Genomic DNA, 56,996 nt, shown 5'->3' with positions numbered 1-56,996 from the left:
ACAACATAGTTGCATCGAAAAGTAAAGTACAAAAGGTTTCAGAATTTCTTAGTGAGTCTAAGATGAGGAATATAATGAAAATGAACATTTTAAAATGGATGCTGATGACATGAGAATTAAATAATAAAAATGTATGCTAGAGGAACTGCAGGAATCACATCTATTGAAAACAATGTGATGAAGAAGAAATGTAATAGTATGGCTACGGTTGTGTGTGTGTGGCGAGCTTGATCAGCTGGGTCTATTTTTGGCTCAGCTTTCAATCAGTCTCGAGCCTAGATTACTTGTTAAGCTTGGTCAGTTTAGCTTCAAGCGTCGTTAAGCCGAGCATTTTTTGAGCTAAGCTTGGGCCAAGCTCAAGTTGTGTAGATTGTTTGCCATCCCTAGAAGTGAGTGAAGAAAAGGACTCCTCTTCAATCTCATTTAAAATAACAAATATACATCAAGAGGCCAACTAACCTGCCATGTCATTATTTATGAATGAATTAGCAAGACTTATAGATAGGAGTGACAAAATTTATGACGAGTCTAAACTTTGTTTGAGTCGGGTGGTAAAAGGACTTTCTCGACGGGGTTGGACTTTTTGGATGGGCTGAATATGACCGTTATATGTAGTTTCTACTAACAGTTATATAAACAAATATAGAGCCAAAGGACAGTAACCAATAAATTCACCTGTATGCGTCTGGGTTTATATTTATAACTGTTATTCAGCATAAAAAAAAAATTTGCGACGAGGATATGATGAACAAAGTAACATACATATTTCATGCTTTGATTTACGCAATTGTATCATAAAGATTAAATATGAAATGTATAAACTTAATCATATATGTTCAATCTAATTTTTATTGGAGGGATGAAGTAGGTAACAAGGTATGACATACTGTATCCTCGAATTGAACAGTACGGAGCATACCATACCATATTGGTTTGATACTAATATAGGGTACGAAGGGCGTAACGACCATCGGTATGCTAAACCGGCCGTTATACCGGAAGTACTGAAACAGTAGCAGGATGGCACCAGTACAGGGTTTGGTACCAAGACGATGTATCTTGGTAGATAATTTCAGGTATGAGTCTTGACTAAGTTATATCCAATACAAATTAACTTAAATAGGAGGTGATGAGTTCAAATTAAATGGTGTACAAAATTTGGCCTAGGTACTTTTTATCTAGGTGGGAACGCTTAAAAATCCTAGGTTTGTCTCAAACCAGCCTCAGTGCTTAATTCTTAGGTGGAACTCCATGTTGCGCTTTGGGTGAGCGAGTGCATCAAATCTTATGGCTCTTGGGGGACTAAGGAGGGAAAGTATCTAGGGGGGCTCCTTTGCCAATGGGAGCTGGAGTCTGCCTCCACTAGGGGAGGATAAGGAGCAAGGAGCCGGTCGAGTGGACAACCCACCAGATCTCAAAGGAGGAGGTGGAGAACCTCCGGAGACACTTCACAGAGGTCCTCGAGCTACCAAAGGAGCGGATTGAGGCAGCTAGGCAGGCTTGGGAGAAGGTAGCTATTATAGTTAGGAGTTTAGGCCAGCGAGCTCTAGCCAAATGGGTGGCTCGTGAGGTGATGGTGCATGGGAAACTTCAATACAAGGTGGAGGTGTTTCCCTTAGCTGAGGTCCACTATGTAATTAGATTTAGGTCAGAGGAGGATTGGGACAATGCCTTCTTCGGCAGTCCTTGGGTGGTAGCGCGTCAGTTGGTGGCAATGGAGCCTTGGGCTCCTAACGTCGTCTCAAAAACGAACGTCAAGAAGTTGACGGTGGTGTGGTTGAAGCCTCCAAAGCTCCCTCTATAGTACTAGGACAAGGCAACCATCCTGTAGATTGCTACAGCGGCTTGCTGACCGCTAACCATGAACAACTTTACCAACTAGTTGAAGAAACTAGGGTATGCTAGGGTAAAGGTAGCCATTGATGCTACTGAACCTCTGAAGTCGGGGATCCAAATTAAGGGGAAGACGAGGATTCTCTAGAAGTCATTTGTGTATGAAAAATGTTCCCGTCTTTTGCTATCAATGTGGGCAAAAAGGGCACACTGATGACAACTGCAAGTTTTCATTGCCGGACTGAAAGAGTTCCCCGAAATTGATGGTGGTAGAGGCTAGTGAAAGCCCTGGAGATAGTAGCGAGCATGACACTAGCATGAAGGAGCCAGGCCGGCAGTTCGTGTTTGGCCCCTAGCCGGCGACGACAAGGATTCGGCCGCCAAGGGTAGCGAAGGAGACGTCAAGGGTGAGGAAGACATCTGAGTCAACACCTACATCTTTTGGTTGGGTTCCTCATTATCTCGGTCGAACTCCGAGTTCACCCAGTTTGCCACTAGACTCAGACAAATGGCAAAAGCAGGCGACGGTAGCGCACCGGTGATCGCCTCCAAAGGACTATGTGATTGGGGGAAGCAAGAAACAGGGGTCAGGGCTGACTCAAGCTAGGATCGGAACTAGTTCCGTCTTTGACCCACTGAGAGACCTAGCCAACCCGATCGATGAGTCTAGGGGGTTGGGCCAGGGGAAGAGCTATTCAACCCAGAGGTTGTCATGGTGGACATGGGCTGGGTTGTTCTAACCTCAAACAACCCAGGAGCCTAGCAAAAGGAGGTGTTGATGTGGGCCAACGCACAGTGGTTTGAGCCTGGTGGCTAATCCAGAGAAGGTTGTCTGATCTATCCTAGTGGGTTCCTTGGGTACGGCCAAGGAACCTGAGCCTGAGGGGGTTATCGGGTTGTGCCTTGGTGAGGGCCCGGCAGTGGACCTTGGGACATCTTCTTCTTCGGCTTTGACGGTAAGAAATGGTCCGGTGGCAGGCTGGGTGTCTAAGGTGGCACCTGCTCCTTGCTCGGAGAGGTTTGGGGGGAGCTCTGTCAAAGTCAAGGGGTGTGCCCAAGGGATGATATCCCCTAATGAGGAAAGGATCGAGGTCTTGGTGGTGGAGAAGGTGGCATCGGGGCTGGCCAAACAAAGAAGCCGGACGGTAAGGTGGCAGCATGTGAGGATAAAGGCGAGCCAGGGGCAATAGGTTCTATCTTCTTCCAGTTTGCCTAAGGAGCATGTGGCGGTAGTGTTGAGGGTGAAGGCGGCTCTGAACCTAGGTGTGTGGGTTGCAGATCCTTGGAGTGGGCCGGCCCAATGTGAGGAGCGGGTGCCTATGGTGGAGAGTCTTTGTGCTGTGGAGCAAGGTCCCTTGGTACCCTGTGTGGCAGAATGAAGATCCTGGTTTGGAATTGCAGGAGGGCTAAAGATCTATTTTTCATATGATATGCGACTTTCTGGAAGAAACCTTCTTCGGATCCATCATTGGCTTCCTACGAATGGGGGTTCCTAAGCTATTGAGTCCTAAGGTCTAGCAGGGGGGATTATTGTTGTTTGGAAACTGGGTACGGCTACTATGGATGTCTTCCACAATTGTCCTCGATAAGTTCTAACGGTTATTTTTGAACCTAGTGGATCTTCTTGGGTTTTGTTAGGTGCGTATGCTAGCACTAAATACAAGCATGGGAGGCTTTCGTGGCGTGAGGATCCAACTGATGGTGTGCGTGCAGAGGGCTACGCATGAATTTCAGAAAATTTTATGCGGAAAGAACAGGTTAAATATTTTAATGCAAAACATGCTTGATATTTTAGATATTTTGACTTTGGTACCAGTCAAAGACAGTCTTCAACTGCACATCACATGTGGCACGGGCTCAGTCCCAATACATAGGGTGATACCCGCACGTGCCTATCAAAGCACTCATCACATGAGCCCCCGGGTGGAGGGCCATGCTTCGTCACACAATCACGCGTGAGAGTTTTCGAAAATCGGATAGTCTCCACTAATCCTTTGCTTTAACACCAATTATCACAAAGCCTTCAGATCCCGAGGATTGTGTGATTCAAATAAATATGCATAAATCACAACTTCTTGTGATTTGAAGATTGAGATCATATCTCAACCGTAAAAGAGATCAGATCTCTTACCTTTAGAAGGGGGTTCCTTCAAGGATGCTTTGCAGCCGCACAAGCGTCCGGCCTCGATGACTCGTCCATGCGAGGCTCCGGAATGATCAGCTTTTCGGAAAGTCCTAGCTTGCAAGGAAGCAGAAGGAGGGCTGAAAGGGAGAAGAAGGAAGAAGATGGACCTTCATAGCTCAAGAACTCCTTCTTGGGCTTTCACCTTCAGAGCTTCTCTCTCTAGAATTCAGATTGGATTTCTTATCCTTCATAAGCAAGAGGGGTGGCCTATTTATAGGCAAAGGAGAGAGAAAAGGTGTCCCATGAGGTATCCTGCCAGGACACATGTCACACATGCAAGCACAAATATGCTTAAGAGCAGGCGGTCGGGATGTGGGTCCCACATACAGTATGTGGGTCCCATAAATGTAGGACGTGGGTCCCATATACAGTATGAGGGTCCCACCTAAGCAGGACGTGGGTCCCACATACAGTATGTGGGTCCCACAAAGGGAAGGGAGTCCTAGTCATACTAGGATCATAATTGATTTCAATCCAATTTGACTAAACCCAAATTTGATTTGGTTAGGGCAAATTAGATATTTTCACCAAACCAATTTTGGTGTCAATTACGGTTTTACCAATTTCAAATCATATTTGAATTTGGTCAAGCCCAATCTCTATTACTCAATCAAATTGAGTCTAATCAGTGATCCAATCACCAATTAACTTCTCCAAGCAACAATTGCTTAGGGAAATCAGTCAATCACATTGACTATTTTACCTCTAAACGATTCTCAATCGTCAATCAGCCATTTGATCAATCCAGAAACTTCTAAGCATGTGACCTCACAGGTTCGAACCTAAGCCGGTAGTACAAGAACACTTCATGCACTAATCGAAGTAACCATCTAGCAATGGGATCCGACGACCAGATAAGCCGAATAGATGCAAAGCAACATTCTAAAATCTTTTGGAGAATGGTTACCGTATAATTCATCCTCTTGACCATAAATGCCCAAGACGGGTTAAGAGTCTGTCAACTCTAAAATTATCCATCCAGAAATGTGTTTCAATTCAATAAGTCAAGTGATAGTGATTTGACTTTTCTTGGCCAGAGTACTACTTAATTGAAAACATAAGGCATTCACCCTTATTTCTAAGGGAGTCAATCCCATCTTGATCTGCAACTGACTACCACAAGTACTTGACTGAACCCAGAAACCTTCCGTCGCTGGATTAGAAATTCAGATAATCCGGCACCAAAGTACAGTGAGTTGCTTGCAAGCCACCGGTTGCAATCTCAGGTCTAAATGATATATATACCCATATCCACTTGGAACAACTCTTGATAAGAGAGAGTCCGTCAATTGGTCATGTTCAGTGAACATACACTACCATTCACCTGTATACCATAATAGTATCTCTATACTCTTTGGTTTGGAAGACAACCAACAAATATGATACACAATGACCTACGCCAGATAATACTATCATCCTGTTAATAGTATATCATACGGTCATGAATATTTAAGGACCTGTATGACAAAATCATATTTCATTACACAAAGCAGTCCTAAGGACTTCATCACATCAGGAGTTCAATAAGATGTACTGGTGATGAATAAATACCAAATAACATTTATTAATTTTATTGATTCATTTACAATTACAATCATCGAATGATTGGTTTTAGGACACAATTTCCAACACCAACTTGATTGCGTAGGGTATCTCGACTTTGGCTGTCGGTGACTTCAACTGCATCTAGGAGTCCCTAAAGAAGAGGAAAGGCAAGGCGTCTACTGATAAAGTTGAGATTAGAGAATTTCATGACTTCAATGGGTTGGTTGATCTTGGTTTCTCCAAGCTGAGATTCACCAGGTGTAGCAGTCGGACTGGCAGTGCCAAGTTTAGGAGAGGATTGATAGTGCTCTAGCCTCAATGAGCTAGATCCAATGCCTTTCCACTTACCAGCTTCGTCATCTTCCTCGAATTACTTTTGATCATTGTTCAATTTTTATTAGTACTATCTCGGGCACCAGTTACAATAGCCCTTTTTGTTTTGAGAAGTTATGGTTGTCCTTCCCACAGTTCTAGGACATTGTTCGTGGTGCTTGGGGGGTTCCAGTATGAGGGATGCTATATGCAGAGTTACCTGCAAATTGGAGCTCACCAAGCGAAGGTTGCAGCAATGGAATCGGAAGGTGCTGGGTAACATTTTCAGACACCTGGATGAGGTGAAAACAACTATTGTTGACCTTTAGGAGAGAGAGGATAGCGGCGGGTGTTTGTCTGCAATAGACCTAGCTGATCTTCGAGGGAAGCTTGCTATGCACCATTCCTTATTGTGGCAATAAAAAGTTTTCTGGTGGCAGAAGTTGAGAGTTCAATGGGTCAAGGATGGGAATAGAAAAACCAGGTTCTTCCATCAATCTACCATCATCAAGAGATAGAAAATTTTGGTATGATCCTTGAGAGATCATATTAGGCTGAGAGTGGAGGAGGAATGTGAGATCAGACAGGTGATGTTCGACTTCTTCAAATCTAGGTGGACCGAGGGTTAAGGACGGGATGTCGCCTTCGAGTTTCTACCCTTAGGTGTTGGGGTTGGGGATGCGGAGAATGCTGCGCTCATTGAGCCTGTGTCGAAGAGTGAGGTGCGGGGAACATTCTAGGCCATGGTGGAGGACAAAGCCCTGAGGTCAGATGGTTTCCTCTATTTTTTAGAAGATACTGGAACATTGTTCATCGGGAGATGGTGGAGGCTGTTCAGCTCTTCTTCAACACAGCCATGATGTCGGATGCCTGGAAAGAGACTTACATCACCCGATCTCGAAGCGATGGAATGCCTTGGAGCTCAGCCACTTCAAACCGATCAATCTTGGCACTATCCTCTACAAGGCGGTGGCGAAGATTATAATAGGTAGGATGAACCTGCTGTTACCAGACTCATTAGCTCGAAGCAGGAAGCTTTTGTGGGTGGGTGGAGCATTATGGATAATGTTCTGATTGCTCAGGAATTCATATCCAACCTTCAGTGTGCTCCATGCCGGCGGAGCCTAATGGAGGTCAAGCTCGATATGGAGAGAGCTCATGACAAAGTCTACTAAGATTTTTTGTAGTATTCCCTCAAAAGCTTTGATTTTCATGAGGTGTGGATTAGCTGGATATTGAGCTGTGTAAGGGCTCCTTTCTTCTCCATCCTAATCAATGGCACGCCGACACCTTTTTTCCGCTCCACAGCCAGGCTCCATTAAGGTTGTTCATTATTTGTGCTGATGTACTATCCCAAGCCTTGCAAGCAGCATGCCTAGACCAGGCAATAGATGCCAACAAGCCTACGCCAAGGGCCCGACCGATCTCTCATTTGCTCTTTGCAAATGATTGTCTCCTGCTGGCCCAGGCTTCCATAAGGAATGCGGTAATGCTAAGCAAATTTTGGAGTGCTATTGCATGGCATCTGGCCAGAGGGTGAATCTTATCAAGTCTGCCATTTGCTTCAGCCCCAAGACCAAGCCGTGAGTGAAGCATGCCATCCGGGATCTTTTGGGAGGAGACTTTCACTGACCGAGTGCTTTAGTATGACGCAACGCATCCAGGAACGACCGAAGAGTTGGAAGTCCTCATCCCTTTTCATGATGGGTAGGCTGACTCTCATAAGATCGATTCTAAGCTCCATGCCGGTCTACCATATGTCCAACACCGTCATCTGAGGACCATGCTCATGAAGGTCGAACAGATACTCTGGAGCTTCTTGTGGGGCTCGTATGGTGGAGGGCATGGCGTGCATCTAATCGCCTAGGGAGTGATCTACCAAGCAGTGTACGATGGGGGGCTGGGCATCCAATCTCTAATGCGGAGGAGAAAGACATTGGTTGCTAGGCATACTGCAAGGTTTTCGCTTGAGCTCGAGTGCTAGTGGGGTATGGTGATAAGTGCCAAGTACGGCCCATGGACCGCTGATAGGGAGATCTAGGATGGATGAAGGAGCTCCTTCGTGTGGAGAGAGATCTACAAGCATGCTCTAATGGTGTTGGCCAAACCCAAATGGCTGATTGGGGATGGGTGATGTATGGATGTGACAGGTGACCCATGGATAGATAACCTCCCTCTAAGGCTCTAGTCGACCATGGTCAATGTTGAGGTTGTGGACAGCATGCAGATCTGTGATCTGCTTATACTCAGAGGAAAGGGGTGGGATACCAACCAAATTGTTCATTTCTTTGGGGAGCACCTGGCAGAGAGAGTGCAGTCTATTGCAGTTTTGCGGTGCAATGCTCTAAACTTGAGGGTTTGGTGCCTTACTTGCAGCTAGAGAGTTAGGATGAGGGATCTTTGCGGCTTTTTAAAGAGAGTGTAGATTCAAAGACGGAATTGTGCATGGATTTAGAGGTTTGGTCTTCATCCAAGAGTTGCTTTGTTCCTTTGGAAGTTGAACTAGGGATGCATTCCGACTAGAACCGTCTTGAGCAGACATGGGTTGAGCATTCCTTCGACCTCTCCGGGTGCGAGGTGGAGTAGTCCGTCGATCATGTCCTCTTCTAGTATGATAGAGCAGAGCAGGTGTAGAGATTGACCGATATCCTGCTGGAGGTACATCACATGATGACCTCAGATGACTCCTTTCTCCAGGTCTTAAGGAGGTGGTCGTCCATGCCTCACTTCCAAACTGGGGCGGTTATGGCTGCATATGTTGCTTACCATATTTGGATGGCCAAGAATGCCTGGATGTTTGGGGAAAGCAACTCACTACAAAGGCTAATCCCGAAGAAGGCTTAGGTGTAGGCAATTGTTAGTCTTACTGGAGAGCCTTTGATAGCTTAGGGCACCTGGAACTCTACCTTTACTTTTGTAGCATCTCGAACAATGTTCATCACTTTGGAGCCCCCACTTCTAAGCTTCCTCAAGGTCAACTTCAATGGATGCGTGATAGATAGTGATAGGAGGGGTGAAGCGGGCTTTGTGATCAGAGGCCTACCCTCTAAAGTCGTGGCAGCTAGAGAGAGTCCAATATTTAATATCTCGATTTCTGGGGCAGAGTTGAGGGCTGCCTGGATGGCCTTTATTATGCCCGACGTGTGTTGAGAGCTGACGCCATGTTTTTTAGAAGGTGACTCAGCCACAGTGGTCAGTTGAATCCAGGGGCATGCTAGGGAGGTATGATGCCACCCCTTGCTTCGGGACATCTGGAGCTTGGCTAGTGGGAGTATCTCCTTTAGGGCGAGGCAATGTCTATGAGAGGTGAATGGGGCTACAAACTAGGTAGCTTCTTTCGTGGTGGATCATTCGGGTGGGGTCCTTTGGACAAAAGAGGCAGAGTTGCCTAAGGCGCTTCGAGACTTAACGTTTTCTAATTTTTTTTGGATGTATTCATACTAGATTAGTGTGAATTATCTATTGTAGCAAAAAAAAAAAGAAAGGCGGAACTCCCTGCTAATTTTTTAGGAAAGTTAAAAAAGGAAGAATAATCAGCTTAACATCCCGATTAACTTGCCTTACTGTTCAGCATCAATACTACACGACTATGCATGTAGAAACGTCTACAAGGATAATATTGGAACTAGAACCAATTATTCATCAATTTAAAGAAACATGAATTTCAAATAAAAAATATTTATTTGAATTAGACTAACTACTTAAGAAAGTCTAAGACAGTTAGCTAATACAAGGGTAACTCTGAAGAATACGATTCACAATGTCTAGATTGAGGAGTACTGGACCTAAAGTCAGATAAAATTTTGATTAGGAACCAAACAACAACAAACTTTGGCATAAGAAAAGTACAAACTAAAGCCACATGAACAAGCAAATCACTGTTACATGTAATATATACACACATTAGGATGTAAGAAATTGCTGTCATAATAAATAACCATTCGGTGGATTTGTCATGGATAATCCTAATCACATAACGTCTAATATGTGTTGCATTACAAATTACGCTTGGCCTAGCTGGTTGCCCATACTTTAACAGGGATATAGGTGGAACAGATCAAATTTAATTGAGTTATATCTAACCCAAACTTGCTTCAAGCAAAAATGGTAACTATAAAATAAGCGACAAAATTACTTGTATGGTTGGATAACACCATGGAACTTCATCAAATGTTACGTCGATACAAATATTATTCTTTTAATTGTATGACAGGATGTATGTTACGGGCCATGTCTCCCCTCAATTACACTCTATAACAAATGAATTTTTAGAAGAAAGAAAATACAATAAAGTAGACTACTTAAATAAGCTCTTATACTTACATCTGCTTCAAGCAATGGTACCTGATGGGATCTACTACCATTATCGACTAAGGGCCCATATGTTTCATGATCGGAATCGGAATTGAGAATAGATTTGAATGAGAATCGGAATGATCATATCTCTTGATATGTTTGATTAATTAGAATTGGAATGTAATTTGAATACCAGGGAGAGAATGGATTAGGTTTTGGAGGATTGAAGCATGCCTATTCTCTTCTAGATTCGGAATAAAATGGAACTCTCGCCAACCAAGGGGCTCGAATGGGAGACTTGTTCCCATAGAGTCTATTACAGAGTCTTTAACTCTCCCCAACCAAACTTGCCCAAAATTATCCTGCCTTTTGTATCCACTAAAATGCTTCTTTCTCTTGCATAAACAAGACGAATCACAAGGCTGCTCATGATGTCAAAATAAATTTGGTACACATGCCACGAGGCACAAAATGAACCATCTCTTCAACTAAAACTAGCGAGCTTGGGGTTATTCCTTTGAGCCAATTTACTAAATTGCTAATGGAACGTGTGGTCTCAGGAGTATAGCCTTCACTGATTGAAGCCATCCCTTTGAGGAGATGCTGATTCCAGGTTTCTGGCCTTCATGCATCCACTTAAATTTTGTCATAGTTTACACCCTGGTAGATAAAAATTGGACAGCATCAAAAAGCTAAGCCATGCCAGAGCTGATCCTTAACCGAGACTGCAAAAGACAGGGCATACCCTTGGCTAAGTATACACCACCACGAGCACCATCATGAACCATTCAACTTATCCAACACCAGGTTGCTACTCTTAAAATATCATCCCTTTTACTGTAATCAGAATAACCTTTTACAATCAAATTGCCAAAGTGGTTTTTTTTCGCTGTTTGCATCTAGAACCTATGATTAGTTAAATCTCCACCAAATTATTGTTAATGCTGAAGTCTCACATGCTTCACATACACCTATGATTAGTTAATATGATGATAAAATTTCACATGCCCCACAGAATTTTACATGCATCACAGAAGCCCAAAGCTAGGTAAATATATTACTTGCAATAATTCATGTCAGACTAAATAGAAAAACTAATACACATACATATAATTAGAGAACTATACAAAATGTTGAATAAAAAATGGTCATTTTTGAACTCCAACACAAGAATTGTAAAGGAGAAAATCACCAAATCCAACACAGTAAATCTAGTTGGTGGTGGTTGGAAGGTAAACCCTATGGAATTTGTTAATGGTAAGTTTCCTCCTACATGTGGGGCATTTCTTTTGCGCTTGAATAGAAGCTTTGATGCATCTTTGACAGAAAACATGGCCACAAATTGTTGAGCATGGCTCAGTCATTGTGTCCAAGCAAACAGGACAGGTGCAGGTCACTTTGTTTGGTACCACCTTTTCGGGCTCTACACGAGAACTAACCACTCTCTTTCTCTGCAATCACAAATTATAGAATTTTTATTAGAGATTAAATGTTTAAGTGACTATGGAGATGAATTTTAATAATAAATTATGCAAGCAAATCTAACTGCAAATATATGCAATAAAAAAATGTTTAAAGATCTATACGCAGAATTTGTAACTATTAACAATCATCATGTGAATGAAATTTCAACAAATCTCAGTAGAGGGAGGAACAGAAGGAAACTCAGCATGCAAGTAGAATAAGATATCGAAACTACAGAAGCAGTAGCACCTCCAACAAGAGGGCTATCATGGAAGTAGTCCTAGACAGCAATCTGTCAATATTCCATTGATTCATTGGGTATCTTGCCCTAATCTATTACATATTGGGAAAAAAGACAAATTTCAGCAATAACATAGGAATATTCCATACGTTGAACTCTCTCTAGTATCTCTGTGATTCTTGCCCTCCTCTCCCTTTCTCTTTGTGCACAATCTCCAATCTCATGCCCTCACATTCCTAATAATTTCGATTCTCTCTTTGAAGTCCAACACATCTCCCCCAAAACCACAGTCCACACCTCTCTTCCTCTTTCAAATCCACTCTTTGTCCAATCCCACTCACCCACCTTCACCTATAATCTCCAACCCTCTCTACCTTCAACTTAAAGTTCCACCTAAAATCTATGTCTGTCCTCAAGTCTTCAAGTTGGACAAACATATTGCCACCAATCATCAATTTCTCATTTACTACATTAAACTTGATTGAGGTCAAGTAATATACGCTTTGTACTAGAAAACAAGCACATGCAATGCTTGTAAGAAATAATATAAATATATGAATATAAATTATTAAAATAATGTTAATAAAAAATAAAATTAAAATTAAAGGACATAAACCCATGATATTTTGTACACAAAATAATGCACTACCAAGCTGCTTATGAACTAGAACACAAATAAAAATAAAAATATACAATATAAAATTAATAGCAGATCAATGGAAAATTACAACAAAAATATAATGTAAAAAGTATTTTAACTACTGAAATTTTCAAATTTTTATGTCATATGAAGTGATTTGGCCCAATTGGGCATTGTAGGTAGTAAAGCTTTTCTCTGTAGAGTTTCGTTAGTAGAACTTTTAGTAAAAAGTTGTTTGCTATTTTTGAAGTGCCGCGAAAGTTTAGCATCTATTTGTTAACCAAACTAAAAAGTGCTTTTAATATCAATAAATGATAATAAAGGTCATTGCCCAGTGCTTTCAATTGCCTACCAGCCTATATTATCAAAACTATTATTATATAGTATGCTTAATTTATAAATTATTTATTTTGATATTTTAATAAAATAATCAATAATAAATAAAAATATAGTAATATATAATAAGATGATATTTATTAATATAATATTACAACAATATTATACTATCATATTTTTATATCATGATAATAATAATATTATTATATTATTATATATTATATTATTCTATATTATTATACTGTATAATAAAAAAATATTACTATATCATATTATCATATTATTATAAAATATTATATTACTAATTTATTATCTTATTTTGCATGTATACCCTCCTAAATATGCAAAATTGCATAAATACCCTATTAAAGTTGCTATTTGCATGTATATCTCATAAAATACTTATTTTGCATGTATACCGATCTTTTTCTTTCTTTTTTGCATATCCATCTAATGTCGTTAAAAAATAAATAGTTTAAATTTAAATTGATTGAAATACTCTTACAAGTAGACATGCAAAAAGAAAATTTTATATAGGTATATACACAATTAGAATGTTGTAAGAGTATTCATACAATTTTGCATATTTAGAGGGTCTAGACTTTAAAAAATATTAAAAAATGATCAAAATCTATTAAAGAGAATTCAATTGTTCTTAATTAAAGAGGGTAACAAAAATTGATTAATATGATCATGCTGCATGATCTCATGTTAATATCAACTCTTATAGAATAAATTATGTCGCCTTTATGAAAGTCTCATCTTGATAAACAAACAACAACTCAATATTTATAAATCACCAAAAACTATTTTACTGATCTAAACATCTATAATTAATTTAAATTTAATATGCTTTAATCTTTTAAAATAATGAAGAATATATATATGTCGTAGACTCAATAATGATAATTATATCAAAATCAAATGAAAAATAGCATTACCAAAATGATCACCTAATATTCCAACTTGACTGAGTTAAAATCTTAAACAAAGAAAATTGACAATAGCCTTTTTCTGACTTATCGATCCACTCGAATCATAAAAGATATGGCAAGTCTCAGCCCTGTATTGATCATTTTAATAAATTTTTTTAGTGTATACCTCTTAAATATGTGAATTGTATGAATACCCTCGCAAAATTACTATTTACATGTATACCCTTATAAATTTTTCTTTTTGCATGTCTACCCATAAGGGTATTTCAGTCATTTTAATTTTAAGCTGCTTGTTTTTTAACGATGTTAGATGGTATAGGTAAATATGCCAGTTGTCTACTTCAAAGTTACTCATATAAAAAGCTTCAAAAGACAACAAACTAACAACTGAGTGATAGGAACCTAGTTTAAATTACTTTCATAAAAGGTGAAATATTCAGAACTAAACCAACAATGTACATGATTTTTTCTCCACAATAACTCCAAAAAACAAGCACTTGGTGATAGCAACATGTTACCAAGGAACGTACGATGTAAATCAAAACAATTTCTAACAAGCAAAAAACAAAAGTACAATCCTTTACGAAAGGATAATGTCCTACAAACAATCTTCAAAAAGAATATAAAATTTCTAAAGATCTAAAAAAGCTACAGCCAGCTAATTATAAATCTAAGAAACTAATAACAAAGAAAGGTCATTGGAGATTAACTAAGCAGTGTAAATGCTGTAAATATTCACCTAGAGCATTTATAGGCAACTATTACCTTGGGATTGTCTCCATCTGCTGAACAAACGTCACAATCGATAATCACAGTGTTTGGTGGAATCCTTACACGTTTTTCGTGGCTATTAAGAGAGAAGGTCGAAACTGAATCCTCTGCAGCGACACCTTTGAGAACAAATTTAGCATTAATCAGGCCATTAACAAAACAGAATTGTAAGAAAGTCCACAAAAGCAAGCATAAATGCAATGAAGACAAACACTGTGACACTAGATTTCCTATTACTAATTACATTTTCTAAAGAAGAAAGAATACCAAAACAAAACCTCAAATAGGAAATTAATTATGCCACGTGTGTAGACTGGGTTTGGACATACTCATGGTTGTCAAGGTAGCAAAAGAGGTTCTATGATGAAGCAAAAAAAGAAACTTGGTCTCAAAAGTACAAAAAAGGTAGAAGATGAAAAAAAAGAAGTAGAGAGCAAGAAAGAAATGAGGAAGACGAAAGGAAAAATGAAAAGTTAAGAACTGGGGCCAGGTCGTTCTTCTGCTTTCCCATTGATTAGACCATATGTTGTGATTTGTTCCTTTTGGAGGAAGGACGTGAAGGTGCCATTAAAGATAAAGAGTAGGGACCATTTAAGCATAAGAAGGGAAAAGGACAACAAATTCAAGTTTCCTCCTTGAAGTTACAAAAAGCTTTTATTCTTCTTTTCCCTCAATTTCATCCAAAAACAGTAGTAAAAAGAGAAGTGTGACCTCTTAAACAATTTTTCATAGGATTTAAAAATTTTATTTCTCAAACTTGATGCTAACCTGATTACAGCAATTAAAATCAAACAAATATGATCACTTTCGAATGTAACATGCATACTCGCTACGAAATATCCATCTGTTTATAGGGATATTCTACCTGCTTGACAAGTTTCTATCAAATAGTTATTACTGTATGCTCAATAAGAGTTCAGGACGAGTGCATTCACAGCCTTGACAAACAAGCAATCTCAAGGAGGGCAAAGTTTAAGATAAAGAGGATAGAATATCACATCTTGGACCACCAGCTTTGAGTCTTCAGTATTCTTCATTTTATTTCCGTTTTTATGGGGGAGGGGGTGAAATTTTCTTTCTTTTATTGATTGATTTGAATTTTTTTTAAGGATGCATTGAATATGAATGCAACCATTATTAGGAAAAATCATATTATTTGTTGTTCAATTGTTATTTGAGAGAAAAAGAGGGAGACCCACCTACACCACAATTATCCAAGTTCAAATACTTGGGAATGCACCACCCACGACTGGAACCTAGAATCTCTGATTGCTAAGCAAAGGAGTATTACCACTGCGACAAGCCCTAATTCATATTAATTGTTTAATTGTCATTAAGGGTGTGTTTGTAGGGGTTATAACCATGGAGTAAGAGACTTATTCCATGGTATTCCTACTAATGGGGGCAAGGAATAGACTTATACCCTGACAAGGGATAAACCCCAATCAGATGCCATAACCCTATTCTGTGGGGCCTTCTTATTCCACCCTATTACAAATTGGCCCCTCTCCCCTTTGATGCCATTCTCACTTTCCTAATTTCCTCTCCCTTTCCCCGCACAAGTGCTACTCTCTCACAGGATCAAAAAGAGCGTGAGTTTATTCCAGCTACTGGCAAGCCCGAATGGGCTGGAGATGACTTGATCCACTCTTCCAATCTCTACCGTCATCTAGCTACTAGAGATCAACACTCAAATGCCTCTTTAGTGTTTGAGAAATCTTTCTCCTCACCCTTTCTTCTATTTCAGTAGGTTAATCAAGGACCACTAGGCTATCTACTCCAATGGCAAGGAGCATTGCGCTGCTTCATACTTGGATGCCTTTGTTTAGTCTTCATTTCCTCCATCCTCCAAGTATGGCTCCCTTGCCCATGAGTTGCTCTACTTGAGTTTTGTGATGGATATCGATGGATGATGGAGGGTTTGAATTGATTCTTATAATGTTTGTTGTTCCTCTTTCAATGGATTTGTAGTATGAATTTTTCAATGGATGACGGCACCATCCTATGCCCCCAACATGCTCGAACCCTATTTTATGAGGGCCATGGATGGATGTTGCTTGTTGATGGATTGGTTTTTCATGTTTTACCCTTTTAGATGGATCTGCATCATGATTTAACATGGTTATGGAGATGGCTTGTTGGATCCATGCATTTGGTGGTTGTTCTCAGTTAGTTATAGGGTTTATGGATTGATCCTCAATCGGCTTGTGATGGTCATAGCTGATGCCTACTTTTCTGTTGCATGGGACTCAGCATCCAATTTAAGAATGAGGGATGCATGCAAATGCAATGAGTCAAAATTTTTTGGATTTGTGTGGGTTGGATGGTAATACCGGTCTGGTTGTTAGTTTAGATTTGTGATTCTACTTTTTCTAGGATGCTATTTACAACAATTTAGTAATACAAGTTTGGATTGAATATTTCTATTTTTATTATTTGGGTCTGAATCTAAGTTGGCCCTGGAGCAGCCTTATGTGATTATATATCATGCGTTAATCCTTGAACGATGTATAGGCTGATGAGGGAGGGCATGTGATATTAAATTTGATAGTATTAACAGCATATGTTGATGTTAAATGCATAAATCAGTGTATGTCAATGCGGCTTAGTGGACATAAATGAATGTCCAGGTTAAGCTCATAATATTTGTCATGGTATCAGTCTATTCTTCACCCCAAAATTTGGTGTTTGAAGTGAGATGTTTTTGCAAACAATTTTATTGATAATATAGTACTCAAGCTTGGCTATTGGTCTTTTTTCTTTTCATATATGTATGTATTACTTTTCAAGTTCTTGTGCTCAAATTATTCTAATGGGATGCAATAGGATGGCCAATTGGCAACCACTACACTTGCACGGGCAAGGTGATGATGATGTGCCAACCTCTAAGGGCTTTTCCAGAGATGGCATGTAGCCAGCATCACCGTGATTCACTAATCGGCCTTAACAGGGCATGCATCCTATGTAGATCTAATGATGATGCAATTTTCATAGTCTAAGCCTTCATTTTAAAATTTGCAATGATTTTCATCCTCTTGATTTGCAATAATATTATTACAATTTGCAAAATGTAGAATTATGGGTTGTTTACGAAACAACAGGTTGCAATCCTAGAAGGCTGAATTTCCAACATCATAGCCAAGTTTTGCCGAATTAGTACCAAATGGCATACTGGTTGGCAACTAGTTTGGCACGGTATGGGTCCATATTGTGACGTTCCGAAGCGTACCAAGAGAGAGAGGGAGAAGGAGAGAGATGAGAGAGAGGGGAAGAGAGGGAAGGGAAGGGAAAATCCTAACCCTAACCCTAGGGGGTCGAAGAGAAGGGGAGAAAGGTTGGTGAGAGGGGGAGAAGAAGAGAGAGATTGATCTTATCTATTCACCCATCGCCATCACACAAAAGAGAAAAGCCCGATGGAGGAAGTGGAAGAGGAGATAGAGACTAGGGTTCTTCAGAGGCAAAGATGGACAAGAATGCCCATTGAGCAGGAGGAGATGTCGACGAGGAGTCAACCGAGCAGAAAATGAAGCCCGTCACCAATGACAACTAGCAACAGACCCTGAGCGAGGTGAGAGAGCGTGAAGGAGAGATCAAGAGAGCCTCGAAGGCTCTCAATCGATCTATTGAGGGGGAGGGTGGATGAGGTAGGGGAGGGTGAATATAACAGAACCAAAATAAGCATATGAATTGTTCCAACTTGGCATCAGTTCAATTCGGTATAGACCGAACCACCCAGTTCAGGTCAGTTTGGCAGACCATGGTTGAAGCCTTCATGTGAGGTGATGATGACAGAGTAGCATCTGAAGGTTTCCACCACATAATGCAATCCATTCCCGGTATGCAGCATGTCTGACCAGATGATGATATCTGTCGTTTTGTGCCACTCTGTCTTCAATGTGAGGATTGATTTAATCATCTACTATTGACCGTAGATGTCAACTTAGTCATGCACCATGACTAATCTAGTCGGAAGGGGAGTGCAAGGTGGAGCTTATGAGGACGATACTGTATTCATATGTTTCTACATTAGATGTTTAGTATGTTATTATAGTTGTGCATGCAACAACCTAGCTTGTTCTTTCTTGTAGAACTGAGTGGTCGGCCAAATGATGGAGACATCTTAGTGTCGCAAGACATCAATTATATGCATCAAAAATTGTGTCTATGTATTATGACAAGTGGAATGTATAATTTTCTCAACAAATGTTCCATTGTCACCAGCCGTCAGTTATATGTACATGGTCTGATAATTGTCTTCACAACGTTGCATGTGGTTCATTAATTATATGTATGTAATGTAAAATATTATGGAAATCAAATTTTCTATTTAACTTTAATATAGATCCCTTTTACATGCATGTCCAACCTATATTAATCTGGTGCTATGCTAGCAACGGAGGGGGGAGAAGGACATCAGATCTCATTTGCATTACAAAAACCGTAAACATGATTTCTTCTAGCTCATTTTAATAAAATTTTATTCCAAACCAGTGGACTTAACACGAGGTCCCAAGAAAGAGAGGGACAACAAAGTTATTGATATTTCAACCCATGCTTGGCCATTTTTTCATGACTGTTATAAGGGCAATTCTATCCAAACAATAGAAAACAAAACTTTATTCACTCAACTTATCCCTCTAGCCAAACAAGATCATAACAAAACAACCACCCAATTTATCCATCCAACCAAACACAAATTTCCTATTTCTTGGAATAAGTCTTACTCCTCCAAACTTATCTAAATAACTTTCCTTTATCCCTCTGCAACCAAAGGATACCTAAGAAATTTCCTTTGCCGAACCAGGCCGAACCGGGTTCGGCCCATACCGAGCCAACCCAGTGGAGGACCGGATCGGTTCACCTATTGTACTCGGGATCGGTCCAGAACCAGTAGGAACTGATCCCGAATCGGCTAGAACTGATTGCGAACCGGCCGGAACTGGTTGGAACCGGCTGGCCTGTTCGAAATCGGTTAACGGTTCGCACCGAGTCGGGCCGGTTCAAAACCGGTCCCCTACCCCTCTCCTTTTGTTATAAAGAGCCATTGGAAAGGCCCGAGAAGTTTCTCAGGCCTTTCCAACATTCATTTTATTCTGCACTTTCCTCTATTCTCCTTCATGGCGAAAATCACACTGATTCAGCACGATTGAAGAAAGATTCAATCCTAAATAAGGTGTGCTTCCTCTCGCCTATTTCATTCGTCTTGTTTTTTGCTCCAAAAAAAGCTCAAAATTTGCAAAATAAAAAGAGATCATGCCAAAATTTTTGATTTTGGCTTGATTTTATGATGTTTTGTAAATCTATGGATGATCTACACTGTGACATAAAAAATTTTAATTTTCAGATTATATATAATTTTTAAAAATTAAAAATATATATTTGAATTAAAAAATTAAAAATTAAAAATTAAAATTAAAAAAAATGTAAAATCAGAAGCATATTTAGAGGCATGCAAGCTACTCTTCAGCTAAATTTGGTGTTTATTTATTCAAATCTTGATACAATCATGCACACAGTGGTCTAGGCCAAAATTCGAAAAAAATAAAGAAATAAGTAAGCCTTTGATGCATGCCCACAGACCTAAAAATATATATATAGCATCCATTATTGGATTCTACATGGATTTGAGCTGAGATTATTTTTTAAAAATATTTATATTTTAATGTTTTTAATTTAAAAATAATTAAAAATATATAATTAATACCAAAGATTATAAAAATTAGTAGAACGTAATACATATTACAGAAGTATTTTTTGAAGTAAAAAATATATTTTTCTGAATTTATGGTATTTAAAATATTTTTTGATTTAAAAATATTTAAAAATATATAAATAAATAAATAGTATTACGTATTAGATAAAGCAGATATATTTTTTGAAGTAAAAAAATATTATCTTCATCGTAACAAAATTTTACTATTTTTAAATAATTGATTAACTGACGTACTTGATAAATCTGCAGAAATAGAACCATAAAAAAAGGAGGCAGAACGTAACATTAGTTAGGATCGTGGTCAAATGTTCTTAGATTAGCACCATCGGAAGTGCAACTAGTGTAATGCAGAGTTTAAGAGATGAGGGATAACCAGGTTAAAGCAGCGCTTGGCTGGTGGTAACCCCGATGCATATATGTACCGAAAATGCCCACAGGAGGTTCGGTAGCTAATGAAGAAATCTTTGCTAATTTTAGAGCAGTGAAGAAGAGCGTTTCTAAGAAGAAGAAGGCGGTGGACCGCAGAGCAGCAAAGCCACCTTCCTATCACTTCAGAGAGTCAGAGGAGGCATCCTCTCCAGATGATGAGACACAGATTCAGGCTGTCATTCAGGTGAGCCTAGATGATGAGTGACAGCAGGATGAGGTGACCAGGCATTGGGCTTAATTTGGGCCCTCATACTATGAGTCGGGCTCCGATTCTACGAGCAACCGAGCAGATCTAGAGTTCAGAAGAATCTCCTTAGAAAGGCCGTCAGCAGAGGCGGTGGCTATACTGTATATAATGCTAGTGGCTTTTGGCAGAAAAAAAAGTCATCTAGAAACATTCCACCAAAAGCGACCATCCATGATTTAGATCCATGTGCCTCTTCCAGTAAAAATTCGAAGTAGCAGAGAGTTGACACAATGCTAAAAAAAGATAAGAAGGATATATGATGAGCTATTGGATCCTGGTTCTTGTTGCTGCTGAGGACCCAATAGAGCTCACTACCCGCCATTACCCCTACCCTATTTTCCATCCTTCTGGCCTGGAAAGCCATTTCTCTGCCCAGAGATAAACCACTCCCCTGGCCTTCAGCCATCGCATATGTGGCAAACAATACGTACTATAGGTCTTCCATTTCCTTCATACAGACTGCCGATCCCGATGTAGATCCTCCAAGATCGAAAGACATCTACAGTGAGCTTCTTAACAATAATAAAGAGCTAGCAAAGTGGATTGTCTCATACAAGAGCAAGTGGCCCACATATGGACTGATGGTGATATATGATGGTTGGACCGATCTTATCAGGCGGAGCATTATCAACTTTTTGACATATTTTGATACGAAGACTTTCTTCTATAAGTCGATTGATGCTTTCAATCAGGTGTACGACCCCATGTACATCCTTAAGTTGATAGAGGCGGTGATTAATCAAGTAGAAAAGAAGAATGTCGTGCAGGTCATCATAATGGGCCACAATATAAGATCGTCAGAGAGATCTTAATGGAACGGAGGTCACATATTTTTTGGACCCCACGTGCTGCATATTATATCGACCTCATGTTGATGGACACTACGAAGATTCGTAGAATGCAGCAGATAATAGAGATAGCCCAAACCATTACCAGATTTATTTATAACCATACATAGGTCCTATCACTGATGAGAAGGTATGCATAGAAAGAGATCTTGAGACTAGGAGTGATATAGTTTGCTATCAGCTACGTTGCACTTGATAACTTTCTTGAGAGGAAAGTATCTCTATATCAGATGTTTGTCAGTCTCGAGTGGCAGAAAAGTAAATTTGCGAGGGCTGGCACTAAAGAAAGCACTGTCGAGGACTTGGTGACAAGGTAGACATTCTGGCAATAGGCCGAGAAAGATAATGAAGGCTATCAACCATTATATAAAGTGCTTTAGATCGTGGACAACAAAAGGTACCTTCAGATAAGTTTCTTATATCATATGATGGAGAGGACCAAGATACAAATTAAGAAGGTGGATCCGATGTATGCCTAGGAGACATCGATATCATTGAGCCGCAGTAGGACTACCAGATGAGTAGGAACTTGCATCTAGCAGGTAAGTAAGAATATAAAAAATTAGATTGCTCCTGTACTTGTACAATTTTACTAAAACAATAATAAACTTTATCTGTAGCATACTATCTGAATCCAAAATTTCAGTACACCATACCTTGAATCGATATGAATGACGAACTTCTGGCCGCTCTGCGTAATGTGATTTACAAGATGAAGCTTGATATAAAAGTCGTTGCCCTCTGTCTAGAAGAGGTAAATTAACTTAAATGACATGTATAAGTTAATTGGTATCTTCAATTATTAACATATAACAACATGGTTCTTTTTCACAGATTAAAATATTTTGACCTTTAGAATCACGGCAGCTATTGTAAGAAAAGTATGAATCTAGGTATATTACACATTAGGAGGACATTTACCTGGACTTAGATGGTTACTAATATGATACTATTTTATATGTAATTTTCTTTAATGTTTTTGTAGCTATGGATTCGTTTTGATTTGTCCGCGAGAAAACTTTAGCGGCTAGCTATCTGAATCCTCTCCCTGACGGTCTTCTCGAGTGGTTGTGAGCACAACTATCCACCTTCGCCCTCATCCACAACAAGTAGAGGAACCGTCTGGCACAGAAGCGCCTCAACGATCTTGTATATGTTCACTACAATCTGAGGTTCAGGCTGAAGTGCATTCAGAAGAAAGTGGAGCTAAAGTACACGATTTGATCCATAGTGCTTTCGTTGACGATGAGGATGATCTTATGATCAGACAGCTTCTGAGCCAGCAGCAAGAGTCGGAGCTTGATGAGCGAGGATCGCCTCCATGACTAGCCAGTTTCATAGCAAGCGAGGCTAGGATCAATGCAAGACAATGGGCAGATCACAATATTCCACGCATTCTTCCAGCTAATCAGCCATAGCTACAGGGATCACTGGAGAGTCGGTCATCACATAATTTTTTGTCTGAGATATCCGCTCAAAGATATGATCGAGCGACGCTTAAACAATACCACTACGCTGCTCAGTCGACTCGGTCAGGAGGGTAGTATCCATCCCCCCAATATAGCCAAACAGAAAGAGGCACGAAGAGTAAGCAGGCAGAGAGAAGCACGAAGGGCAAATAGGCAAAAAGGGGCACAAGGGGTAGGCAGGCAGCTACTCAGCACACCAAAAAAAATATAAAAGGAACCTGCAACCCTTATGAAGAGTGGTGGAGCTAGTTCACTTAGATTCGGAGATCAAGAGCACAGTTCTGATGGTCATGAATCTGTTAGCCAGAAAGAAAGTGGAGGATATAAGACCATCGTTTATGAGACACGACCGTAGTGTGGTCTTCGATTCACCGGTGAGTCCCAGTTTACGCATCCTACACAGAATAAGGACCACAATATACGATTTGGTAGAGCCCGTGAGGATACCATTACACATAGAAGACGGGCTCCTTAAGATCATTTAAGAGGACACGTTGCAACTACAGATGACCTCGCACATGGAGTAGGATCCAAAGACATCAGGTTCCGAGTTGCATATTGGATCTCCTATTATCCGCAGCCACAGATAGCCTATGACCCATATAGATACGGATATGGATATGGTGCGTTCAAGGCATCGTCTTTCAATGGCTACTATCCTACGCAGTCTGGAGCATCTTACAGATCAGATTTTGTTGTCGGCTTATTTGGATGGCTCATTCACAGCCGTATTATCAGTATCACTCAGAGCTAGAGCTTCAGCGACAAATTCCAAAGTGCTTAAAACTTAGAGCACTTAAAATCCAAAGCGCGTTCCTTATGAGATGAACATACAAGACTACAATGCCACTTAGTTAGAGATGTGGGCTGATATGCCTCCTAACTATATTAATAATCCAGATATCTACGAAAAGTATCGCCACTCGACGAGATTTTAGATATCATATGTATGATGTACTTTAAATATATATAATTGATTGTATTATGTTATATTTTTTATCTCACTAGTTGATTTTAGGATATTTCATGTTGTTTCTTGTAGCATGCAACATCTTACTAATAATTTTATATTTTGCATCACTTTAAACAACAAAATACATCACTTAGGTTAAACCTGGATCATAGAGACATCAAAAAATATCAAAAAAAATATCAAAAAAAATATCAAATTATACTTAAAATCATTGAAAAAGTTAAAAAAAAGTAATTACCAATTAATTAAACTTGAAAAACTTTTAAAAAAAATTGGGCATGTCGGTTCAAAACTGGCACGCCCAAGCATACCGTGTATCGATACAATACCGAACCAATACCGTACCAACCCGCCCGCGGAGCAGTACAGGTCTCAGTATCGGTTTGGCATACCTTACTTAAACACTTCAAGATACCTGAAATGAAGCCTATCAATTTCTAGGAAGAGAGTTGTAAAATGGAAAAGCTAATTATGTGAATTCTCTCTTAGATGTTCTTCAACAAGGTGGCAAAAGAAAGATATATGAACAACAAAAGAGCAAAAAAGGAAAGAGAACAGCTTGAAAAATGATATTCTTGAAAAATTAAAATGTTCTCTTTATTTATCTTTTTAAATAAAAATTAAGCATATAAACCATTAAGAAACTGTTGGTGTTGCTAAATGCTTACTTAGTGGTGTCAGTAGCTCCAAGTCTCCAACTATATGTTGAATCTCTCAAAATAAAAATAAGACGCATGATGAGTAGCACAAAGTAAAATGATACTCACACCTTGTTCCTCCAAGCAAAAGAATAACATGCCAGCATACCTAAACCTGATAATATCATCATTTTTAACATTTTATCATATTCTTCACTTGGTAAAGAAAGCAACATTTAGATTCCTTTTATTTTCTCTTTATATTTGTTCTTAACTACTTAATAACTTGAATTCTTGACCTTCCTGACTACAATTATGATCTGTAAGAATGTGAACTAAAAAGTAGCATCCAAAAACAACAAAAGAAAATTAAGCACCAAGAAATGGGTTGTAAAATGGGGACATTATGTGCAAAGTTCACCGTCTCGATACCGGACCCCTTACCACTACCATCCTAAAGTGTTGGTACACAGTGCAATATGGTACAAGATAGCATATCGAGTGTCGGTACGATATGAGATAGCATACCAGCTCGGCACCAGTACGGTACATCTGATATGGTACATTACGGACTAGTACAATACGATCTCGACCGATACAGCAAACCATGACTATATGAGAAACTCGACTTGAACAATGTTTTCAAAAACTATATAGTAAACCACGATCTTAGTATAAGGGTTGAGTTTTGGGCTCCTACTTACCAAGACAGGAGACTTGTGAAAATTACTTTTCTCCCTATCCAAATAGCATGAGTAATGATGTAACTGAAATTATAATCAATGCATATCAGTTTTAGTTCCTATTCATGATAGGAATGATTATACTTCACAATTGCTCATGGTAACATAGATGCCTAATATTTAACAAAAGTATGTTGAAAATAAATCTAATAAAACTATCGAACCTCTAAGCCTATTTGTCTTTGAATGTCAACATGCTAACTGATATCAACTGACAAGGTGGGAACCAAAGTCTTGAAATGAGGAACTAAACTTGGAGATTGCTCAATACAAAAATGGAAAATGCATCTTTCAACAACAGTAATAAATGATTCATTTGAAACATGAAAAATAGGCATATAAAATTAAGTATGGAGGCAAAGTTTTTTCTCAAATTATGCTCAATATTTAAACAGTGCAAACAACTATTCCAGTGAACAAAGCCACGAGCTCAATCGAAACATTTTCAACTTGTACAACATATAGTATTAGATTAACAAAACCTCCTGATTTGCTTCATAAAACCTGATATTTAGTCAATAATGGAAATTAAACTGATTTTCTAAAAATAGCAGCAAGAGATGTACAAGAACCTGGTTTTGTTGAACGATCCTCAAGGTCATCATCAAGGACTACTATCACAGGACTCCTCCTAGACTGCCTTGTCTAAACCATTTAAAAACATGGTTAGAATATCAATTAACAAGAACATAAAAGCTTAGATTTCCAGATAATTTACTAGCAAGAAGAATGAAACTGCATGATCGCAAGCTAAAAAAAAATTGATCTTTACAACATACCGGTAAAACATCTTCATTTACACATAAGGGAGGAAAGGGCTGCTTGGGTATGAGGATTTGTTACCAACTCTCATCAACTACAAATCTAAAGAAACTACAAAAGCCTCAACTTTCAAATTCATTTTAACAAAATGTGACAGTTTTCAGACATGCCTATGATCCAATCACAACGGAAAGTGAAGAGTGCCAGAATTTCACAAGCCAATGAGTGCAAGTCCAAACACCTTATATCTCATTTTTAAAAAAAATTAGAATAAAAATAAAACCACAAGCAAACCTGAGGAAACCCACTTGAAGAGGATATGATCAGGACATCATCATCAATTGCCTCAACATCAATGGGGAAACTGCGAGAACCATCATTAGCAGGCATCCGGGACCCTTGTCTAGAGTTTGTAGAAGCAGAAGCACCATGAGATGCCTGTGAATGTACGTGATTAGAAGTTCCCCTGTTCGTCTGAGTCTCTGCAGAAGGTGCATTAAGGTCCATATTCAGTACTGCTTTCCTTCGACTTGCGTACCTCCTCATAGGTCGCCTAGCTAAGGTATGTGTGTTCATTCTACATACAGAACCAATATGTCAACTTCCCAAGGAAGCAGAGAAAAGAAAGAAAAACACAATGCGCCAAAACACCTTAAAATTTATCAAAACTGTATTTTTTAAAACACCGATACGAATTACAAATCCAAATCTTGTGCAAGATGAAGAAAATACGATACATACCATGGTCTGCTGAACCGGACCGTACTGGTCCGATTCAGCTTGGTACAAACCGGTCCGGCCTGGAACCGGTACCCGAACAGCGTGGAAATCGGTTCCAGCTGTTCTCGGACCGATCTCAACCGGTACGCATGCGTACCGGTCGTGTACCAGCTAGTACTGGTGCACCGGTACGTATTTTTTTCGGTGGAAAAGCGCGTGGCCGAAAGGGCCACACGCTCCTCGGGCAGAGCACCCCGCGCGCGGAGCAGAGTGCCCGCGTGTGGTTCCATGCCCTGTGAACCGCCACGCGGGCGATTCCCTTGCCCGCGCAGTTACCCCGCCCGTGCAGGGCAGCGCACCCGCGTGGGCACGCGGGCTCATTAATGCTACTCTGTGGCATTTATCCCACGGGCGTTCCCCGCCCCACGCGATTCTGCACGCTAGAGAACCATGCTCGTGCGCGGTTCCCCACACTGTGAACCGCCGCGCGGGCGCGCGGTTCCCCCGCTGCCCCACGCGGGCTCGCAAGCTCTGTGGCATTTATCCCGCACGTCCGCGTGCGGACATGAGAACCAAAACATAAAAAAAAAAGCCTACCAGTTCGTACCGGATTGAACCGAACCATATCGGATCGATAGGTGACCAGTACGCCTACCGGTACCGGTAGGGCGGACTTTGGTATATACAATAACATATTTTTCAAACACCAATTCACTCTAGAGTAGCACTATCACCAAAAAATCCTTAAACCCATCAAAAGTATTCCAAATCCCAACGCATGTTCGACATGAAGGAAAAAGGTTCAGATGATGCTGGCTTCACAAAGGCTGAACCCTGATATTTGAAAGAATCTTTGCAGAAGTCTCTTATGTGTTCTTGAGTCCACTCACGAAATGAATTCCCAATCCAAATCTTAGCAACACACCAAATATAAAATTAAAGAAAATATTTGACCGCACCACCTTAACTTGAGAGAGGCGAATTAATTTGCCAAACAAATCTCATCAAAAACCCTTTTTCTATCACATGGATAGAAATTCCAAAACCAAACCCTCGAAAGACAAAAAGGTACAAAAAGAAATTCGACCACACTGCCTTAACTGCAGGGGAAAAATTTTAATTTTGCCCAAGAACTCATCAAAAACCTATTTTTTATCACACAGACAGAAATCTCAAATCCAATTGTCCCAAAATCTCGAGGAATCAAAACGAAATTGAATGAAACCAACTTCATCACTGAACCAGAACACCAGAATATCAAAAAATATCATTAAATATCCATCTTATAACTACAAATTCCAGATCCGAACCTCAAACTGCACGGAGGATTTAGAAACAAAATTATACCTTGGAAAAGGGTTAATCTATATGAGAATTACCCTATATACAAAACAAGGTAGAAGATGAACACGAATCGATTCCGCAATCAAAATACAGTTCCATAATTCAACACAAAAAAAAAAAAAATAGGAGTGAAAAAGAGAGATCGAGAGCAAACGATACCCTCGTAACAGAGTAACGACGCAGTGGAGCTTGGATTCGATTTCTAGGGTTTTTATCTCAAGCGAAAGGATGAGGAGAAGGGACGGAGGGAGGGGACAGCGAAGGTCTCCTGGATGCACCTGCTGGTCCGGTTTTATACGAATGGGTCACGTGATCTACGCGTGAGGGTGATGCAAGCACTTGCGCATCCCAGATCCAACCCGAAATGTGAAAGAGACTTGAACCGCTCTCAGATTTTTATCTTGGGGTTTAAATTTTGAAACCACGTCAGCTTACAAATCCGTTACTCAATGCGTCTAGAGGTCACGTGATCTTCGCGTGTGAGTGATGCAAGCACTTCGCATCCCATTAGTGCGGGTCCGATAGAAACAGATCCAACCCGGAATGTGAAAGAGACTTGAACCGCTCTCGGATTTTTATCTTGGGGTTTAAATTTTGAAACCACGTCAGCTTACAAATCCATTACGCAATGCGTCTAGAGGTCACATGATCTTCGCGTGTGGGTGATGTAAGCACTTGCGCATCCCATTAGTGCGGGTCGGGTAGAAGTAGATCCGACCCGGACTGTGAAAGAGACATGATCCGCTCTTAGTGCTCTCAATTTTTTTCTCTAATTTAATGTTATTTAGATGGAAATAGAATGTTGTTCTGATCGATAGGAAGTATGATTCCCTTTCTTATTTATAAATGTAAAAGAATGAGTATGATTACATACTTAAGCATTCTTTCATTGAATGCATCCCTTCATATAATCTATTCATTTATTAAGGGTTGTGTCTCTTAGAATCACTATCAAATCAGATGCATTTTTTCGTGAAAATGCATGTCTTTGGGAGTATATAGATATGTACTCCAATGCTATTACTCCATGTTTATGAAGGTATCCTAATGCTTTTAGTCCCAGGAGTATGTGCCTTTTAGATTCATTGGAGTATCTCTGCTTTGCTTTAGCTATAGTCATTTGATTGTCGCAATATAAGAACATAATCGTAATTGGCTTCTCTATAAGAGAAATATCCATTAACAGACTTTTAAGCCATTCTACATATTGACCAATACTATCAAGTGCAATCTTCTTAACTTCCATAGAGGATCTTGAAATACAAGTATGCTTGGCTGATTTCCAAGCTATCGTAGTTTCACTGAGTGTAAACACATATCCAGTAATAAACTTTGAGTCCTCTAAATCATCAATCATATTTGGATCACTATATCCTTCTAATACAATAGAACAACAAGTATAATGAATAGCATAAAATATCGTACCTTTTAAATATCTAAGTATTATATCAAGTGCTTTCTAATGTTGTGCATAGGAAGAACTAGTATATCTACCGAGTTTTCCTATAGCATGAGCAATATTTGGTCTGGGGCAATACATAACATGCATCAATAAACTAATAATTTATGAATACTTTAATTGTGCCACTAGTTTACCTTTATTTTTACTCAATTTATACTATGGTCATAAGGTATGCTTGAGGGTTTACAATCAAACTTATCAAATTTCTTTAACATTTTCTCTATATGGTGTGATTGTTTAATAATAATCCCTTATGATGATCTTATCAATTTAATTCCTAAGAGTACATCAAGTAAACCTACATCTTTCATGTCAAAATTACTAGATAATAAGAATTTTTGTAATAATAATCTTTATTATCTAGTAATTTTGATATAAAGGATCTAGGTCCAGCGGATGTAATCTTAAGGAATTAAATTGATAAGATCACCACAAAAGATTATTATTACACAATCACATTATATAGAGAAAATGTTAAAGAAATTTGATATGTTTGATTGTAAACCCTCGAGCACACCTTATGACTATAATGTAAAATTGAGTAAAAATAAAGGTAAACCAATGGCACAATTAAAGTACTCATAAATTATTGGTCATTGATGTATGTTATGAATTGCACTAGACCAGATATTGCTCATGTTGTAGAAAGATTTAATAGATATACTAATTCTCCTATTGCACAACACTTGAAAGTACTTGATATAGTATTTAAAAGGCACTATGTTTTGTGGTATTCATTATATATTAGAATGATACAGTGATCCAAATTGGATTGCTGATTCAGAGGACTCAAAGTCGACTACTAGATATGTGTTTACACTCAGTGGAGCCATGAGAGCTTGGAAATTAGCCAAGCAAATTGTATCTTAAGATCCTCTATAGAAGCTGAGATGATTGTACTTGATAGTACCGGTCAATATGCAAAATGGCTTAAAATTCTGTTAATAGATATTGCTTTTATGGAGAAGCCAATTTATGTTCTGCCCATACATTACGACAATCAAGCGACTATAGTTGAAGCTAAGCAAAGATACATCAATGAACCTAAAAGGAACATATGCCTGCGACTAGAGACATTAAGGTACCTTCACAAACATGGAGTAATAGCATTAGAGTATATAAGGTCTGCTAGAAATATAACACATCCACTAATTAAAGGACTTGCGAGAAGGCAAGTTATAGAATTAACAAAGTGAATGGGACTAAAGGACATTAATTATATAATTATTAATTATATAATTCAGATATAATTATTCTATAGTCTCATTCTGATAAAAGTGCTTTTTAAACCAATGGTAAGAAGAAGGATAATTCTCCTTAATGGGTTCATAGCTAATTATGGTGGTGTTCATCCATTGCAGACGCCCTTGAAGGACTCACCTATGTGAGTGTAGTTGTGGAGCCCCAACCTTTGGGATTGGGCTATCTCTAGAGCACTCATGAAACCAAGATATTAATGCAAGACCGAAAAGCATTAACCCAAATAGACTCGACAATAGCCAGAACTATGTGTGTGGCATGTGAAAGTTGAGAGCACAAGTTTTAGATTTTGTTCACTATAGATCCTACAAATAGAATGTCATCAAACCCGCAAGGTACCTTTACCTCTCGCATAATATTCTTAATTCACATGCATTTTGTATGTGTTATTTGATTTTCAAAATTTTAAATTATGTGGGGAATTGTTTGGTTTATTAATAAAATATTTAATTTAAATTTTTAAGATTTTAGAATTCCATATTTGATCTTTATCCCTAGTTAAATATAAAAAATTTATTTTAAACTCCCAAATAAACTGATTCTTTAAATAGATAAGACCTAGTATTTTATCTTTATTTCTGTCTCCTCTAGTAAAATTTAATGGAAATTTTGCTCACACAGTATCTTAAAAAGAAGCATAGAGATACTTTCTCTTTCTCACAAAACATCCCGAACGGATGTTTTGCAAACAAACTCTTCGGAAGACTTCCATAAATAAAGAGATGCATTCTTATGATCTAATGGTGATCCCAAGGGACATAACCCTTAATGAATGGATGGATTATGTAAAGAGATACATTCAACAAAAGGATGTTTAAGCATCTAATCATACTCACCATTTTACATCTATAAATAGAAAAAGAAATTGTACTTCCCATTGATCAGAATAACATCATATTTCCATCCCATTAACACCAAATTTAAGAAGAGAATTGAAAGCACTAAGTGAGTGAACTCAAGCGCACCCATTAAGCATTTGAGAAGAAAATTGTATCCATACATAAGAAAATTGAGAGAGATTACTTCAATCAAATTTGTTGATTTTCAACTTATCTGGATCTGGCTAGTTCGGGTTTGACCCCGATTCTCTAGTGTACTTTAAGAAGAACATGAAGCGGTTAGTTGTATCTTAGGAGCAGACCAACATCAACTATTTGCACATGGATAGGGCAAATTCTACTCTAAAGGAAGCGTTTTTTGAACCAGATAACATCAAAACTTAATTTATTTGTTCAACAGAAAGTACACCATTTAAACTGCAAAAAATATATCTATAATAATAAAATATATCAAAACTTAATTTATTTAAAGATAAAACAATAAAATCATATAAAAGATATCTATAACATTTTAGCAGATAGTTTTTCCAACAAACAAAGCTCAGATAACATGTAAGGAATAAAGACTCGAAGTAGAAAAACTAAAATCCAACACCATTGAAACTGCAAAAAAAGAGGTAAAATGGTTGAGAATGGAATAAAATTACCATGAAAATGTAAATCGGGTGGGAAGGTAGAGAATAAAGACCAAAATAGACTTGAGCATACACCATCACTGTTCTCATAATTTGCTTGCCTAAGGAATTATGGTTTCCAAAAAAGGAGGAACCAATAGCCTAAAGACACTCATGTTATGGTATTTTTTCAATCTATAGTTTGTAATATCTTATGATAAGCAGGAGAGATTTATTCTACATATCTTGAATACAGTTGGAGTTTCTTAGTGTTAATTAAATCTAAGCTCATTGCTGATATTGAGAAATTATTATTAGCTACCATCTTCTCCTAGAGCAAAAACGAATTTATTTCTTTATAAGAATACCAATAATTTAACGATAATTAAAAATTATATATAAGTTGAAAAATCTCAAAGTTTGAACCACTCCATATGATACCAACGAATTCTCAGAAATGATTCCCTTGTCTTTCAAAACAATATGAAATAGATGTCTCTATAAATGGCAATATAGTTGCTATTTTGACGATCTCTTTGAATCCGCATTGGTGGCCTAATATCCGTTAGGCTTTGACAAGTCTTGGCTTTGATTTTGGCAATTTTCTGGCGACATAAAGAGAAGTACTCAAACTAGTATCTATTAGCCTTTGACAAGTCTTGGCTTTGATTTTGGCAAATTTCTGGAAACATGAAGAGAAATACTCAAACAAGTTTGTTTCATTTATAGTTTATGCCCTAGAGCTGTTACAATTTATAAGCATAGCCAACTAACAACAGGAAATAAATCCTAAAGGTGCTGAGTCATATTAGACTTCTACCTCAATAAACTTAATTAGACCCAAATTATAGTCCTAATAGACTTTCCAAACCAGCAATATAGGACCAGTCAAGCATGGACCACATCAGTTACACCCAATGGTCAAAAATTTCTACAGATGCCCGAGCCTCATATAAGATGCCCTTAAAAGTTGATGGCACCAGAATAGTCATCTCGTGGATCACTGCATAGACACAGAATAGTCCTCTTTTCTATCAGGTTATCTTCAAGATATTTTGGTAACTAATGTGAATAATTACTCAAAAACTTTGTAAAGCAGCTGAACCAACAAAAAAAAAAAAAAGGAAAAATTATCAAATTGGTTGAAAAGAGTTGATCTTGTTGCTGCAGTAAGCCTCTATTGACCCTATATGCAAATTGCATGCATTTCACGCACTAGCCATTTTTTTTATGTTCATTTGTATGAGATAAATTACCCTACATGCAGGTAGGAGCTCAGGTTTCAATCCAAACGGTTGTATCAGTTGTATCTGACTCTCTCGTCACTCAAACAAAACAGAACTTGAGAGTTGCCCCACAATGGAGGTTTCTTTATTTCATACACCTGAATGAGTCAAAAAATACCTCCGTTTATTTATGGAATATTACCAGGTCAGTCTAATCACAATTTTTCACTCGTTTATTTGAATCAGCTTGCTTAAATATCATAAAACAGGAATCATTCCGCGAAGTGTATGTCCGAACTTTTTTTTTGAGGTGAGAAGACAACAACCAGAGTTGCACAATCCCATTCCCCAACTTGTTCTATGCTTTGTTGCTTCCTCCATGTTTTGGTAGATAATGGATACTTGCGCTCGCATTCCAAGCATCAAAACCTTGGCCATAATTCCATCAATGGTAGAAGGCATTAGGACCTGTCCTGCAGATTGCATACATGCCCAAATCCAAATTTTAGCATTGCTAATTCCAGAATTATACACCAAAAAAATCTGGAAACTAATAAAAGACACTCCCCTTTCTGGTAATACACTATATACATTGCATCAAGTATATTATTGAAAAAGAAATGCACGTCTATCAACTCTTATCGATAAACTTGCAAAGTTCACAACGATTAAAATATTGTACAAATTAATAATTCAAAGACAACAATTTATAAGCTATCCCAAAAAACCAAAAAAAAGAGTATACAAAAACTATGGCGCACAGAAACAGCTATAGTTAAAAGAGGAGACATATGGACATTAGACTCAAAGCCGACCTGTCTTATATTTGGGTCATGAGGAGCTCATGCATCCTACCCCATTAACATGCAAACAAAAAACTTGCAGGACTTTTGGAAACAGATAGGAGCTTCTATCTCTTATAAACCGGCATGATTCTACCCACAACTGCAGCTTCTGCTTCTGAGAAAAAAAGCCCTGGGAGACTACTAGATTATCTGAAGCTGATGGAGAATGACGAAGAAATGACAGATTGGAATTGTGTTACCAACAGCTGGGCCAGGTCACTGGTGGAATGCTTGCCCTTTTCAACATTTGTATCTGCACAAGTTCAAGGCACACGCTGGCGACCGTCAACCAAACCCAAACCCTTCGTTTGCTTCATGTATGGCTAGAAGCAACCTCTCCTGCAGCTGTTCCTTGGAGGTGTATTCAGGCAGGTCCAATTGGTTGAAGCTGCACCAAGAAAAAGCAAAACAAAAATGAGCGAGGCAAAGACAAAAAACTCCAGGAGAGCACAAAAATAGAATCACCACCCAGTGCTATACAACTATGATGCATGCTTAAGACAGTCGTCGCAAAATGACAAGGCTGAGAGACCAGCAATAGCCATGCCAGGGGAATTTAGCATTAACACATGCATAGCCTGTTCCATCTTCAAACAGAAGCTCTACATCTGTCAACTATGTTTGAAATTTAAGGACTACTTTAAGGTCCAAAAAATGAAGGCTTTCTCTGGTCTTTGACAGTAGAAAAAAGAGCACTTCAACAATAAAGGCAAGTATTATGGGGCTAAATTGTAAGAGAAACGATTTCATAAACCATGAACCCCAGCACATTGAATAAGGGTGCAAAGTGACCATAATTTGAGATTGTTTCTGTTGAAACATGGTAGTTGACATAGCTAGTCAACATTCGGAATACAGCAACTTCCCATAATAGACAACAATGGTGATGACATGGCAGGCATTTTTTTTATGTCCACAAACCATGTCGACACCAATGTTTTCCAGCATTTTCCTCCTTATATTCCATAAACCCAAGGCAGTGGTTTGCATTTAAATCATAGTCCTTGTAATACAGAAAATCTCATATCCAACAATATCAACATTATCTAAACCCTCTGGTAGAATTCAAGATACCCCTGCTGGGAAAGTTCACATCTACTCAAAACCAAGAGGCTAGCAAGAAGAGAAGCATACCAGGTATGAGCTGAAGGCAGATGGTGGGGGCTGCCATATGCCTTGTGTACCTGAAACCTCTGTGAGCCTGAGATTCCTTGGAGGGCACTAAAACCTTCCAATGGGACCTGCAGTTCAAGTTAGAATGTTAGCAGGCCACCACAATATTTTCAGCATATCAAGAAAATCCAGACCAAAAGCATGCACTCAAACATGAGTATTGATGCATGTACTTACAGTTCAATGACAATGAAAAGTTATCTACACTAGTATAACATTAGAGCCTTGAGTCAAAGCTGCCTACTGTTGTGAACCCAAGGATACGCACATCTCTTGATTTTATCTCAGAAACAGAACACATACATCCAAAAATGAAGTGGATCTGAATTGAAGTCTGTAAAAAAGAATAGCTAGGAGCAAGGTTTGCAATCTTGCTACTAGTACCATATCAGAAGAGTATCGGTACACCTAGTACAAGGATCAACTTGGTGTACTGACACTCTATAAGCCCCATACCGATTATCAATTCAATACCAGCATGATACACTGGTACGGGGTGGTACGCACAGGTACTGCAAACCTCAGCTAGGAGTAAAAGCCATATCCATACATTACATCATCAAATAATAGTATCCATCAAATACACATATTAAATCACTTACATGTATCACAAGAGACCTATACTAGTTATTAATGATGAAAATAGAACTTTACGGTTGAAATATCTTACAGACAGTTATAGAGTTCGATGCCAATCAAGATTGCCTTATTGGCCTAAAAGCAGATATTTAATTTGAAATGGATGCACCCGTAATGTCTGAAACAGATGCAAATTATTTTGTATATTTATCAGCTGTTGGCAATGGAGCCTATAATAACCACATCTGCTGCTCAAGAACAAAGGCTATCACAGAGGGAGAAGGTACCTTGGAGGTGCCAGTGACAAACTGCAGGAACCGAGCTTTATCCTCCTTGCTGAAGCCCTGAAGCACTTCCCAGAACCATTGAATGACAGGCGATGCATTGCTGTAGCCAGAATACTCAGTATTTGCTCTCAAATCATCCACTGAAAGGAGAAGAACCAAATCAAGAGTAAGAAAAAGACAAAAAACGAATAATAGCATTGATCCACATTATCTTTGATCCTATAAGCGTGAAAATAATGATCCAATTAGCAACTCACAATCAATATCTGGAAGTCCACTGATCAATAATTCTAGCTCTTTGTCATTGAAAATGGATATCAAATCCCGAGGTATCAATTCATTGAAACCTTCCATAAATGCATTAATTTGGGGCCTAATGGCGGTTGTTAGGCGGTGTTCTGCTACACGATCTACATATTCATGTTTATTTTCTTCAGTAACCCTGATATTTCGCCCACCAGGAATCAACTCACAATCAGTTACCTGCACAATAACATATGATCAGCCAAGGAAACATGATACATGTAAAATATGATATGTAAGGACTGCATGAAACAAGTTGAGTACTATAAGAAACACAAATTGCGGCGTTCTTGAAGATCTCATATCGTTACAACATGGCTTCTGGCGATCTTCCCTAAGTCTTGTTTTGGTGCAGAAAGCAGAAGCATATAAGAGCAACAAGAAAATAAAAAAAAAATATGGCTAGACATTTTGATCATCTTTAAATCAACAATGAAGATGATTTTATCCACTAGGGCTCCTGCATGTAATTACAGTTATGTTTTCATTACACATCTACATTTAGCCTTAGTTTTCTACTTCTAGCAAATAGATTTACAGATGAAAAAAATACATAGTGGGCATCTTCAATCAGCACTAGCTCTTGCACTAATCTCCAAGCAATATCATTATGGGAAATAAATATGAATCAGAAACTACCTCTGCCTTCTCATACAATATCAGCTTCTCCTCATCAGCATCCATGCTGAAAGTAAGGTCCAATATATCACTTATATCATTCTGCAATTACAAAACAGAGAGAAACAATGATACATTCAAAATAAAAGTTGACAAAAAAGAGAGAAACAACATTACTCTAAAAACTCAAAAACAGAAATGGCAGACAGCATACCTCAAGCATCCACTTTAGGTTCTTATAGTAGTCAGGATCAATAGCCTCAATGTCATGATAAGTGACCTTCGCCCCAAGAATGTGCTTGTAGAAAGATCGAGTAAAATGAACATCTAGAAGCTGACCATCAAAGAGTGCTTTACCAACCTGCAGGAAAACAGACAGCATTAGGCATCAAGGATAGTTTGCAAATAAATGCTTTTATAAACAACAATACCCACCACTCTTCCTATAAACTTGAAATATGAGAGATGTTCTGTTTGGTAGACAGAGTTGGGATTTGGTTGAAAGGTTGACTCATTGCCCACTGTTGTGAAAAGCAGTGCACCCTTGTCAAATATTACGCGAGATAATAACTGATACCATTCCCTGGTAAGCCCGCCAGCATCGATACCTTCTTCTCCTTGGAAATGAACAGTCAGCCTCCCCTTCAGATCTTGAGGTGATCTCATTCGTAGTTGGTTATAGGAGTCTTCAAGTATGTAGGCTCTTCTCACAGAAATCCTCACTGGACTGTGATGATGGTCATGTTGATGTTTAATTTTTGATCGGAAATAAGCACGCTTATTGTCAAAATCAATGAAGCGCGGAACTTTTAGCATAAGCGAGAATGACTTCTCGAGCAACCCAGGATTCTGCCGAATGAATGCATTTAACAACTTCCTATGTTTCTCCGAGAATTTAACAAAAGCAACATGTTTCTCATCAACATTTGGACAGGTACCCAATGATTTCTGTCCACTAGTTGAAGTTGTGGAATCTTCAATATCAGAAGAAGTTGTGGCAGCAAATTCTTGAACTGTTTCTGATTGTCCGGGGCGTAACTTTTCACAGGTTACAAAGAATGATTCAATATATGGCAGGATGTTTTGGGTACCTGCTGGCAGTGGAGGTGCTACACCTGCAGCTGTGGATGCCAAATGTCCTGAAAGAGCAGATAAATCTGAGGGGGATTCTGAGGTGCTCTCAATTTTGCTTATGCAGTTGCTCAACTCTACCCACAAGGACTCCAATGCTGCATTTATATCCCATATCTGAGACAAAGCATCAGCATAATCTTTTTCCAGAAGAAGCTGTGGATTCTTCTTTTCATGTAATGCAGCAACAAGAGAGCTCAATGCCTGCAAAACCCTCAAGACTGCAGTCCCGTTGGTAGAAGATGTGCTAAGAAGAGCCTTTTCAGCATCCTCATACAAGTGTAATTCAGTCATAGCACACAAAGTCAAATTTTGCACAGAATTTGCAAGTTCAGTAATGAATAAACTGCAATAGCTAAGAGCAATAGCCACTATCTTTTTCAACACATCAGCCACAAGAACATATGCATTATCAGACAACCTGCAAAATACCACAATCAACTCAGCACATAATAAGAAAAATGAAAATGTGAGGCTTCAACATCCAGACAAAATATCTTTGTGCCTTGCTTATTAAGATGTAGGACTTAGAGAGAATACATAAGAATGAACAATATACTGAATCGGTCAGTCAGATATACGGATTAAAATTCCTAAACAGTGAAAAGGAAATCAAGGACTTAAGAAAGCAGGAAAAAAGCTTGCCAATCCCATGTAGCAAAAGAAAAAGGAATGAAAGCCAGAAGATAGAAAATTAAAACAGGTAGATGAATTTTGTTTACGCCATAACAATCACCCAATACAGTAGCATCTAATATTCTGCAAATGTTGATAACTTGAACACTGATATAATAGTATTTTTTTTAGTCATTAAAGGCAAATGTGCCATAGATACTAAATTTTATGATCGAATATTTCATGTCAACTCCTTGAAAAAGAAATTAACAATTCAAAAACAATAGTAGATTATACAAATTAAAGATTTAAACCATTGAACATCGTCTACGCTATAAAAAAAAAAAGCCTAGAAACCAAAACATTTGGTGGTCTCTAACCTATTCATTATTAGGTGTCAAAATAAACAGTTTTAATAGCATGATCTATGTTTTACTATGATCTACTCATCAAAACCTAGTGAATTAAATCATGTTTTAAGATGTGTAGATCATCTTCAGCGAATTTTCAATTTATGTGCCCTATCATGTATTTTACCACACTAGTGCAATTGATAACGATCATTTCGTACCCCTTGATACATAAATTAGAGACCAAAATAAGATGAATTTGGTTTCTAAGCCTTTTTGCAGTGCAGATCATATTCAACAAACAATTTGGATCTTCAATTTGGATGTCCTATCATTTTTAGAATCCTTAACTTCTTTTACCAGGAGTCAAGGTAAAGTGTGTAGTTGGTATATATACATACACACACATGTGCGCAGAGAGAGAGAGAGTCCGAAGGAAAAGAATGATCCTTTGCTATTCGAGGAGGAGAAAATGGATCGCCTACATAAGAGTCCTTGATAGGATGCAAGAATGGTGAAATTTTACAAGCTTAATTAGAAAGGATAATGTTTTTCATTGAATCAAAATCGAAGACAAGCTTAAAGAATGGAATAATAGTTCACATTGTTGAGAGATTGGTTCATTTTGAAAAGATCCCATTTGCCAAAAGTATGCCCTACATTATGCTTGCCACGACAAAAAAAGTCAAAGCTCATAGACTGAGAGGAAACATATACGGATCGACTGAAGAGGAGACATTGCTAGTGCACAAAGAGACATTATAGGTAATAGGCATGATTTAGTAACACAGGTAGGGGTGAAAATATTAAATGCTTCTACATGACAGCCAATGTTCATGTCCAATTGAATATAGCAATTATTCAAGCAAGCTAGTTAAATTTTCAAAATTAGTAACAAATAAACCATTAAATTTAAAACATGAATTGCTCATCAAAGTTTGTATGCGCAGCTTCAAAATATAATAGAACATAGAAAATATAACATATTTTTTTAAAATTTTTGGCAAGGTTCAAAAAATTAGTAATGCAAGCTGTACTTGTCAAGTACCGAGTCAGTATGGTACGATATGATACTAACATCGTACACATGCCAATGCTAGTCAAGTTCCGATTCACCCAATCAAGGGTTTTGACTAGATCTGGAGAGTGAGCAGGGAAAGGAGGTAAGTCGGCCAATCTAGGGTTCGTCTCAGATTTCAAGAGATAGAGGGAGGCTAGCATACTACCGATGGCCTGCGAGGTTATGGAAAAGATGGTGGTGGAAGTGGCGGAGAAGGCCTCCGTCCTTCCAGTGGCCCAAGCAGATGAGGATAATGAAGTGCCAGGCTTGCTCAATCTAGGGTGAATCTGCTGGAAGAGCTCCAGTGGTGAAGGGCGAAGAGCCCTCCATAAGCAAATTGAGAGAAAGAGAATCAAATGAACTAGAGTTCCAGGAGGGTCGAGGTTTTTTTAAGGGATCAGTTCAGCCCTGAACAGCAGGTGCTGGTCAGGACCAAACCAAACAGAGCGGAACCAAGCGGTTCTGCTCGGTTCACACCAGTCCTACACTTGTTCCGAACTGATATAAAGAACCATCTCGATTATGTGCTGGATTGGGATGGTTATGTAGACCTTGATTTTTGGATGACAAAACAGATGGGTTATTGCTAAAAGTAGTAGTTCTTACTACAATCATATGGAATCCATGCGAGCAATACAAATGGCAAAATAGAAATAAGTGCCAGTCAATAGGTCCCTGTGTCCCTCTAGATGAAATAAACATATTCAGGTATAATGTCTCAAAATACATCTTAATGTATGATAAAGAACAAGCATAAAGTACAAGACACTGGAGACAATTTAAGCATACTCAGTATAGTGTTTGGAAAAAGGTATTCTTAATTAATGTATAGAAAAGAAAACCAACAATTCCCTTCATCACATTCATATATATAATGAACTATGGAATATTCAAACACATAATTAAAACAATTTAGACTAAAGATTGCTCATCATACCCTTCACGTGCAAGCAATGAGCAAAGAAGTCGCAGTTCTGCTTGTGGTAGGCTCAGTAGAACAGCTCGTATACTTCTTTCACCGTTTACAGCCGAAGAGCCTCTACCAGATTCCTCTGCCTTCAATGATTTTCCATCCCCACCAGCAGAAGATACAATAGCATCAGTATTCATCTGTGTATCTTGCATGGTGTTATCTGAACCAGATGGTTGATTGGGAGACTCTCCAGATTTATTAGATAGGCCAGAATCATTCTCAGCATTAACCATGATAACTTCAAGGAGATTTAACAACTGAAAGAAAGAAGGTTCAAAACATATAAGAACCAGAAAATTTCTGAAACAATAAATTTACAGTGAATACTATTTCATTACCTGTTCAAGATGAGCTATGCTTCTCATGTACAATGGCTGATTCAAGAGACTCAAAAGCAGGACAATAGCAAAATCCCCTTTCTTATCTACAGGTTTTTCTTCTTCCATAATAACAGCCTTACCACGTCCCTGAGAAGAAGCATCCGCTTCACATACAGGTGGCCGTACCAACTCAAGATGAAGTAAGAGCTTTGCCACATTTGGATGATTCCGGGCCAAGTATGTCAGGGTTTCTAGGATACGACGGGACACTAGAGGAGGCACTCCTATAGATTTAACCAAACAAAGGGTGAACATAAAGCACATTAGTTTATTCATGAGTGCAAACTGACACTCCCTCTGGCTCTAACTCATCAAGAAATCATTAATAAGATAGGCTAATAACAGATCATAAACAAGCTTTTACTACTCTCACACAATTATGATCAAATAAAACAATTTATAACCTGAAACTGAACAACAAATAACAGAGACAACCATGAAACAGTCTATTGAAATCGTTAAAATAATTCAAATGCAAATGCAACACAATACCATTTGAGAATTGAGGCCGGGAGTATGTAACATAACTCTGACAGCCATACAATCGATAAGGTGGTTCAGCAGCATCAACTGAATTATCAGTGGAGCCCCGCAGATCAAGCATAAGCATATCCATTAGTATTTGCACCAAAGACATTCTAGTTTCATGATGGGCACATAGATTCAAGAGAAGCCTTTGTAATTGACCTTTATATAGAGGCTGTGAAATCAAAAGACAAACTGTCAGTCCCATTTGAGTTCGACTAGAAGCTAGAGTAAAGAGCACCAAGTCATTACCTGAACAACACGAAGCAACCTGATCAAGGCTTTCAGAGCATCTGTATCAACCAGAGGGGCCCCATCAGTTTCAATCAGCTTGCCAGCTGCAGACTTGTGGGCAACATCACCAGTAGTTCTGTCTAGACTTGAACCACTAATATCACCATGCCTAGAAGACTCAACCCGCCTTCTCGAGTTCATGCCAAAAAGTGTACCACTATACCGGTGGCGGTGAGCAAACCTTTCCCGCAGCATATTTGCTTCAGCAACAAGTGCAGGTGTCAAAGTAGCCAGCAGAGTATCTGGGGATGTTAAGAGCACCTGAAAGCATATGGTGGAACCATTGAAGACGAAAACATGTTATGAAACATAACTTATGTATGTTGTGAAGACAATAAATCTGTATTAAACCCAAAGCCTCTAAATTGCAAGCACCATTCTAATTGAATTTTCACATACTAATATCAAGATCATCACACCATGCCTACCTCTTCTCGTATTTCTGAAGGAAACGTAGCTATTATTGAAACAGCATCCATTTCAACAGGCTGTCCCTCCAATTCTTGTGACTGTTGTAGCCTCTGAGCCCGTTGTTGTGCAAGGACCTCTTCTCGGATATCAGGAGGAAGTGCAGCAAGAAATTCTGGATCAATGTCTCCATCAGCTTGAGATCGCTCACTGGAAGGCTGTGCCACTTGATTCTGTCGTGAAGAAAGTACTTCTGCCCGCAACTCCTCAGGAAGAGCCTCTAAAAATGTAGGATCAATTGCATCTGTATCGACATTTCTATTGGATTGCTGCTCTTCATGTGGACCACTCTGACCAGCTTCTTGACTTGCATGTTGCGGAACCTCACTGACACTTTCCAGGGATACATCCCTGATACCCATTGGCACTGTGTTTCCTGAGGACCTTCTCACCCGAGTGGATGGTTGCAAATCGCCCAAAGGAAGCCTATCTGCAGGGCCTTGCCTTTCTCCATCATCATGCCCATCAACACTTCCTATTTCCACTTCCAAGCTACGAAGGCTTTCCCCTAAAGTTGCACCGCTTCCACTGCTTGCTTGGCTCACTGCTTCCACATCTCGTACAGCTGCATCACTGCGTTCATACTGCATGTCAGCAACTTGCTCATTTGCATTCGATGTCTCTCTTTCTTGAAGTGAAGCACCATCAGCAGGTCCAACACCAACATTTCCAGTGCCATCTACCATAGAACTAGGAGAAGGGACAATCATATTTTCATTATTTCCACTACCTCCCGTAGTTGTTTCTTCACTTACTCGAGCATCTGATCTCTGTAATTGGTTGGATTCGTCTTTTTCTTGAGGGTTGTCTGTAGACACATTCTGGTCAGAAGGTTGGTCAGGTGTAGGGTGCCTTAATTGGGAAACAAGTAACTCCTCGATGCCTAAAGGCACCGAAGGTGCACTCGAGCCACCACGTTGCTGGCTATCATCTAACCACATATTGAAGCGATGCCCATGTCGTCCACTTCTCAATGACCGGAAAATAGCATCCAATCGAGGAGAGGTACCCTCATGATTTCTATCTGAGAAAGCCATATCAACCGCATTCTCTGAAAATAATATGACCACTGGTATCAGGCAATCATCAAGTAGATATACTAAAAAAAACTACATTTCTATTTTTTTATTATTTAGTTCAATGAAACTCTTCAGTTACTTATTTCTATGTTAGGAACTTAGGATAGATGACAGGAATTAATTAACAAAGCACATAAGCAACAATGCCAGCACAGTCCACAAATAACTCACCTGTTTGTCTTTGATGAACAAGGTGCCTGAACGAAGACGGCTGTTCCAGGAGTGGATGTTCAAGATGAGCACCATGATCACCAGCTCTTCCGAGAAGATTGTATATAGATGTGGTGCGACCTTGGCGTCTTGAACCAAATATGTCAAGAGGCATCACACGTAGTGTCTCACTAGAAAAATTGTTGTTCCCACTAAAAACTTCAATGTGGTCAAAAACGTTGATACCATTAAGTCCCTCCTCTAGCCGTAGTATGACTCCATCATCATCTTCATCATCATCATCCTCTTCCTCTAGCACATCCTCATCAAACTCTTCATCATCAATCTCCTGGTCATCCTGATCTGTATCAGGATGTGACAACTGATGGACTTCATCTTCCTCCAAATCATTGTTTTCATCATCATCCTCATCATCATCCTCATCAACTTCATCCCCATCATCCCCTGACATATCTTCATCCTCATCTTCATCACCCATTTCATCCTCTGCGTTGCGTGGGATATCAAATCTGATCTCCACAGTTGAAATACCATTTTCAATGCCTGCACCGTCTTCAGAAGCTTCATGCATAAAATCATCTTCAGCTTCACGAGAAAAACCCCCATCCATATCCCGATCATGATCCATGTCATCTGTAACAGAACGTGAACTGCCTGAAGTTTGAACAGAATTAAAAGATTCAACGTGGTCAGCCACCCCTTCAGTATGATCAGGCTGGGATGTTGTTTCTAGCAATCGGAATCTACTGCCACTATCATAAGATGATCCTAGTTGACTCCGATCAGAAGCAGGCTTCAGAGAGTTGTCACCCTTTGCAGCATTAAGATCAGCAGAATGAACATATTCCTTAGTTACTGATTCCAGAGCCTTCACAATTCCAGTAACAATCTTTGGTGAGTCCGCAAGATCCAAATCCAGAACTTGTAGAGTATGCGTCAGTGACCGAATTAACCCAGCATCTATGAAGGTCACTGAAGCTTCTGCTGAAATATATGCACCGGACGGTGAACGGGCAGCAAGGATATCATTAAGCAGGTCAACAAATGCATGCATACTTGAGTTTGGAGCACTGCAACCACTTGATGAATCTACAAAGTCATTAAACAGACTATGGATTTCAGAAAATATCCTTTTACGCCCTTCTGTAGAACGGATAGATGATGCCACCAGAAACTGGTTAGCCCTGGTAGCTAACTTATGCCTCCAGTCTCCATCTGCCTTTTTATCCTTCTTGTGGATCCCTGGGTACGGAAGAAACTTGTGAAGAATATGATGAAATATTCCGCCACAGCTATTAGCAGATGAGCCACGTGCAGGACCACGGAAACTACTGACTTCAACATCCCTACGAAGCAAGACATTAATTGATGAAGCATAAGTCAAAAGTATTTCTGTCAACAGCTTCAAGATGAAAGCAGTCTTGGCAAGAGATGCTGAGGCCTCCTGGCTAACAATTTTGCTGTCTTCAGATGAAACAGCAATAGCTTTTCCTTTTCCTTTGGCTGAAGTGTAGTCAATATCCATGTCTGCTACTGATGGGGTACCAGGAACACCATCAAACTGGTCCTCAACTTTTGGAGACGGAACAAAAGTTACAATCAAATCCAACAGATGCTCTATTACTGTTGTAAAGCTTTGAGGAGATTTTCGGTGGTGTTTTGTGTTCTTCGCATTCGAATCTGGCAGTTTACCATGTCCGCAACCTGCAGCAATGGAACTCACATCCCCTGCAGTAAATTTTCCATCAGAAGCTGGTGGCTTGTCTTTCTCTGTCTTGTCTTTGTCTTTCTCCTTAGACTTCTCTTTCTCACGATCTTTCAACAGCATGATGTACGGCCTGTCACCCACCATCTCAATCTGGCACACAGCTTGAGCAGCTTTCATGAACACCACTGGATCCCTAGAAATAACAAAGGCCAAACTTTGGACAAAATTACGTGGTGTGACTCCAGCATTTGAGTGTCTATTTGTGGATGTGACAAGACTGTGACGTATCTCTAACTCCATAGCCTGCTGAAGAGTGTGGGGATCTTCTAGAATGTGACGAACTATTGCCGATGCGACATTGTTGAATCCAGAGAATAAGCTACTAGTTGGCAAATTAAACAATGCATGCAAACCTCCAGCATCTAAGAAACTAACAGCAACCGAATGAACCTTAGTCAGTGTTGCAGACAATTTCAGTACCACATGCATGGTCTCAGAAGGTAGTTGGTTCTGAATGCATCTGCAACATATCTCTAAGAGCCTCTTCTGATCCTGCATATCTAAAAACCCAGTACTTGATCCCAGATTGGAATGTGAATCCTTCTGCTTGCTCTCATCGATCACCAACGGGGTCTTGGTATTAGGATCATCCTTTTTCAGCTGCTCCATATTCACAATTTCTGACATCAATTTTGGATCCACCTGCAACATACGATCGATAGAAAGAAAACCTGCAGTCACCCATTTTGGAACCTGGGACTTCTCACCAACCTGCAAACCAAGGTTCCATTCCGAAAGCAGATCTAAAGCAATCTTTATCAGACCAGCCTGAAAGGCAACTTCTCGTGCTATTGCATCTTCATGAAGAACTAATGCTAGTACATGAAAAAGTGCAGACAGCATATTGTTGTTGGATGGATCAGATGCCAGACGACAATGTTTTACATGATCAATGATGAAATTGAGGACCTTTGACCGGTACTGACCATCATTTTTTGAGCAAATCGTCACAAGCAGATCACGAACAGGGAAAGCTAAAGGCTCCTTCACCTGCAGAAGTCTGATGCAAGCAGATAAAATTTCATCAACAGGAGGCAATTGGACTGCTTCCTCTTCTTGGTCAAGTTTATTACGAATTGCAGTTTCATCTTCCTTTGAAGATGCATCAGAGTTCCCTAGAGACATGGCAAGAGCTCGAGCAAGTTCAGCATCTTCTTGTGGTTCTTCTGGATGTGAAAACAACCAATCAGTCGCAATCTCCACGCTATTTGTTCCCACCTGTCTCAGTGCCTCTTCAGCCCTAGCCCGAGAAAAGCCCATCTCTACAATCAGTGATATTGCTGATTCATCAGGTGGAGGACCACTTAATCGAGCTCCAGCGTTGCCACTGACATTCCTAACTTCAACCCCAGAATAAACATGCCTCATGATGGATATCATTGCACTAATGAACTCCATATCACATTCAACGAAATGAGGGTGAGTCCAGATAGGAAGTATAGCCTTCAATACCTTGGACTGAAGCAGCTTCACAAAAAACTCAGCATCTTGAGGAAATGGAACATCTCCATTTGCAATAGGTTGTTCAAGCAACTGTCTTGCGGAGGAATATAAGATGAAGGATGATGTCACAAGGTGGTCCATGAGAGTAGTATAGCTGGCCAAGGGACCATATATCCAAGAATTTTCTGTGTCTTCCTTCTCTTCTTTACAGATTTTATCATCAGTCTCCATAGGAGAAGCTGGCACACGGTTAACTGCAAAGAGCAACTGACTAGTAGCTTCAAAAGTTGTTAAGATGGAGTGGATGACACCTCGACCATAAAAGCAACTTAGTATGATTGGATTACATGACTCTGGCCTGTCTGATAGAATCCCATCAATAAAGTCGATGACCTTGCCAAGGTAACGACATTTTGTGGATATGGAGATCTCCATGTCAGGAGGACTCGCATGCCCCCGAAAGTTCAAGTGTTCCAGCACAATTGTGGCAACTGTACTAACAACAGATACAACAGATGAGGACACATTGAAACGATTGTTCTCACGACGAGAAGCAAGCAGCATTGCCTTTCCCAGCTCCATAAATAGATGGCTAATATGATAAGAAAGTGATCTCATCATGTCACGGCAGGAAGAATAATATGTTCTCTGCTTGTCTTCTTCCGCTTTCATAGTACTATTAGCATCTACAGAATTGGAAGATTGTGATTGGGAACTAGATGCAAATCGTAAACTTGAATGACCATCTATACCAAGTCTTTGCGAACCACTAGCAGCATGGCCAAGATCACGATATATACTAACAAGGTCAGAAAGTTGTGACTCTATACTCCACCCTGACACTCTTCGTCTCAATAATGGATCAAGATACTGCCTAAAAGAACTAAACCTTTGCTCGTCAGATTCACTTATTCCTGCTTCTGACCTTTGCACCTCATTTGCAGAAGTGGAAGATTCAGCATCTGTCTCGATCTTTGAATCTTCAAGAAGGGCAATTTGCCACAACACTTCCCGATGAACCTGCCCAATATCCTCTAACACATCCCTACTAGCATCTCCAAATTCTGTAAGTAATGCACTTATCCAACGGTTATCTTTTGATGCAGCAAGGAAAAGAAGAAATTCAACTACAAAAAGAGAAGAAAAGATTCCACTATCTGGTGTAGCCTTGGGATCCAATAAAAATGAGCCAGCAATTGAATTAAACCCACTTAGAGCTTTCCTCAAATACTCTCTCAAATAAGAGGAAAATGCATGCGCCAGAGGTGCAGAATGATGCTGAGTAAAGCCCTTAAAGACAATAGTGCTATGCAAAGCAATCGGCATACCTTCAGACGACTCTGTGATGCTGGGCTGCAGTAACAATCTCAACAATGTTTCTATACCTCCCTTCTCCACAAATAATCTACAAGTTTCAGAGTTTTCCATAGTTCGATGAACAAGAACCATGACATGAAAGATGCATAACTGCACAAACTGCTCATGGCTGATGCCATCAGCAGCTGAATCCAAGGCACTCACCAAATCATGTCCCTCGTTTAACTTTTCCTCAAGATCTGTTTCCATGGCAGTGTTCTCATCCAAATTACCAGAAGAATCCTTGCATTTGTCTTCTCCCATAGAAGCAAGTTTGTTGATGATTTCAATGATTATGTCAACACCCGTGCTTCTTAGTGAAGATACATGCCGAAGAAGCTCCTCCACAGCATTTGCTAAAAGAACAACACCTTCATTCATTGCCACCAAATATTTCCTGGTTGTGAAAGTGTCTACAAGAAACCGCAATGCAGCAGTTTCCTTAACTGCCTCCAATCCTTTAGCATTGAGGCATATAGCACCAAGACCATTAGGGATACAAATAAGAGCTTTGGAAGAGGGAAGTATCCCAGAAACCACAGATGACAGAAATGAATCTGGAAGACCAGATTCATTCAAAACAGGAAAGCATGTTGGGTCCTTGTGAATAATTTCACTCATAACAGTTACCGCTGAAAAGTAAATATCTCCTCCAAATTTATTCACATTGTGAAATATCAAAGATAAAGAAGCAGGCAATGAATTATCATGGGAGTTCTGGGACCTTGTAGAATTTGCCGGAGAATATGTAGCAGAACCGAGTGCCTTGAGTAAAGCTTTGATAAGCCGCTTCCGGGAATAAAGATGATCTTCATCAGATCTTAAATCACCAGCGACTATTGCGTTGCTATGCTCATCAACTGTGCCAATAACTCTATGGACTTCAATCTGCAACCTTTGAGCCAAAAGCTCCACCCCACCTAAATCCTTGAACAGGGATACAGCTGGACTACTGTATTCCATCAGCTTTTGAAGGGTCTTCACTGCCGAGCAGACAACATGCATATGGGCAGGATCAAAGTCCTGTAGAAGGGGTAAAAGAGGGGGAACCATTCCCGAGCCCCTTATAGCACTCCCAGAACTTGAGGATGATAGAATATGAAGCAGGAAAAACTGTAGAAGAGCATCAACAAATAATGGAGCAGAAGGATCACTGGGGTTACTAAGTGACAAGACAGCCTTTTGAAGTACACTTAGCAGTAGCATACGATTTCCACCAGCAGAAATAATACTTGAGCCACTCAATATTCTAGCCCGTTCATGAGATGATGCATATGCAGCTAGTTGTGCTCCTAATGCAAGCATGGCAAGCGCTCTTATAGTTCCAGGGACACAGTCTTCAGAACGAACTAGCCTGATCAGCTCGTTTGTATACTCAGGCTCATTTGCAAAGAAAGATGCAAGTTCATCTTGAGCATCACTGGATTGTACCAGAACAATGAAGGCAAGTATGCTGATTCTGCTGTACAGCCTACATGTTCTGGAAGAACGGAAGGCATGGGCATATCTAATTCTTGTAAGCAATGAGAACCTGTGTTCTGGAGGTACATTGAATTGGTCAATGTACTGCTTCAAAATGCTCAAATCATCTTCTTTCCGAAGATGAAGATCTGAGATATGTATGACACACATGTTGGATGATTTGCTTCTCTCTCTGGTTTGCTCAGTGTCAGGGGAAGCAGCCATGTTATACTCAAAATGGAGGGTTGAGCCCAAACGGTATTGGACCCCATCACACTTATTTTCCACATCTGATGGGAACAGGCACAATCCTTCATGCTGGTTCCTCTCATTTGCCACAACACATGAATGTAAACCCAGACCTTCTTCTTTGCTTCCCCAGCCCTGGGCCAAAGACAGTAGACAGCTGTTTACAGACCCACAACCTATCAGCTTCCCGCTCACATGTATCTTGGAGGGATTTATTTTAACCAGTGCAGAAAGAGTCTCCAATGTAGCAATAACAATCTCTGGATCTGTAGATGCAAGCAGAAGCTTGAAATGCTGATGCAAAAAGAACATGGAAATGTCAGACCAAAAATCCATGCTCAACTCAAGCCATGTGCAATTCCACTATAATTATATGAGTGAGCACACTGGTGTACAATTTCTCACTAGATCTTTGATTACATATTATCAAAATAAACAGATGGTGGAACATACAGATCTCCAACTTACCTCGAGACCGCCAAATGAACTCTTGTTGTGACAATTTTCCAAAATAATTTGCATGACTCTTAAAATTTGCATAACGGAATGCTTGGGAAATGGATGTTCATCTGAAATATTATCAGATAAAAGAAGATCTTTCCTACAAGAGAGATATGTCTTGAAGTATGTATCAAAATGCATAAAAAGCGGCCTCCAGTGATGAAAATTTCCCTAAAACCAAAACCACAAGCTAAGATCAAGAATACAAAACTAAACCGAACAAGGCAGGTTCATTGAAAATAAAATTTTACTGCACCTTATTGTACTCCCAATGGAAGCCCGAAAGAGGTATAGCAATATCATGTAAGGGACTCTTAATCACCCTATCAATAAATGCTTTAACTTTTGGTGGCTGCAAATATCAAAACAACATATCAGTACATCAACAAATTGTTGGGATTGATTCATTAGAAAAAAGAAAGCAGTCATACTAATTCCAAACAATTCAAGATGCATGAATGAAGCGCCATGAAGAAAGGAATAAGAAACATAATTTCTATTGTCGGCATATGGTCGAAAAAATTGTCATAAAGCCTAGGAAATAAAGAGCAGCTACCCGAGGTTCAGCAATTGGAAGACAGTTAATATCACAAGATGAGAACGAACCTACATCCAACTGACCATTGTTTCCAACATTTCGTCTAATTTTTACAGACACAGCATAACACATAAACTATGGTAAAGAAGATAAAAGATGTAGCTATAGCATGTGACAGGGCAAATGATCAATTTAAAATCACATGCATGTGGAGCCTTGCATTAAAATCAGATGTATAGCCTTGCATGAAAATCAGATGTATTCGCCTCCTACTCCATGTCAGTAACTTATTAAAATACAATAGACCATAATGCCTTTGTTCAATGCACTCAAGATTTCCTAGGAGAAAAGAGAAGGACTCTCTAAAGCTTGGTCATGCATTGTGAATGAAGTCGCGGCATCCACATGAATGAACATACAAGAATATGGACTTACAATAGTAAGTCAACCTAAAATTTGACCATCAAGGCAATAATTGCAATGTACTTGACTTTTAACAGACCTTTGCATTACTACAAAATGTGGGCAAGGAGTTAATTACTTTGCTCTACAATTATATATCAAAGCTCAACCGCCATAGTTTGAGCAAAATCAAGATACAGCATGTATTTATACATAAAATGTTCTCCATGAATGATTTAAGTAAATTAGCAATATTTAGAGTTTTCACCAAAACTATAAACCATAAGGGTGAGCCTTGGTGCAACGGTAAGGTTGCTCCATGATAACATATGTCACGAGTTCAAAACATGGAAACAGCCTTTCCACACACAGGATAAAGCTATATATATCTGACCCTCCGCAAACCCTACAATAGTAAGAGCCTCCACATGGCTGCCCTTTTACACAAACTACGAAACATAAATAATATTTAGGTTAATGAGTTTATGAAAGAAAATGCAGAAAATCATGCGAACTTGAAGTCCTAAGAAGATGGCCCGTAACCATAAGCATTACATAAAAAACCTACTCCTCACTATTTAGTTATGAAATGTCAGACCATCAAAAGCTATTCAAGGACATATCTGTATCACAGCCAGCATCTACTTTCATCAGAATCCTTTATAAAAAACACCCCTCAAATTAAAACCACCCCCAAAAGACCTCCACTTTCAAGCCTTCCTTAATACAAAAGCACTTGTGCGATGATCAAACACTCAGAAGTATTAAACAGCAAGTTTGAGTAGCTCCCAAACTGGACTAGAACCAGAAATGTGGAAGTTAGATTTTCAAATAGGGGGTTTCAAATAGTTTCCCCTATTTTCATTTGTAGAGTCTAGTGTTATCTGATATGCTTCATGCAGGAATCAGGTTCCATTCTGTAAATTCCAGACAGCCATTTTCAAATAGTCGCACCTATTTTCATCTGTAGAGTCTAGTGCTATCTAATCTGCTTGATGAAGGAATCAGGATCCATTCTGCGAATTCTAGACAACTGTTCCCAATGTCCCCCCCCCCCCCCCCCCCAACCAATTCTTTCAAAAAAGAAGAAGAAACCAGAGGATCTTCCTCCTTTGGCACTAAAATAGGGATCAGATTCTTACAAGAACTGGATCTTGAATACCTTTAAAATTGTTACTTAAATTGTAAAATAACATATTAATTATAAAACTAGTAAGTATTTATGAAACCTAGGGATAACAAGCAATCATATCAATACAACAGGCCAATAAAAAAAGGCATGAACAACCAAGACACCTATATTCAAAATCAATTATTCTATCTAGTGTCTAGCTAGATATTTTATTCTATTAAAAAATAATTAACTATTTTTTAAAAAAAATAAGGTTTCAGTGTAGATTGTTAGACTTGTTGAAAAAAAAGGAAAAAGAACAAAAACAAGGACATGCTCCTAATTAGCTTATTTTCCAGAAAAGTGGGAACTCACCAAGATACTTCTTGTAGTTGATCAGATTCTTCACTTGTTATGATTTCTTCTTGTTTTAATTTTATTAGCATAACTCTTATTTTTCATTCTTCTCTTTCACTGTAATTCTTTTGTTTCCCCATGCCTCCACTATACATTCTTGGCTGATTTGTTATTAGTTATAAGTTATTCCTATGTTTAGTAGAGAGTTGAAAATCAACATTGTTGTGGTTCTATTTAAATTGTTTAGTTCCATAATTAATACATGTGAGCAAACAACTCCATCTGCATTAGAATTAGAGTGACTTTCCAAGCATATGGACCCCTCTTGCTGAGGGAAAAGGAAGCAATCTATGCACCTCTTGTTTCTCAAGGACTATAAAAAGAAGTGGCCCCCCTTAGGCACCAAGGGCAAAGGTAAGGAGCAAACAATGAATAAGAACAAAGGCGGAGATAATAAGGTGAGTGAAGAAAAAACAAATAAGGAAAAGAAAGAAGAGGAGACCACTGGTAGCCCCTTTTTCACCATCGCTTTACTCTCTTAATTGGCCCCACCAAGACCCCTTTCTTTATTTATTACTATCTTGGCTTAAGTAGACAATCAAAATTTCAAAAAAAATAATAAAAATCTGGACTACTATTGCTTGTTCCTTCTTCAACCCTTCCTCTTGTCACCTACTCTACATCTTGTGTTTTGATCAACCACAATTCAAAGTGCAACTAGCCATTTCCAAGACATGGGTAAGTCTCATTGTACTGAATTTTCAACAAGCATTATCTTGAAATCAATTTTAAAACTTTTTTGGATGGTATTCAAGGATAGCCAGAGAAAAGGGTCAAACAGAGTATAAAAGCAAAACCAAACAACCTTATCGGTAACCAACCCACCAGCAAGCCCAGCAATAATATTAGGGGAAATCATAATAATAATCTTTCCCCCCAGATCAATACAATTCTTGGATGCTTACTTTTTTCCTCCTTAAATAGGCATGAAGAAACAGTCCAGGAACAAGGGAAACACTTTAAGAATGAGTCTGTAATTTGCCAAGTTTGACACAATACTTGAATAAAAGAAACTCCATCAAAAGCGCATAGCCCATACTCAGGACGGTATTCATATACCAGAATTCCTTTAAAATCAGTCACAAAGGAGTAATGGTAGCAGAGATCTCAATATATCAATAAGCCAACGGTTCCAACAGCCAGTCATCCAATCCCATCAACCAGCAACCCAAGTTTGATTCTTTTACACTCATCAAAGCATTTTGCTTCTACGCCCCCCCCCCCCCCCCCCCAAACACACACACACACACACACACACACACAAAAACAAAAAAAAAATCCCAAAAGAAGACCCGAAAACTCCCAAAAGCACAAAACATGCATGCACAGCTAAATCAAAGCAAACATTTTCAACAATCAGCAAAAATAGCCAACAATCCCCAAAACCAATCCATCAAAAAGACAAACTCCAATCCAGCAAAACACGTTAAAAAAAAATCACACATGCCAAACAAGTTAACGAAGTCCCACACCATCAAACAACAACCGATCAGACAAACACTTTTCCAATCTAATCACCAAAAAATAATGCTTAAAACCAACAAAAAAAGGAACAACTTTGCATCCAGATCGAGATAGGAGATTAAAATCTAGAGAGAGAACTCACAGGCTCGGACTCCAATTTTAGGGCGGGGGAGACCTGCCTGCCACCCGACAAGATCTGCTGGAGCCGCAGGGGAAAGCTCGCCCTGTGGCTCGCCATCGCGAATCCCTCTCTCCAAGTCCTCCTATATCAACAACCTAACATATAGCAAAGAAAAGCCACCAAAATATCAGCAAAAAAACCCAAAAAAACAGCAGAAAAAAACGACAAAAGAGATCGCAAGCACCATCCATCATCCGAGTAAAGGAGGGATCGAATAAATAAAAAGAAAAATAAAAGAAAACAGAAGACGAACCTGGGATTGGAGAGGGCAAAAGGTTTCGGGGAGGAGCCGGCAGCGGAGACGGAGAGGATGATGATGATGAGGCGATGATGCATACACATCGACCAGACGACTTATGATGAGTGAAAGACGAGCGAGAGAGAGAGAGAGAGAGAGAAGGTGGGGAAGGAAGGGAAAGGGCACGCCCCCGGAGAAAGCCGATAGACGAATACTTATAAGAGGGGCCATCGGTCGGCACAATAGAGAAAGAGCATAGCGGTGGAGGGGACTTCTCACATGAGCGTCACGTGATGGGGTAGGGTTGTTTCCTTCTTATCCTTTTCCTCCTTGGATTGGATCGGTTCAGCTTCGAATTGGGTTTAAACCGGGTCTCGTCATCAACCATCTATATCCGTAGATATAAGATCTATCAAACATCTGGAATATTTCTATAGTTGAATGCATGAATTTTTATATTTTTTTTCACTTTAATCCCGGTCCGCCCGGTTCAGTTGCCGGTTTAAGTGAAATGGATTTGAACCGGGTCTGATCGGAAACCAGCTTGCATACAATGTCCGAAATATTCTTTCCCAACCGTCTGAATGCTTATGTTTTTTTCTGCTTTTATCCTTGGCTCGTGGCCCGGTCCAATTGGTGGTTTGGAGCTTTTAGACTAAGTCGCCTTCAAACCAAGTCTTCATTTCTAACCATATATGTCCTTTGATATAAGCTCTACGGATGTAAGACCAATTGGATGTGTGGGATATTCCTTCGCTTGAGTGTGTGAATTCTTATGTCTTTGTCCCTTTTATCCTTTTTCTTGCACCATGGTCAGATCCAATTGGTGTTTGGGAGTTTTGAGATTGGGTTGGTTTTAAGCTAGGTCTCTTTGACCATCTATGTTCTATAGGTATAAAGCCAATCATATGTAATTTTCCTTTAGTAAAGTGTGTGAATTCTTTTTTTTTTCTATCCTTTTCTTTTCGGACTATGACCTGGTTTAATAGGAGCTTCGAGTTTTCAACCAAGTCAAAGTCTAAACCAGGTCTCATTAATCACTATCGACCATCCATGTTCTGGACCTATCAACCAAGTGGTCCAATTAGTGGTTCAGAGTTTCTGGACTCGATTCAGTTTAAAACATCTCATAGTCAACTACCCTCAGTTGATGCAAGACCAATCAAATATC

General features: G+C 39.2%; 2 protein-coding genes across 6 annotated transcripts; both read right to left on the bottom strand.

The window, feature by feature from the left end:
- Positions 1-11,204: 11,204 nt before the first annotated feature.
- Positions 11,205-28,746, bottom strand: LOC103721480 (uncharacterized). Its single transcript, XM_008811721.6, has 5 exons — positions 28,604-28,746; positions 26,675-26,957; positions 26,191-26,263; positions 14,553-14,677; positions 11,205-11,622 (listed from the first exon to the last, which is right to left on the bottom strand). The coding sequence occupies exons 2-5, from the start codon at positions 26,954-26,956 to the stop codon at positions 11,383-11,385; spliced, it is 720 nt and encodes a 239-aa protein (XP_008809943.3). The 5' UTR covers position 26,957; positions 28,604-28,746; the 3' UTR covers positions 11,205-11,382.
- A 5,262-nt stretch (positions 28,747-34,008) lies between these two features.
- On the bottom strand, positions 34,009-56,033 carry LOC103721479 (E3 ubiquitin-protein ligase UPL2-like). 5 transcript variants are annotated; one of them, XR_005513706.3, is made up of 18 exons: positions 55,841-56,033; positions 55,549-55,682; positions 51,731-51,826; positions 51,442-51,645; positions 44,697-51,267; positions 43,407-44,497; positions 42,937-43,239; positions 42,652-42,859; positions 42,118-42,383; positions 41,744-42,036; positions 38,086-39,202; positions 37,865-38,011; positions 37,672-37,752; positions 36,987-37,212; positions 36,730-36,869; positions 35,825-35,931; positions 34,661-35,078; positions 34,009-34,318 (listed from the first exon to the last, which is right to left on the bottom strand). XR_005513706.3 is itself a non-coding variant. In XM_039130997.3 (17 exons), exons 2-17 carry the CDS (start codon positions 55,642-55,644, stop codon positions 34,976-34,978), a joined length of 11,049 nt encoding a protein of 3,682 aa, XP_038986925.3. In that variant the 5' UTR covers positions 55,645-55,682; positions 55,841-56,033; the 3' UTR covers positions 34,415-34,975. The 5 variants fall into 5 exon arrangements, 1 of the variants encoding a protein (XP_038986925.3); XR_005513707.3 differs by having other exon boundaries at positions 34,009-34,313; XR_015972579.2 differs by having other exon boundaries at positions 34,891-35,078.
- Positions 56,034-56,996: the final 963 nt, after the last annotated feature.

This window comes from Phoenix dactylifera, chromosome 13, assembly GCF_051530095.1.
Source record: "Phoenix dactylifera cultivar Ajwa chromosome 13, Ajwa_hap1_PhDact_Kaust_v1.1, whole genome shotgun sequence".
Classification (NCBI taxonomy): Eukaryota; Viridiplantae; Streptophyta; class Magnoliopsida; order Arecales; family Arecaceae; genus Phoenix; species Phoenix dactylifera.
Note: the sequence above shows the minus strand (reverse complement) of the source record. Positions and strands in the feature narration are given on the sequence as shown.

Bases quoted from the DNA above. Each gene is read 5' to 3' on its own strand.
- LOC103721480 (XM_008811721.6), bottom strand. From the start codon at position 26,956: ATGAACACACATACCTTAGCTAGGCGACCTATGAGGAGGTACGCAAGT. The intron at 26,264-26,674 runs GTTTGCTTGTGG...TAAATGGTTTAG, and splicing joins CTTCAAGTGGGTTTCCTCAG to ACAAGGCAGTCTAGGAGGAG. The intron at 14,678-26,190 runs GTTCTTGTACAT...TTGTTCTCAAAG, and splicing joins GGATCGTTCAACAAAACCAG to GTGTCGCTGCAGAGGATTCA.
- LOC103721479 (XM_039130997.3), bottom strand. From the start codon at position 55,644: ATGGCGAGCCACAGGGCGAGCTTTCCCCTGCGGCTCCAGCAGATCTTG. The intron at 51,827-55,548 runs GTGAGTTCTCTC...TGATATTTGCAG, and splicing joins TAAAATTGGAGTCCGAGCCT to CCACCAAAAGTTAAAGCATT. The intron at 39,203-41,743 runs GTATGATGAGCA...GGTATTTTGCAG, and splicing joins TCATTGCTTGCACGTGAAGG to GTTGTCTGATAATGCATATG.